Source organism: Hydra viridissima, unplaced genomic scaffold (genome assembly GCF_058129835.1).
Source record: "Hydra viridissima isolate aposymbiotic clone 2 unplaced genomic scaffold, HvirCarnegie_v1 scaffold_2, whole genome shotgun sequence".
Lineage (NCBI taxonomy): Eukaryota > Metazoa > Cnidaria > Hydrozoa > Anthoathecata > Hydridae > Hydra > Hydra viridissima.
In genome coordinates this window covers 26,932,083-26,999,480 of record NW_028324301.1, presented here as the reverse complement: position 1 = coordinate 26,999,480, position 67,398 = coordinate 26,932,083, and the positions used below count along the sequence as shown (strand labels likewise).

Genomic DNA, 67,398 nt, shown 5'->3' with positions numbered 1-67,398 from the left:
TGTTAGATTTTCTTAAACTGTTAATTACAGTGACAGAGAGCAGAAGATGGTTTCGTAGAGACACAGCATTGTCTCTAGTCGGTGTAAGAGACGGCTTTCTAATCGATTCCACTAACTGTCTTACGTATGCAGACTTGCCATATTCGTTCAGCAAACTGACATTGATGATGTTGATGCATTTTTTGCTTTTCACAAGGCTCCTCCTCAAAGAACGAAAGGGCCTCAGCACTTTTTGTAACTCCTCCACCTTGCAGCGCAAACGTCGGATGGCCTCATGAGAAAGTCCGAAATAGACATTCCTGGCTTCACTGAAACGAAACAGGAGACAAAGGTAGACAAGGCGGTTGTACAACGTGTGACAAGACATGGCTTTTGTTTGGTCAAGTTCACTCAGCTTGGAATTGAGCTGAATGTTTTTAAAGTGCATGGAAAAGTATCTATCCTCCAAAACGTTGGAATTGGTGAGAGCGTTCGGGTGCAGCGTCAGCGTGCTGTCACAACATGTCAATATTTCAACAACTGCATTTTTGTAGATCTTTGCTTGTGACAAAGTGTTGTTGTTGGCTACCACAAGCCACTTTTCAAAATCTCTGAAGAGCTCATCTGCTGACTGGTAATAAAAGTGAAAAGCATCTTTGTCCAGCTGAAACAAGAGTCTCTTATCTTCTGTCAAGACGGAGGAGTTGGAAACCAAGTGCTTTAAGGAATTAAAATCAGAGTCTAGGACGGATTCGGTGTTCAGCTCTTTGTTTTCTACAGAGGTGCAGTGGTTTGCAGAAGGAGCCTCGGACGAACCAGCAACTGATGAGGGCAAGCTTAAAAGAGGATCAGAGGAAAGAACCGGAGAAGAAAAAGAGGAGGAAGGCCCAGGAGCAGAGGATGCAGAGCCTGATGCAGACGCTTGTTCAGCTACTGGCTTAATACCAAAGAAGGCAGGTCGAATAAATTGAGGGACATAGAGCTTGTCGTTGTCGTATCGCTTTGCCTCTGCAATCTTTTGTTTGATCGTCTTGGAATCGTAGAAATGAGTCTCTTTCAAGTGTATGTCCAGTCGGTCGTAATACTTCCAACATTGCAAACAGGGGTAAGGTTTTGGACAGCCGGACTTGCGTTCGAGACGAGCATGCTGAAACTTCCTGACCATTGCAGAGTAAAAGATGGAAGCTTCATCCAAAGTCCAAGAATGATCTTTTTTAGTCAAGTGTCTTTTAATGCTTGTGGAGGAATGTTTGCACAAAGGCATCGGACAGCTAACAGCGTACCTCTTCTTGGTACCATAGAAAGGTACAACCCTGTTTACGGAGCCACACGCTGCAACTAATGCGGCCCTGACTTTGTTTTTGAGCTTTAAGTCTCTCTGTTCTTGTGACTGCCTTCTTTTCTTTTTTTCGCTTTAGAGTTCGGAGAAGGGGCAACAACAGTGTTGTTTTCTTGTGAAGAAGACATGTTCAGGTGTTTGTTTGCAACGGTTTATGCTAAAAAAAAGAAGACAGTTAGTGAGAGTGTTTTTCTTCTGCCTGCATCCTGGAATCCTGGAATGTTTACAACTGCAGGGAAGAGCTGTGTTTTTTCGAATCCTCTGCAAAAGAGAAAAAAGAAAGAAAAGAGAGCAACAAGAAGAAACAAAGTTTCCACTAGCAAATGAAAAAGAATGAGAGCAACTAGCATTACATGCATGGTGGCAGCAGTGATTGCTATTATGAGAAGGAGAATGAGAAAAAAAAAAAAAAAAAAAGAAACAAATAAATAAAGAGATGGAGTTTGAGAGGATCTCGCAACCATATGACTCAAAGAAAGAAACTGTGTTGAAAAAAGGCAAGAGAGGGCAAATAGAACTTGCTAACAAGGACAAATGACAGACATAACTACAACAGTAACAACTCTCATTGCAAGCATAATAACAACAGCATCAGCATCACTGACTCAGAGAGTGTTGACATAACAAAAAAGAAAACAAAAGTACAAGCCAAGTGGGGGAACATTAACAAACACTCATTGCAACTATAACAACAACAACAACAACAGCAACAGCATCACTGACTCAGAGGGTATTGATAAAAAAAAACAAGCAAAACAAAAACAAACAAAAAAACAAATAAAAAAACAAAACAAGCAAATTGGGTGAACAGTAACAACTCTCATTGCAAGCATAATAACAACAACAGCATCAGCATCAGCATCACTGACTCAGAGAGTGTTGACAAAATAAAATAGACAATAAGCAAGCAAAGTGGGTGAACAGTAACAACTCTCACTGCAAGCATAATAACAACAACAGCATCAGCATCAGCATCACTGACTCAGAGAGTGTTGATAAAATAAAACAGATTATAAACAAACAAAGTGGGTGAACAGTAACAGCTCTCATTGAAAGCATAATAACAACAACAGCATCACTAACTCAGAGGATATATAAAAAAACAAACAAACAAACAAACAAAACAAAAACAAAAAAAAAACAAGCAAAGTGGCTGAACAGTAACAGCTATCATTGCAAGTAAAATAACAACAACAGCATCAGCAACATCATCACTGACTCAGAGAGTGGTGATAAAATAAAACAGATTAAAAAACAAGCAAAGTGGCTAAACAGTAACAACTATAAATACAAGTAAAATGACAAAAGCAGCAACAGCATCACTAACTCGCAGGGTGTTGATAAAAAAAAAAGCAACAAACAAATAAAGCAAGCAAAGTGGGTGAACATTAACACTCATTGCAACTATAATAACACCAACAGCAACAGCATCAGTGACTCAAAGGGTGTTGATAAACAAAAACAAAGGCACAAACAAAACAAGCAGAGTGGGTGAACATTAACAACACTTTATTGCAAGCATAATAACAACAACAGCATCAGCATCACTGACTCAGAGAGTGTTGATAAAATAAAATAGATTATAAACATGCCAAGTTTGTGAACATTAACAAACACTCATTGCAACTATAACAACGACTACAGCAACAGCATCACTTACTCAGAGAGTGTTGAGAAAAAAAACAACAAAAAAAACAAAAACAAAACAAAACAGAAAACAGAAGTACAAGCCAAGGGGGGGAACATTAACAAACACTCATTGCAACTATAACAACAACAACAGCAACAGCATCACTTACTCAGAGGATATTGATAAAAAAAACAAACAAACAAACAAACAAAACAAGCAAAGTGGCTGAACAGTAACAGCTATCATTGCAAGTAAAATAACAACAACAGCATCAGCAACATCATCACTGACTCAGAGAGTGGTGATAAAATAAAACAGATTAAAAAACAAGCAAAGTGGCTGAACAGTAACAACTATAAATACAAGTAAAATGACAAAAGCAGCAACAGCATCACTAACTCGCAGGGTGTTGATAAAAAAAAAAAGCAACAAACAAACAAAGCAAGCAAAGTGGGTGAACATTAACACTCATTGCAACTATAATAACACCAACAGCAACAGCATCAGTGACTCAAAGGGTGTTGATAAACAAAAACAAAAGCACAAACAAAACAAGCAAAGTGGGTGAACATTAGCAACACTTATTGCAAGCACAATAACAACAACAGCATCAGCATCACTGACTCAGAGAGTGTTGATAAAACAAAATAGATTATAAACAAGCCAAGTTGGTGAACATTAACAAACACTCATTGCAACTGTAATAAGAACAACAGCAACAGCATCACTGACACAAAGGGTGTTGATAAACAAAAACAAAAACACAAGCAAAGTGGATGAACATTAACAACACTCATTGCAACTATAACAACAACAACAGCAACAGCATCACTGGCTCAAAGGGTGTTGATAAAATAAAGAAATAAAAACAAAACAAGCAAAGTGGGTGAACAGTAACAACTCCCATTGCAAGCATAATAACGACAACAGCAACAGCAACACCATCACTGACTCAGAGAGTGTTGATAAAATAAAATAGATTATAAACAAGCCAAGTTGGTGAACATTAACAAACACTCATTGCAACTATAACAACGACTACAGCAACAGCATCACTTACTCAGAGAGTGTTGAGAAAAAAAAAACAAAAACAAAAAAAAAACAAAACAAAACAGAAAACAAAAGTACAAGCCAAGTGGGGGAACATTAACAAACACTCATTGCAACTGTAACAACAACAACAGCAACAGCATCACTTACTCAGAGAGTGTTTATAAATAAAACAAAAAACAAAAACAAGAAACAAAAATACAAGCCAAGTGGGTGATTACTAACAGCGCTAACAGCAGCAACAACAGTGTCTTTAGAAACAACAAACAAGTACAACAGCAACAACTGCTTTTACAGAGTATAACAATAACAACAACATGGCACTAACAACAACAAAAGGGTTGGAATAAAAACCTGTAGGCAAAAGGAGAGCTGCATTCAGACAAGATCGATTACAAAGAGGCTCTTCTTTAGGACAGAGGAGAAACTGCTTTTGAGGGACAGAGGGACTTTTGTTGTTGTGGTTGTTGTTGTTGTTGTGCAGAAACCAACAAACTTTTATTGAACCGAATATAACCGAATATAACCGAAAGTCTTGTTTGCTTCTGTTTTGTGCCATCAAGAAGGGAAAACAAAACATCACAAAACAAACGAAGCAAACGAAACAAACAAACAAACAAACGAACGAAACAAACAAACAAAAAAAAAAAATTAAAAAAATTAACAAACAAACAAACAAACAAACAAGCAAACAAACAAAAACAAATAAGAAAAACAGAAAACGCAGTACCGAAACCTCGCCATTTTTTATCCTTCCTCAAGCTTTCTCTGGGCGCCAAAGACCGAGAAAGTTGAGCAAACGTGACGTTGAGGGGGGGGAGGGGGGTACTTAAGGACAGCAGACCGACCAATGGCACGCTTAGGAGAGACCCACGTGAATGCTACATTTTCTTTCTATGTACGCTGAATCCGCTCAAAGTCTGGAATTTCCAGCATTCACGTGTCATCACTCCAGCCACCAGATTGGCCCACACTTTGCACACTTTCAAGACTAGAAACTCACTTGTGCTCAATTTGAGCAAAAAAAAAAAAAAACTAAGTCTCGCATGGCGACAACTTTTCCAAAAGCAAACAAAGGCAAACGAAGGCAAACGAAGAAAAAACAAAAACAAATAAACAAAAACAAAACCGAATAGGGAGAGAGAGAGTGAGTCGACTCATTTCTTTCGACTGCCTTAAACGAGAAGTCTAAAACGTTTAAAAGTTGAAAACTAAGTTTTTTAAATGAACTGCACCGAAAAAACTTTACGACAGTTTAGCTGGTTAAAAACGCAGAGGAAAATATTTTATAAAATTTAAGCGTTCTAAAGATGTCCATTTTTGTTTTTGTTTTTTTTATTTTGGTTTGTTTCTGGCTTGTTTCTTTCTTTAAATTCTAGCGATCGAGCATATTTGAACGGTTTCATCAACCTGTCGGCGCACGTGCTCGAGAGCTAGAACTTTGATTGCTTTTGTTGTTGAGAATTGAGAATGTCCGAGCAGGTTTTTTTATCGATTTCATCGCTTGTGGCGAGGCAAAAATCAAAACGCTTTTTGGACGAAAGAAAAGAGATTAAAAGGAAAAAAGAGAAGAAAAAAAAAACAAAAAAATAGGTTATGTGTTATGAACATTTATTTTCTCACGCGATGACGTCTAGTTTTGTTAGAGTAATTAAAATATGGTATCAAGTTTGTAATTTCTATCTTATTTTTAGTTACGGATAATTGCCAATTATGTCACGTTTAGTATACACAACGCTGTTTTCTTAATAGCAATATGATACAAACAAGTTATAAAAAAAAAAGCGTTCGCTCGATCTTCCTTAGTCAGTTGAACAAAAAGAAATTTTCACAACATATGATTGATTTGGTTGTCCTAGCAAGCTGTTTTAGCAAACGACTAGAGGTTGCAACTGTTGTTCATTGAAAACGAAAAATCTAGCGTCAGCAAGAAATTTTTGAATACATAATGTACACAAAAGTGGCACTTACAAATGAAAATGTAAAAAAAAACTGTTTACCTTGATGCCAGACTCGCAGAGATGTTGTCGCTCGTTGCTATCGACTGCGAACAGCTTTGTTGTTTTTCGAAGTGCCTCTTCATTCTACTTATAGCCGAAGTTTTGGCTTCGAAAAAAAATACGAACGTCGTTAAGCTCAACGAGCTGCTTTAATTGTTGTTCGTGCGAAAACGAAATGCTTAAAACGGATAAAAGTGTTGGCGTAATTACACTTTTCGACCGCGATGCAGTTTGTCAACTCTAGCGTACTTTTTTGGCTCGTGGAGCAAAAGCCTCATGATAATAGCAAAGGCTTAAAATGTCTTAACATGTCAGCAAAGGCTTAATATGCTTAATAAACTGTGGTTAAGCTTTTGCGGTGCAGTTCATTTACAACTTAATTTGCAACTTGCTGGCACAAGCAAACGTTTATGACTTCTCGTTTAAGACAGTTGAGCGAAATCAGTCGACTCACTCATTCTCCCTTTTCTGTTTTGTTTTTGTTTTGTTTTTTTGTTTTTGTTTTTGTTTTTGTTTGTTTTTTTTTTTTCTTTGTTTGTCTTTTGTTTAAAATGTAAAAAACTCGAAAGGAAAGTTGTTGCTTTGTTTGCTTATTGAAAGTTTTCGCCAGTTGCAAGACTTAGTTTTGTTTTTGTTTACTTATTAAAATATCGAGGAAAATATTTGAGGACATCGCATTCTAATGGTGCCTTTATAACAACATCTAACGATTTAACGTTTAATGTTGTGCTCAAAAAAAAAATTCCTTTTATATCTCTCAATGGTCTCCAACGATAAAACTGCCGACCAATCGCAACGATTAAACAGCCAACCAATGGCAGCTCAATGGTCTCCAAACAAGAGACTGCCGACCAATGGCAGCTCAGTGGTTTGAGAAGTGAGATCATTCGATTTCCTTTTATTATCTCCAGTTTGAACTAGTGCTTGGCTTGTGGTGCAGAAACTAAAACTTCCCGTTTTTGTATTTTGTTTTGAATTTCTTTGCTTTGAGCTTTTTAATCGATCGATAGCTTTAGGAGAAAAGAAGAAACCCCTCTGACGAAGTCTTGGCTTTTTTAAAAACGCTCAAATTTTGGCAAACAAATCTCATACGAAACGCTACTTTGATGTCAAGCTTTCGTTACTCCCTACTCCCTTCTAGCGGAGGGCGGCAAAAAGGTGTTGCATCCTAGAGCTAAAAGTGAGGAGGGAAGCAAGTTTTTTTTTCGTTTTGTTTGCTTTTTTATGTTTTTTGTTTTTTTGAGGGGGGAGAGTTAGAGGGTAAGGGGGTTAGGATTAGAGGGGGTTGGGGTTACGGTTTGGAAACCTGGGGACGAGGATATCAAGCAGGAGTTTAGTGTTAAGGTTAAAGGGCCCACGAGGGGCGTCCTTCAATTGTAAAATGCCTTTAGACGCACGTGTCTAGTCGTCTCGTTGCATCGACCTAGAGGAGTTTTCTGATAGATCTTGCGCTTTGGGCTCAGTTAATCGGTCTGTATCCATTGTAAACACGGTGTCTGCCGTTAGAAAATCGTTAACCAGGCGTTTGTGAGCTTTAACAACCATCCCTTTGAGTTTAAAACGAACGTTTCTTCAAAAGCCACTCGAGATGGAGGTACTCACGGAGGTTTGTTACGGTAACAACCCTGTGGTTCTTTCTTTCCGCAGCGTCGCAAACGCATCGGCCGGTCTCTTAGGTGACGAAAAAACGTCTGATCTCTCGACTGGAATGCTTAACGTACTAAGATTAGTAGAGTTAGTACTAAGAGTTGCATCTGGCCGCCGTAATTTTCTTCGATGATGTCTTGAAAATTTCGTGACGTCGTTTTCAAACCTCTAGGGTCGATTTTAACCTTCGACCTTAAAGTCGATTTTAGCCTTCGGTGTGGCTCTGTACAACTTTTGCGGTGAAAAAGCTTGCGCGGAGTCTACAGTTGTATTTAGCCGACAGACGCTGGCAACGCAGAAACAGAATGACTCTTGGGCGGCGCAAACCGAGCGTTCAGCAAATTTCTAGCATTTTACGTCAAAGCGGACAATCTGCACGACAAATAAAGCTAACTTTCTCGTTGCAACAGTTAGTCACTGGATCGTTGGACGAGTGTGTACAGCTGTTTTGCGTCGAAAGCCGACCGGTGGTCGGATGCGACTCTTCTTTTCATTCGAAAATCAGAACCTGGCCATCAGTCGTGTATCACCATCGAATGCTTAATGTAGTGATTTCTCGAAACGACAAAAGCTTGTAAAACAAACAGCTTCGCTGTACTGTTGCCTAATATGTTAACGGATGGCCAGGAACAACCTTGGTCTGTAATGAATGAGTTCGTTTTTCCATTCGAGGCACTAATTACTGCAGTTTTAAAAGTCACCTAAAGTATAAGCTCATCTCTCCATTCAAGAAAAACAAGCATCAGAGTTTCGGAAAGTTTGCATGCACGACACCACCATCGATGATACTTAAACAAACAGAAAATGAATTGCAAAACAGAACCACTGAATTGCAAAACATAACAACGGACAGCTTGTAAAATGCATGGTGATGAGCTTCTTCAATCCAATCAAGGAACCAAGCATCACAGTTTCGGCAATGGTGCATGTGCAAATCAGCAAACTGTGATACTTAATCAAACAACTTCACTGTTTTGCTTAGTTTAAGAACGGATGGCTAAGAACAACCTCGTTAGTGAGTATGAAGTCATCTCTTCATTCCAGGAATTAATAATAATCAGAGTTTTAGAAGTCTCTTACGTGCGATACTACTATCAACGGTACTTAATCAAACAGCCTCTCAGAATGGCCTAGTTTGAGAACGGAAGGCTAGGAACAACCTTAGTAGTGAGTCATCAGTTCAACTTTTCATTCAAGGAATTAAGCATCTAAAATCTGAAAAATAAAAAGAAGAGCTCTTTGTTAGAAGTTCTTATTTTTATTTTTCCTCAACTTCTATTTCTTTTCTTTTTTTACTTTTTTTTTTTAATGATAGTTTTTCTTTTTTTTTATCTATTTTGTTCGTTTAAATTAATACAACAGGCGTTTTAGGTCGTTTCTGTAACATTATTTAACACTTTAAATTGTAATAAATATTTGAACAGAAGAAAATCCCTTTCGTAACGTTAAAATGTCATAAGAACATTTCATCTTTACCAAATACGCTTGTAAAAATAGTTTCACTTTTAAAGTTTGTTGTATATGTCTTTTAATTTAGTGAATCGCAATTTGGATTTTCTTAGGCGCACATCTACTTTAGTTGCTTTTTCTTAAAGAAAGGTCACCAGAGTTTTCTTACACAGCCCCTGCAGCATAATCTTTAACAAAATACTCTTTTGAAAAGTTTTACATTGAAATAAACAAAAGCCATTTGCGTAAGTAGAGATAACTTAGAGAATAAAAAGTGCATAAACGCCTCGCTACTTTGATGAAGAAGAAACGGATGACTAAATGCAACTTTTTAATTTCGTGTGCTATCTCTTTCGATTAAGGTACTTTTTGAATATTTTTTCAAAGAAATGTTAGCGTAGTTTTCCTTTTTTAAATTTAAATCATGTTTAAAGGTAGTTTTTGAATGTTTTTTCAAAGAAATGTTAGCGTAGTTTTCATCTATTAAATTTAAATCATGTTTAAAGGTAGTTTTTGAATGTTTTTTCAAAGAAATGTTAGCGTAGTTTTCATCTATTAAATCTAAATCATGTTTAAAGGTAGTTTTCGAATATTTTTTCAAAGAATTGTTAGCGTAGTTTTCCTCTTTTAGATCTAGCTTATGTTTAAGGTAGTTTTTGAGTATTTTTTCAAAGAAAAGTTAGCGTAGTTTTCCTCTTTTAGATCTAGCTTATGTTTAAGGTAGTTTTTGAGTATTTTTTCAAAGAAAAGTTAGCGTAGTTTTCCTCTTTTAGATCTAGCTTATGTTTAAGGTAGTTTTTAAATATTTTTTTAAAGAAAAGTTAGCATAGTTTTCCTCTTTTGGATATAGCTTATGTTTAAGGTAGTTTTTAAATATTTTTTTTAAAGAAAAGTTAGCGTAGTTTTCCTCCTTTAGATCTAGCTTATAATTCAGGTAGTTTTTGAATATTTTTTCAAATAAAAATTAGCAAAGTATAGTTTATTTAGCATGACATCACAAAATACTAAACTCAAAAAGGCAAGATAAAGTATAAGATAAACGTAAAATAAGATATAGATGAAACAAATGTTAGGCTGCATAAAATCAAAAACTGCATTGCCTATCATAAACACAAATGTCTAGTGAGAGCTTTTAAAGGTCGTTCTTTTCGTCTTTTAATTTGGTGAATCGCGATTTGAATTTTCTAAGGCGCACATGTCTTTCAGTTGCTTTTTTCTTAAGGAAAGGTCGCCAGAGTTTTTTTACGCAGCTCCTGCAGCATAATCTTTAACAAAATACTCTTTTGTATATCATTACATAGAAATAAACAAAAACCATATGCGTAAACAGAGATAAATTAGAACGCAAAAGTGCATAAAAAGCCTCGCTACTTTGCTATAGAAGAAGTGGATGACTAGATACAACTTTGTAAATTCGTGCACTACCTCAATGGATTAAGGTATTTTTCGAAAGTTTTTTAAAAGCATAAATAGCGTAGTCTTCCTCTTTTAAATCTAGCTTATGTCTAAGGCAGTTTTTGAATAGATTTTCAAAGAAAGGTTAGCGTACTTTTCCACTTTTAAGTTTAGCTTATGTAGCTTGACAAAACAACACACAAAAAGACAAGATAAAGTATCAGATAAACGTAAAATAAAATATAAATGAAACTAAAGTTAGGCTGCATAAAAAACAAACAACTTAATAATCTACTAGACATGTTTAAGTTGAATTAAGTAAAGTCCTTTGCGCAAATTTGGGTAAATAAGAGAGTAAAAATCCATAAAAAGAAGAAGTGGATGAGTAGATACAATTTTTTAAATTTGTGTGCTATCTCTATTGAATAAGGTAGTTTTCGAGAGTTTTTTCAAAGCAAAATTAGCGTAGTGTTCCTCTTTTAAATCTAGATTATCTCAAAAATAGATTTCGAATAGTTTTTCAAAGAAAGGTTAGCGCAGCTTTCCTCTTTTAACATTAGCTTATGTAGCTTGACATCACAGAACACAAAAAGATAAAATAAAATATAAGACAAACGTAAAATGAAAAATAGATGTAGCTAAAGTTAGGCAGCATAAAAAACCAACAACATAATAATCTACTAGGCATGTTTAAATTGAATTAAATAAAATCCTTTGCGCAAAAATAGGTATGTTAGAGAGTAAAAGCGCATAGAAAGCCTCGCTACTTTGCTGTGAAAGAAGTGGATGACTAGATACAACTTTTTAAAATCCTGTGCTATCTCTATCGATTAAGGTAGTTTTCGAAAGATTTTTCAAAGCAAAAATAGCGTAGTCTTTCTCTTTTAAATCTAGATTATGTCTAAGGTAGTTTTTGAACAGCTTTTCAAAGAAAGGTTAGCGTAGCTTTCCTCTTTTAAGTTTAGCTTATGTAGCTTGACATCACAAAACACAAAATTCAAAAAGACAAAATAAAATATAAGATAAACGTAAAATAAAATATAGATGAAGCTAAAGTTAGACTGCATAAAAAAACAACAACGTAATAACCTACTAGAATCTAATAAAACCCTATGCACAAATGTAGGTATGTTAGAGAGTAAAAGTGCATAAAAAGCCTCGCTACTTTGTTTAAGGTAGTTTTTGAATAGTTTTTCAAAGAAAGCTTAGCGTAGTTTTCCTCTTTAAAGTTTGGCTTATGTAGCTTGACATCACAAAACACAAAACACTAAAAGGAAAGGTAATATAAAAGTTAATCGTAAAATAAAATGTAGGTGAAATAAATGTTAGGCTGCATAAAAGAAAAAAAAAATCGTAACATAATAATCTTCTATATATGTTTGGATTGAATTAAATGAATTCCTTTGCGTAAATATAAGCAAACTAGTGAGAAAAAGTGCATAAAGAGCCTCGCTACTTTGCTGCAGAAGTAGTGGATGACTATATGCAATTTTTTAAAATCGTGTGCTATCTCTATCGATTAAGGTAGTTTTCGAAAGTTTTTTCAAAGTAAAAATAGTGTAGTTTTCCTCTTTTAAATCTAGCTTTTGTCTAGGGTAGTTTATGAATAGATTTTCAAAGAAAGGTTAGCGTAGCATTCCACTTTTAAGTTTAGCTTAAGTTGCTTGGCATCACAAAACTCAAAACTCAAAAAGAAAAGATAAAATATATGATAAACCTAAAACATAATATAGATGAAACTAAAGTTAGGCTGCATAAAAAACCAACAACATAATAATCTACTAGGCATGTTTAAATTGAATTAAATAAAATCCTTTGCGCAAATGTAGGTATGTTAGAGAGTAAAAGTGCATGAAAAGCCTCGCTACTTTGTTAAAGGTAGTTTTTGAATAGTTTTTCAAAGCAAGTTTAGCGTAGTTTTCCTCTTTTATGTTTAGACTATGTAGCTTGACATCACAGAACACAAAGCTCAAAAAGGCAAGATAAAATATAAGTTAATCGTAAAATATAGATGTAACAAAGTTTAGACTGCATAAAAAACCAACAACATAATAATCTACTAGGCATGTTTAAGTTGAATTAAATAATGTCCTTTGCGCAAATATAGGAAAGTTAGAGTAAAAATCCATAAAAAGCCTCGATACTTTGCTGAAGAAGAAGATGACTATATGCAACTTTTTAAAATTGTGAGCTATCTATATCGATTTAGGTCCTTTTTGAGTACTTTTTCAAAGAAAAGTTAGCGCAGTTTTCCCCTTTTAAGATTAGATTATGAAGCTTGACATAACAAAACACAAAACTAACAAAGGCAAGATAAAATATAAGGTAAACGCAATATAATGTATAGATGAAACTAAAGTTAGGCTGCATAAAACAAACGGGTAACAATACTCTTCTATGTATGTTTACATTGAGTTAAATAAAATCCTTTGCGCAAATATAGGTATGTTAGAGAATAAAAGTGCATAAAAAGCCTCAGTACTTTGCTGTAGAAGAAGTGGATGAGTAGATACAATTTTTTAAATTTGTGTGCTATCTCTATCGAATAAGTTAGTTTTCGAGAGTTTTTTCAAAGCAAAATTAGCGTAGTGTTCCTCTTTTAAATCTAGATTATCTCAAAAATAGATTTCGAATAGTTTTTCAAAGAAAGGTTAGCGCAGCTTTCCTCTTTTAACATTAGCTTATGTAGCTTGACATCACAGAACACAAAAAGATAAAATAAAATATAAGACAAACGTAAAATGAAAAATAGATGTAGCTAAAGTTAGGCTGCATAAAAAACCAACAACATAATAATCTACTAGGCATGTTTAAATTGAATTAAATAAAATCCTTTGCGCAAAAATAGGTATGTTAGAGAGTAAAAGCGCATAAAAAGCCTCGCTACTTTGTTAAAGGTAGTTTTTGAATAGTTTTTCAAAGACAGGTTAGCGTAAATTTCCTCTTTAAAGTTTAGCTTATGTAGCTTGACATCACAAAATATAAAACTCAAAAAGACAAGATAAAATATAAGATAAACGCAAAATAAAATATAGATGAAACTAAAGTTAGGCTGCATACAAAACCAACAACATAATATTCTACTAGTTATGTTTAAATTGAATTAAATAAAATCCTTTACGCAAATATAGGTAAGTTAGAGAGTAAAAGTGCATAAAAAGCTTTACTTTGCTGAAGAAGAAGATGAATAGATGCAACTTTTTAAATTCGTGAGCTATCTCTATCGGTGTAAGGTAGTTTTTGAACAATTTTTCAAAGAAAAGTTAGCCTAGTTTTCTTCTTTTAAGTTTAAATTATGTAGCTTGACATCACAAAATACAAAACTCAAAAAGACAAGATAAAATATAAGATAAACGCAAAATAAAATATAGATGAAACTAAAGTTAGGCTGCATACAAAACCAACAACATAATATTCTACTAGAAAAGTTAGCCTAGTTTCCTTCTTTTAAGTTTAGATTATGTAGCTTGACATCACAAAACACAAAAAGGCAAGATAAAATACAAGGTAAACGTAAAATAAAATAGAAGTCAAACAAAAGTTAGGTTGCATAAATACAAAAACTGCATTGCCAAAAATAGAATTTGTTGTCTAGAAAGACCTTTTAAACTTTGTTTCTTTCGTTTTTTGACTTAGTGAATCGCGATCTGGTTTTTCTTAGGCGCGCTTGTTTCTTAGTTGTTTTTTTTGTAAAGAAACTTTATTCAGACGTTTTTTTTTACGCAACTCCTTTAACATTATTTTTAACAAAGTATTCTTTTATACGTGTTTACATTGAAATAAAACCCTTTGCGTAAATAGAGATAAATTAGAGAGCAAAAGTACATAAAAAGCCTCGCTACTTTGCAGAAGAAGAATTGGATGGCAAGATTCGTGTGCTTTCTCTTTCGTTTAAGGTACTTCTTGAATATTTTTTCAAAGAAAAGTTAGCGTAGTTTTCCCCTTTTAAGTTTAGCTTACGCAGCTTGACATCACAAAACGCAAAAACCAATAAGGCATGATAAAATACAAGATAAACGTAAAATAAAATAGAAGTGAAACAAAAGTTAGACTGCATAAAAACAAAAAAAAAAAAAAAAACATAATATACTTCTATGTATGTTTACATTGATCTAAACAAAATCCTTTGTGTAAAGATATGAAAAAATAGAGAGTAAGAGTTCATAAAAAAGCCTCGCTATTTTGCTGAAGAAGAAATGGATGTCTAGATCTTTTAAAATAAGGAACTTTTTGATTTCTTTTTCCGAAAAATGGTTGGAGCAGTTTTCCTTTTTTAAATTTCACTTATGCAGTTTAACATCACAGGAAATATTATTTTGCTTTTTAACAAACTCTTAAAAACATCAGAAGTAATTCTAAATGCAACTCTATTAAAAGTTTTCACAGAATAACAAAACGACTTCTTTTTTTTTTTTTTAAAGATAAAAAAAAGTTTGAACTATCTTTAAATAAGAAATGTGAGAACAGTTTAACAGAACTTCTTGTTTATTATGTCTTTAGCGAAACAGATAAAAATATTTGCAAAAGCATAGATAAAACAAACTACACAAAAGGCCCATCTTTATTGCCAAACTGAACAAACTTATCTAAACTACATAAATGGTTTCACGATATTGCCATATTGAACAAACTTTTCTAAACTACCCTCTTTTTGAATTTTTAGCTTCATGTTTTTAATTTTGTCTTTAATATGGCTTTGGTAGGAGTACTTTTGCAAGACATGAATGAGCTTGTCACTGCTATGATTTGCCAAGATGCCAAGGTAATCTTTGTACGAGCAACTTGAGCTTACATCTGTAAACACGTCTTGCAAGATGTATGCCAACACCAAAGCTGCACATCGTGGAAAACTTCTGGTGTTGAACCATTCGTTGTGGCCAGGGCAAGCATTCAGCTCTTCAACTATTTCATCTAAAATTTTACAAACTCAAGTCATAACACAAAGTGATTAAATCAAATATTCATTTGGTTCTGAAGTAAGACAAGATTTATTCTGTTTTTTTATTTATTTTTTTTTTGTTGACCTTATTGTTTGCACTGATAGCAATAACTGGTTTTTGAAAGATTACCTAAATGGCATTGGCTAACTTCTGCTTTGTTTTCCTTTGTTCTTGGCTGAGTTGATCCTGAAATAAAATAAAACCATGTTCATTTTTCTAATTCATAAAAACCATCAACAGTTTCTAAGTGTTAGAGATGATAACAAGCTGTGCATGATTTCTAACGGTGATGTTTCTAACTTCATCATTAGAAATCGGGTAGACACAACTTTCTAAAAGTGCACTTAGCAATGATGGCTAGTTTTTGTTAACAGTTAACCATCTGAAATTGTGCAAGAAGAGGTTTGTGTTTATATATCTTTGTATAAATTAGGTTTTACATTACCGATGAGTTCTTGAGTGAAAGATGGCATTTCCAACTTGATTTTTTTTCTTCTTGGATCTTTTACTTCTAAAACATAATCAGTTTTAGTATCATTCACTTGTATAAACATTTAAGCAATCACAGAATTAGTCCTGCAACAAATACATACACACTTCTGTGTTGTTTTTTTGTTTTGTTTTGTTTTTTTTACAGCTCTAACAATAACAATAGGGCAAGGAGTTGATTTGGGCATTTTCATTTTTTGAAAGCGTGTTGAGATTTGCATAAAAATCAAAAATCAAAAATCAAAAAGAATTTACCTCTGGATGTAGAGGCAAGACTTTGGCTAAATAGGCTACCAACAGATTGAACAGCATAAGGTGAGAGCTGCTTTGCAAGAACAGTACCAGCCTGTTGGACAGGAACAGCTGAAACTGGATCAGATGAAAGAAACAAACTGGGTTTGGCCAATGTTTGCTGAAAAGCAACAAGGCTAGGAGTCAGAGGAACAGAAAAGACCTCTTTTGAAGGACAGAAAGCGACTTGCTGAGAAGGAGAAGCAGAAACAGGTTTGGCAACCACTTGCTCATTAAAGTAAACTGGAGAAAGTTTTGCATGGTGTTCAATAAAATCCGGTTCATCAGGAAATAATGTTAATGCAAGAGGAGAACAAGCTGTGCCAACAGGAACAGCTAGAGTCTGATCTACATCCATACAAACAGCTTGTTCGTTAGGAACTAGTTGTGCAAGAGCAGGGGATAGTTCAAGAACTGGACCAGCGATTGTTTGTTCAGATGGAACAGACGAAACAGGAGTTGAGGTAGGTTCACACAAGAAATCTACGGCATGGTCGTTGCTATCCTCTAAAGGAACATTGTTTTCTACAGCTGGAGAAAACGGAACCACTGTGGTACAGCTGAAAGTAGCAGCACATTCTTCAGAGTCAGAACCGGAGTCTAAATCTTCCTCAAAGATGTCCTCAACCTCATGAAAACCGTACTCCTCTGCATTAGTTTGGAGCCAGTCCATCACATCCTTCTCCTTCTTTGGTGGTCTCTCAGACTTTTCAACAGTCAAAGACTCTATGACTCCGAAGGACTGTCCGATGCCCAGGGCAAAGCGCAACTCCTCTGCAGCGTTCCACTGGGACACATAAAAGCTATCCATTGTGTTCCTGCTGTGCTTCATGTAGAGTGTAGCAAACCGCTCGCGATCTTCTTTGCTGTTGTTGGCAAAGTAAGTGGCTATCGAACCGCGAATGCAAGTGGGAGTAAGACGCTTCATGGGAATGTTTACTTGGCTTTTTCTGAAGCAGGACGTCAGGCAAGAGGAGATAGCAGAGGAACCCATCTGGTAAACAGGCACTCTAGTTGCACCGAGTGTCACACATTCGTCTTTGTTGGGTCTCATCGATGGAAAAAGGGGCCTGTAGCAGTCGCTCAACTCCAAAACAGTCTTGGTGTCTGCAGCCATGTAGTGAGAGTCGTTGACAAGAAGGTCTCTGTATCTCAGCAAATAAATATCGATCAACACTTTCAAGTCGTTCGGCACTAGAATGTTTTTGGCTCCGTACTTGTATGCTGTTTTGTAGCGCTCTTGCACAATGCAATATCCACACTCACTCTTCTCAGCAGCCATGTAGTCTCTAATGTTTAAAAGAGCAATGTTAGATTTTCTTAAACTGTTAATTACAGTGACAGAGAGCAGAAGATGGTTTCGTAGAGACACAGCATTGTCTCTAGTCGGTGTAAGAGACGGCTTTCTAATCGATTCCACTAACTGTCTTACGTATGCAGACTTGCCATATTCGTTCAGCAAACTGACATTGATGATGTTGATGCATTTTTTGCTTTTCACAAGGCTCCTCCTCAAAGAACGAAAGGGCCTCAGCACTTTTTGTAACTCCTCCACCTTGCAGCGCAAACGTCGGATGGCCTCATGAGAAAGTCCGAAATAGACATTCCTGGCTTCACTGAAACGAAACAGGAGACAAAGGTAGACAAGGCGGTTGTACAACGTGTGACAAGACATGGCTTTTGTTTGGTCAAGTTCACTCAGCTTGGAATTGAGCTGAATGTTTTTAAAGTGCATGGAAAAGTATCTATCCTCCAAAACGTTGGAATTGGTGAGAGCGTTCGGGTGCAGCGTCAGCGTGCTGTCACAACATGTCAATATTTCAACAACTGCATTTTTGTAGATCTTTGCTTGTGACAAAGTGTTGTTGTTGGCTACCACAAGCCACTTTTCAAAATCTCTGAAGAGCTCATCTGCTGACTGGTAATAAAAGTGAAAAGCATCTTTGTCCAGCTGAAACAAGAGTCTCTTATCTTCTGTCAAGACGGAGGAGTTGGAAACCAAGTGCTTTAAGGAATTAAAATCAGAGTCTAGGACGGATTCGGTGTTCAGCTCTTTGTTTTCTACAGAGGTGCAGTGGTTTGCAGAAGGAGCCTCGGACGAACCAGCAACTGATGAGGGCAAGCTTAAAAGAGGATCAGAGGAAAGAACCGGAGAAGAAAAAGAGGAGGAAGGCCCAGGAGCAGAGGATGCAGAGCCTGATGCAGACGCTTGTTCAGCTACTGGCTTAATACCAAAGAAGGCAGGTCGAATAAATTGAGGGACATAGAGCTTGTCGTTGTCGTATCGCTTTGCCTCTGCAATCTTTTGTTTGATCGTCTTGGAATCGTAGAAATGAGTCTCTTTCAAGTGTATGTCCAGTCGGTCGTAATACTTCCAACATTGCAAACAGGGGTAAGGTTTTGGACAGCCGGACTTGCGTTCGAGACGAGCATGCTGAAACTTCCTGACCATTGCAGAGTAAAAGATGGAAGCTTCATCCAAAGTCCAAGAATGATCTTTTTTAGTCAAGTGTCTTTTAATGCTTGTGGAGGAATGTTTGCACAAAGGCATCGGACAGCTAACAGCGTACCTCTTCTTGGTACCATAGAAAGGTACAACCCTGTTTACGGAGCCACACGCTGCAACTAATGCGGCCCTGACTTTGTTTTTGAGCTTTAAGTCTCTCTGTTCTTGTGACTGCCTTCTTTTCTTTTTTTTCGCTTTAGAGTTCGGAGAAGGGGCAACAACAGTGTTGTTTTCTTGTGAAGAAGACATGTTCAGGTGTTTGTTTGCAACGGTTTATGCTAAAAAAAAGAAGACAGTTAGTGAGAGTGTTTTTCTTCTGCCTGCATCCTGGAATCCTGGAATGTTTACAACTGCAGGGAAGAGCTGTGTTTTTTCGAATCCTCTGCAAAAGAGAAAAAAGAAAGAAAAGAGAGCAACAAGAAGAAACAAAGTTTCCACTAGCAAATGAAAAAGAATGAGAGCAACTAGCATTACATGCATGGTGGCAGCAGTGATTGCTATTATGAGAAGGAGAATGAGAAAAAAAAAAAAAAAAAAGAAACAAATAAATAAAGAGATGGAGTTTGAGAGGATCTCGCAACCATATGACTCAAAGAAAGAAACTGTGTTGAAAAAAGGCAAGAGAGGGCAAATAGAACTTGCTAACAAGGACAAATGACAGACATAACTACAACAGTAACAACTCTCATTGCAAGCATAATAACAACAGCATCAGCATCACTGACTCAGAGAGTGTTGACATAACAAAAAAGAAAACAAAAGTACAAGCCAAGTGGGGGAACATTAACAAACACTCATTGCAACTATAACAACAACAACAACAACAGCAACAGCATCACTGACTCAGAGGGTATTGATAAAAAAAAACAAGCAAAACAAAAACAAACAAAAAAACAAATAAAAAAACAAAACAAGCAAATTGGGTGAACAGTAACAACTCTCATTGCAAGCATAATAACAACAACAGCATCAGCATCAGCATCACTGACTCAGAGAGTGTTGACAAAATAAAATAGACAATAAGCAAGCAAAGTGGGTGAACAGTAACAACTCTCACTGCAAGCATAATAACAAAACAGCATCAGCATCAGCATCACTGACTCAGAGAGTGTTGATAAAATAAAACAGATTATAAACAAACAAAGTGGGTGAACAGTAACAGCTCTCATTGAAAGCATAATAACAACAACAGCATCACTAACTCAGAGGATATATAAAAAAACAAACAAACAAACAAACAAAACAAAAACAAAAAAAAAACAAGCAAAGTGGCTGAACAGTAACAGCTATCATTGCAAGTAAAATAACAACAACAGCATCAGCAACATCATCACTGACTCAGAGAGTGGTGATAAAATAAAACAGATTAAAAAACAAGCAAAGTGGCTAAACAGTAACAACTATAAATACAAGTAAAATGACAAAAGCAGCAACAGCATCACTAACTCGCAGGGTGTTGATAAAAAAAAAAGCAACAAACAAATAAAGCAAGCAAAGTGGGTGAACATTAACACTCATTGCAACTATAATAACACCAACAGCAACAGCATCAGTGACTCAAAGGGTGTTGATAAACAAAAACAAAGGCACAAACAAAACAAGCAGAGTGGGTGAACATTAACAACACTTATTGCAAGCATAATAACAACAACAGCATCAGCATCACTGACTCAGAGAGTGTTGATAAAATAAAATAGATTATAAACATGCCAAGTTTGTGAACATTAACAAACACTCATTGCAACTATAACAACGACTACAGCAACAGCATCACTTACTCAGAGAGTGTTGAGAAAAAAAACAACAAAAAAAACAAAAACAAAACAAAACAGAAAACAGAAGTACAAGCCAAGGGGGGGGGGGGGGGAACATTAACAAACACTCATTGCAACTATAACAACAACAACAGCAACAGCATCACTTACTCAGAGGATATTGATAAAAAAAAACAAACAAACAAACAAACAAAACAAGCAAAGTGGCTGAACAGTAACAGCTATCATTGCAAGTAAAATAACAACAACAGCATCAGCAACATCATCACTGACTCAGAGAGTGGTGATAAAATAAAACAGATTAAAAAACAAGCAAAGTGGCTGAACAGTAACAACTATAAATACAAGTAAAATGACAAAAGCAGCAACAGCATCACTAACTCGCAGGGTGTTGATAAAAAAAAAAGCAACAAACAAATAAAGCAAGCAAAGTGGGTGAACATTAACACTCATTGCAACTATAATAACACCAACAGCAACAGCATCAGTGACTCAAAGGGTGTTGATAAACAAAACAAAAGCACAAACAAAACAAGCAAAGTGGGTGAACATTAACAACACTTATTGCAAGCACAATAACAACAACAGCATCAGCATCACTGACTCAGAGAGTGTTGATAAAACAAAATAGATTATAAACAAGCCAAGTTGGTGAACATTAACAAACACTCATTGCAACTGTAATAAGAACAACAGCAACAGCATCACTGACACAAAGGGTGTTGATAAACAAAAAACAAAAACACAAGCAAAGTGGGTGAACATTAACAACACTCATTGCAACTATAACAACAACAACAGCAACAGCATCACTGGCTCAAAGGGTGTTGATAAAATAAAGAAATAAAAACAAAACAAGCAAAGTGGGTGAACAGTAACAACTCCCATTGCAAGCATAATAACGACAACAGCAACAGCAACACCATCACTGACTCAGAGAGTGTTGATAAAATAAAATAGATTATAAACAAGCCAAGTTGGTGAACATTAACAAACACTCATTGCAACTATAACAAACGACTACAGCAACAGCATCACTTACTCAGAGAGTGTTGAGAAAAAAAAAACAAAAAACAAAAAAAAACAAAACAAAACAGAAAAACAAAAGTACAAGCCAAGTGGGGGAACATTAACAAACACTCATTGCAACTGTAACAACAACAACAGCAACAGCATCACTTACTCAGAGAGTGTTTATAAATAAAACAAAAAACAAAAACAAGAACAAAAATACAAGCCAAGTGGGTGATTACTAACAGCGCTAACAGCAGCAACAACAGTGTCTTTAGAAACAACAAACAAGTACAACAGCAACAACTGCTTTTACAGAGTATAACAATAACAACAACATGGCACTAACAACAACAAAAGGGTTGGAATAAAAACCTGTAGGCAAAAGGAGAGCTGCATTCAGACAAGATCGATTACAAAGAGGCTCTTCTTTAGGACAGAGGAGAAACTGCTTTGAGGGACAGAGGGACTTTTGTTGTTGTTGTTGTTGTTGTTGTTGTGCAGAAACCAACAAACTTTTATTGAACCGAATATAACCGAATATAACCGAAAGTCTTGTTTGCTTCTGTTTTGTGCCATCAAGAAGGGAAAACAAAACATCACAAAACAAACGAAGCAAACGAAACAAACAAACAAACAAACGAACGAAACAAACAAAAAAAAAAAAAAAAAATTAAAAAAAATTAACAAACAAACAAACAAACAAACAAGCAAACAAACAAAAACAAATAAGAATAACAGAAAACGCAGTACCGAAACCTCGCCATTTTTTATCCTTCCTCAAGCTTTCTCTGGGCGCCAAAGACCGAGAAAGTTGAGCAAACGTGACGTTGAGGGGGGGGGGGGGAGGGGGGGTACTTAAGGACAGCAGACCGACCAATGGCACGCTTAGGAGAGACCCACGTGAATGCTACATTTTCTTTCTATGTACGCTGAATCCGCTCAAAGTCTGGAATTTCCAGCATTCACGTGTCATCACTCCAGCCACCAGATTGGCCCACACTTTGCACACTTTCAAGACTAGAAACTCACTTGTGCTCAATTTGAGCAAAAAAAAAAAAAAACTAAGTCTCGCATGGCGACAACTTTTCCAAAAGCAAACAAAGCAAACGAAGGCAAACGAAGAAAAACAAAAACAAATAAACAAAAACAAAACCGAATAGGGAGAGAGAGAGTGAGTCGACTCATTTCTTTCGACTGCCTTAAACGAGAAGTCTAAAACGTTTAAAAGTTGAAAACTAAGTTTTTTAAATGAACTGCACCGAAAAAACTTTACGACAGTTTAGCTGGTTAAAAACGCAGAGGAAAATATTTTATAAAATTTAAGCGTTCTAAAGATGTCCATTTTTGTTTTTGTTTTTTTTATTTTGGTTTGTTCCTGGCTTGTTTCTTTCTTTAAATTCTAGCGATCGAGCATATTTGAACGGTTTCATCAACCTGTCGGCGCACGTGCTCGAGAGCTAGAACTTTGATTGCTTCTGTTGTTGAGAATGAGAATGTCCGAGCAGGTTTTTTTATCGATTTCATCGCTTGTGGCGAGGCAAAAATCAAAACGCTTTTTGGACGAAAGAAAAGAGATTAAAAGGAAAAAAGAGAAGAAATAAAAAAACAAAAAAATAGATTATGTGTTATGAACATTTATTTTCTCACGCGATGACGTCTAGTTTTGTTAGTAATTAAAATATGGTATCAAGTTTGTAATTTCTATCTTATTTTTAGTTACGGATAATTGCCAATTATGTCACGTTTAGTATACACAACGCTGTTTTCTTAATAGCAATATGATCAAAAACAAGTTATAAAAAAAAAAGCGTTCGCTCGATCTTCCTTAGTCAGTTGAACAAAAAGAAATTTTCACAACATATGATTGATTTGGTTGTCCTAGCAAGCTGTTTTAGCAAACGGCTAGAGGTTGCAACTGTTGTTCATTGAAAACGAAAAATCTAGCGTCAGCAACAAATTTTTGAATACATAATGTACGCAAAAGTGGCACTAACAAATGAAAATGTAAAAAAACTGTTTACCTTGATGCCAGACTCGCAGAGATGTTGTCGCTCGTTGCTATCGACTGCGAACAGCTTTGTTGTTTTTCGAAGTGCCTCTTCATTCTACTTATAGCCGAAGTTTTGGCTTCGAAAAAAATACGAACGTCGTTAAGCTCAACGAGCTGCTTTAATTGTTGTTCGTGCGAAAACGAAATGCTTAAAACGGATAAAAGTGTTGGCGTAATTACACTTTTTGACCGCGATGCAGTTTGTCAACTCTAGCGTACTTTTTTGGCTCGTGGAGCAAAAGCCTCATGATAATAGCAAAGGCTTAAAATGTCTTAACATGTCAGCAAAGGCTTAATATGCTTAATAAACTGTGTTAAGCTTTTGCGGTGCAGTTCATTTACAACTTAATTTGCAACTTGCTGGCACAAGCAAACGTTTATGACTTCTCGTTTAAGACAGTTGAGCGAAATCAGTCGACTCACTCATTCTCCCTTTTCTGTTTTGTTTTTGTTTTGTTTTTTTGTTTTTGTTTTTGTTTTTGTTTGTTTTTTTTTTTCTTTTGTTTGTCTTTTGTTTAAAATGTAAAAAACTCGAAAGGAAAGTTGTTGCTTTGTTTGCTTATTGAAAGTTTTCGCCAGTTGCAAGACTTAGTTTTGTTTTTGTTTACTTATTAAAATATCGAGGAAAATATTTGAGGACATCGCATTCTAATGGTGCCTTTATAACAACATCTAACGATTTAACGTTTAATGTTGTGCTCAAAAAAAAAAATTCCTTTTATATCTCTCAATGGTCTCCAACGATAAAACTGCCGACCAATCGCAACGATTAAACAGCCAACCAATGGCAGCTCAATGGTCTCCAAACAAGAGACTGCCGACCAATGGCAGCTCAGTGGTCTGAGAAGTGAGATCATTCGATTTCCTTTTATTATCTCCAGTTTGAACTAGTGCTTGGCTTGTGGTGCAGAAACTAAAACTTCCCGTTTTTGTATTTTGTTTTGAATTTCTTTGCTTTGAGCTTTTTAATCGATCGATAGCTTTAGGAGAAAAGAAGAAACCCCTCTGACGAAGTCTTGGCTTTTTAAAAACGCTCAAATTTTGGCAAACAAATCTCATACAAAACGCTACTTTGATGTCAAGCTTTCGTTACTCCCTACTCCCTTCTAGCGGAGGGCGGCAAAAAGGTGTTGCATCCTAGAGCTAAAAGTGAGGAGGGAAGCAAGTTTTTTTTTCGTTTTGTTTGCTTTTTTATGTTTTTTGTTTTTTTGAGGGGGGAGAGTTAGAGGGTAAGGGGGTTAGGATTAGAGGGGGTTGGGTTACGGTTTGGAAACCTGGGGACGAGGATATCAAGCAGGAGTTTAGTGTTAAGGTTAAAGGGCCCACGAGGGGCGTCCTTCAATTGTAAAATGCCTTTAGACGCACGTGTCTAGTCGTCTCGTTGCATCGACCTAGAGGAGTTTTCTGATAGATCTTGCGCTTTGGGCTCAGTTAATCGGTCTGTATCCATTGTAAACACGGTGTCTGCCGTTAGAAAATCGTTAACCAGGCGTTTGTGAGCTTTAACAACCATCCCTTTGAGTTTAAAACGAACGTTTCTTCAAAAGCCACTCGAGATGGAGGTACTCACGGAGGTTTGTTACGGTAACAACCCTGTGGTTTGCCATCTTCTTTCTTTCCGCAGCGTCGCAAACGCATCGGCCGGTCTCTTAGGTGACGAAAAAACGTCTGATCTCTCGACTGGAATGCTTAACGTACTAAGATTAGTAGAGTTAGTACTAAGAGTTGCATCTGGCCGCCGTAATTTTCTTCGATGATGTCTTGAAAATTTCGTGACGTCGTTTTCAAACCTCTAGGGTCGATTTTAACCTTCGACCTTAAAGTCGATTTTAGCCTTCGGTGTGGCTCTGTACAACTTTTGCGGTGAAAAAGCTTGCGCGGAGTCTACAGTTGTATTTAGCCGACAGACGCTGGCAACGCAGAAACAGAATGACTCTTGGGCGGCGCAAACCGAGCGTTCAGCAAATTTCTAGCATTTTACGTCCAAGCGGACAATCTGCACGACAAATAAAGCTAACTTTCTCGTTGCAACAGTTAGTCACTGGATCGTTGGACGAGTGTGTACAGCTGTTTTGCGTCGAAAGCCGACCGGTGGTCGGATGCGACTCTTCTTTTCATTCGAAAATCAGAACCTGGCCATCAGTCGTGTATCACCATCGAATGCTTAATGTAGTGATTTCTCGAAACGACAAAAGCTTGTAAAACAAACAGCTTCGCTGTACTGTTGCCTAATATGTTAACGGATGGCCCAGGAACAACCTTGGTCTGTAAAGAATGAGTTCGTTTCTCCATTCGAGGCACTAATTACTGCAGTTTTAAAAGTCACCTAAAGTATAAGCTCATCTCTCCATTCAAGAAAAACAAGCATCAGAGTTTCGGAAAGTTTGCATGCACGACACCACCATCGATGATACTTAAACAAACAGAAAATGAATTGCAAAACAGAACCACTGAATTGCAAAACATAACAACGGACAGCTTGTAAAATGCATGGTGATGAGCTTCTTCAATCCAATCAAGGAACCAAGCATCACAGTTTCGGCAATGGTGCATGTGCAAATCAGCAAACTGTGATACTTAATCAAACAACTTCACTGTTTTGCTTAGTTTAAGAACGGATGGCTAAGAACAACCTCGTTAGTGAGTATGAAGTCATCTCTTCATTCAAGGAATTGATAATCAGAGTTTTAGAAGTCTCTTACGTGCGATACTACTATCAACGGTACTTAATCAAACAGCCTCTCAGAATGGCCTAGTTTGAGAACGGAAGGCTAGGAACAACCTTAGTAGTGGATCAGTTCAACTTTTCATTCAAGGAATTAAGCATCTAAAATCTGAAAAATAAAAAGAACAGCTCTTTGTTAGAAGTTCTTATTTTTATTTTTCCTCAACTTCTATTTCTTTTCTTTTTTTACTTTTTTTTTTTTAATGATAGTTTTTCTTTTTTTTTATCTATTTTGTTCGTTTAAATTAATACAACAGGCGTTTTAGGTCGTTTCTGTAACATTATTTAACACTTTAAATTGTAATAAATATTTGAACAGAAGAAAATCCCTTTCGTAACGTTAAAATGTCATAAGAACATTTCATCTTTACCAAATACGCTTGTAAAAATAGTTTCACTTTTAAAGTTTGTTGTATATGTCTTTTAATTTAGTGAATCGCAATTTGGATTTTCTTAGGCGCACATCTACTTTAGTTGCTTTTTCTTAAAGAAAGGTCACCAGAGTTTTCTTACACAGCCCCTGCAGCATAATCTTTAACAAAATACTCTTTTGAAAAGTTTTACATTGAAATAAACAAAAGCCATTTGCGTAAGTAGAGATAACTTAGAGAATAAAAAGTGCATAAACGCCTCGCTACTTTGATGAAGAAGAAACGGATGACTAAATGCAACTTTTTAATTTCGTGTGCTATCTCTTTCGATTAAGGTACTTTTTGAATAGTTTTTCAAAGAAATGTTAGCGTAGTTTTCCTTTTTTAAATTTAAATCATGTTTAAAGGTAGTTTTTGAATGTTTTTTCAAAGAAATGTTAGCGTAGTTTTCATCTATTAAATCTAAATCATGTTTAAAGGTAGTTTTCGAATATTTTTTCAAAGAAATGTTAGCGTAGTTTTCCTCTTTTAGATCTAGCTTATGTTTAAGGTAGTTTTTGAGTATTTTTTCAAAGAAAAGTTAGCGTAGTTTTCCTCTTTTAGATCTAGCTTATGTTTAAGGTAGTTTTTAAATATTTTTTTAAAGAAAAGTTAGCATAGTTTTCCTCTTTTAGATCTAGCTTATGTTTAAGGTAGTTTTTGAGTATTTTTTCAAAGAAAAGTTAGCGTAGTTTTCCTCTTTTAGATCTAGCTTATGTTTAAGGTAGTTTTTAAATATTTTTTTAAAGAAAAGTTAGCATAGTTTTCCTCTTTTGGATATAGCTTATGTTTAAGGTAGTTTTTAAATATTTTTTTTAAAGAAAAGTTAGCGTAGTTTTCCTCCTTTAGATCTAGCTTATAATTCAGGTAGTTTTTGAATATTTTTTCAAATAAAAATTAGCAAAGTATAGTTTATTTAGCATGACATCACAAAATACTAAACTCAAAAAGGCAAGATAAAGTATAAGATAAACGTAAAATAAGATATAGATGAAACAAATGTTAGGCTGCATAAAATCAAAAACTGCATTGCCTATCATAAACACAAATGTCTAGTGAGAGCTTTTAAAGTTCGTTCTTTTCGTCTTTTAATTTGGTGAATCGCGATTTGAATTTTCTAAGGCGCACATGTCTTTCAGTTGCTTTTTTCTTAAGGAAAGGTCGCCAGAGTTTTTTTACGCAGCTCCTGCAGCATAATCTTTAACAAAATACTCTTTTGTATATCATTACATAGAAATAAACAAAAACCATATGCGTAAACAGAGATAAATTAGAACGCAAAAGTGCATAAAAAGCCTCGCTACTTTGCTATAGAAGAAGTGGATGACTAGATACAACTTTGTAAATTCGTGCACTACCTCAATGGATTAAGGTATTTTTCGAAAGTTTTTTTAAAGCATAAATAGCGTAGTCTTCCTCTTTTAAATCTAGCTTATGTCTAAGGCAGTTTTTGAATAGATTTTCAAAGAAAGGTTAGCGTACTTTTCCACTTTTAAGTTTAGCTTATGTAGCTTGACAAAACAACACACAAAAAGACAAGATAAAGTATCAGATAAACGTAAAATAAAATATAAATGAAACTAAAGTTAGGCTGCATAAAAAACAAACAACTTAATAATCTACTAGACATGTTTAAGTTGAATTAAGTAAAGTCCTTTGCGCAAATTTGGGTAAATAAGAGAGTAAAAATCCATAAAAAGAAGAAGTGGATGAGTAGATACAATTTTTTAAATTTGTGTGCTATCTCTATTGAATAAGGTAGTTTTCGAGAGTTTTTTCAAAGCAAAATTAGCGTAGTGTTCCTCTTTTAAATCTAGATTATCTCAAAAATAGATTTCGAATAGTTTTTCAAAGAAAGGTTAGCGCAGCTTTCCTCTTTTAACATTAGCTTATGTAGCTTGACATCACAGAACACAAAAAGATAAAATAAAATATAAGACAAACGTAAAATGAAAAATAGATGTAGCTAAAGTTAGGCAGCATAAAAAACCAACAACATAATAATCTACTAGGCATGTTTAAATTGAATTAAATAAAATCCTTTGCGCAAAAATAGGTATGTTAGAGAGTAAAAGCGCATAGAAAGCCTCGCTACTTTGCTGTGAAAGAAGTGGATGACTAGATACAACTTTTTAAAATCCTGTGCTATCTCTATCGATTAAGGTAGTTTTCGAAAGATTTTTCAAAGCAAAAATAGCGTAGTCTTTTCTTTTAAATCTAGATTATGTCTAAGGTATTTTTTGAACAGCTTTTCAAAGAAAGGTTAGCGTAGCTTTCCTCTTTTAAGTTTAGCTTATGTAGCTTGACATCACAAAACACAAAATTCAAAAAGACAAAATAAAATATAAGATAAACGTAAAATAAAATATAGATGAAGCTAAAGTTAGACTGCATAAAAAAACAACAACGTAATAACCTACTAGAATCTAATAAAACCCTATGCACAAATGTAGGTATGTTAGAGAGTAAAAGTGCATAAAAAGCCTCGCTACTTTGTTTAAGGTAGTTTTTGAATAGTTTTTCAAAGAAAGCTTAGCGTAGTTTTCCTCTTTAAAGTTTGGCTTATGTAGCTTGACATCACAAAACACAAAACACTAAAAGGAAAGGTAATATAAAAGTTAATCGTAAAATAAAATGTAGGTGAAATAAATGTTAGGCTGCATAAAAGAAAAAAAAAATCGTAACATAATAATCTTCTATATATGTTTGGATTGAATTAAATGAATTCCTTTGCGTAAATATAAGCAAACTAGTGAGAAAAAGTGCATAAAGAGCCTCGCTACTTTGCTGCAGAAGTAGTGGATGACTATATGCAATTTTTTAAAATCGTGTGCTATCTCTATCGATTAAGGTAGTTTTCGAAAGTTTTTTCAAAGTAAAAATAGTGTAGTTTTCCTCTTTTAAATCTAGCTTTTGTCTAGGGTAGTTTATGAATAGATTTTCAAAGAAAGGTTAGCGTAGCATTCCACTTTTAAGTTTAGCTTAAGTTGCTTGGCATCACAAAACTCAAAACTCAAAAAGAAAAGATAAAATATATGATAAACCTAAAACATAATATAGATGAAACTAAAGTTAGGCTGCATAAAAAACCAACAACATAATAATCTACTAGGCATGTTTAAATTGAATTAAATAAAATCCTTTGCGCAAATGTAGGTATGTTAGAGAGTAAAAGTGCATGAAAAGCCTCGCTACTTTGTTAAAGGTAGTTTTTGAATAGTTTTTCAAAGCAAGTTTAGCGTAGTTTTCCTCTTTTATGTTTAGACTATGTAGCTTGACATCACAGAACACAAAGCTCAAAAAGGCAAGATAAAATATAAGTTAATCGTAAAATATAGATGTAACAAAGTTTAGACTGCATAAAAAACCAACAACATAATAATCTACTAGGCATGTTTAAGTTGAATTAAATAATGTCCTTTGCGCAAATATAGGAAAGTTAGAGTAAAAATCCATAAAAAGCCTCGATACTTTGCTGAAGAAGAAGATGACTATATGCAACTTTTTAAAATTGTGAGCTATCTATATCGATTTAGGTCCTTTTTGAGTACTTTTTCAAAGAAAAGTTAGCGCAGTTTTCCCCTTTTAAGATTAGATTATGAAGCTTGACATAACAAAACACAAAACTAACAAAGGCAAGATAAAATATAAGGTAAACGCAATATAATGTATAGATGAAACTAAAGTTAGGCTGCATAAAACAAACGGGTAACAATACTCTTCTATGTATGTTTACATTGAGTTAAATAAAATCCTTTGCGCAAATATAGGTATGTTAGAGAATAAAAGTGCATAAAAAGCCTCAGTACTTTGCTGTAGAAGAAGTGGATGAGTAGATACAATTTTTTAAATTTGGTGCTGTCTCTATCGAATAAGTTAGTTTTCGAGAGTTTTTTCAAAGCAAAATTAGCGTAGTGTTCCTCTTTTAAATCTAGATTATCTCAAAAATAGATTTCGAATAGTTTTTCAAAGAAAGGTTAGCGCAGCTTTCCTCTTTTAACATTAGCTTATGTAGCTTGACATCACAGAACACAAAAAGATAAAATAAAATATAAGACAAACGTAAAATGAAAAATAGATGTAGCTAAAGTTAGGCTGCATAAAAAACCAACAACATAATAATCTACTAGGCATGTTTAAATTGAATTAAATAAAATCCTTTGCGCAAAAATAGGTATGTTAGAGAGTAAAAGCGCATAAAAAGCCTCGCTACTTTGTTAAAGGTAGTTTTTGAATAGTTTTTCAAAGACAGGTTAGCGTAAATTTCCTCTTTAAAGTTTAGCTTATGTAGCTTGACATCACAAAATATAAAACTCAAAAAGACAAGATAAAATATAAGATAAACGCAAAATAAAATATAGATGAAACTAAAGTTAGGCTGCATACAAAACCAACAACATAATATTCTACTAGTTATGTTTAAATTGAATTAAATAAAATCCTTTACGCAAATATAGGTAAGTTAGAGAGTAAAAGTGCATAAAAAGCTTTACTTTGCTGAAGAAGAAGATGAATAGATGCAACTTTTTAAATTCGTGAGCTATCTCTATCGGTGTAAGGTAGTTTTTGAACAATTTTTCAAAGAAAAGTTAGCCTAGTTTTCTTCTTTTAAGTTTAAATTATGTAGCTTGACATCACAAAATACAAAACTCAAAAAGACAAGATAAAATATAAGATAAACGCAAAATAAAATATAGATGAAACTAAAGTTAGGCTGCATACAAAACCAACAACATAATATTCTACTAGAAAAGTTAGCCTAGTTTCATTCTTTTAAGTTTAGATTATGTAGCTTGACATCACAAAACACAAAAAGGCAAGATAAAATACAAGGTAAACGTAAAATAAAATAGAAGTCAAACAAAAGTTAGGTTGCATAAATACAAAAACTGCATTGCCAAAAATAGAATTTGTTGTCTAGAAAGACCTTTTAAACTTTGTTTCTTTCGTTTTTTGACTTAGTGAATCGCGATCTGGTTTTTCTTAGGCGCGCTTGTTTCTTAGTTGTTTTTTTTGTAAAGAAACTTTATTCAGACGTTTTTTTTTACGCAACTCCTTTAACATTATTTTTAACAAAGTATTCTTTTATACGTGTTTACATTGAAATAAAACCCTTTGCGTAAATAGAGATAAATTAGAGAGCAAAAGTACATAAAAAGCCTCGCTACTTTGCAGAAGAAGAATTGGATGGCAAGATTCGTGTGCTTTCTCTTTCGTTTAAGGTACTTCTTGAATATTTTTTCAAAGAAAAGTTAGCGTAGTTTTCCCCTTTTAAGTTTAGCTTACGCAGCTTGACATCACAAAACGCAAAAACCAATAAGGCATGATAAAATACAAGATAAACGTAAAATAAAATAGAAGTGAAACAAAAGTTAGACTGCATAAAAACAAAAAAAAAAAAAAAAAAAACATAATATACTTCTATGTATGTTTACATTGAACTAAATAAAATCCTTTGTGTAAATATATGAAAAAATAGAGAGTAAGAGTTCATAAAAAAGCCTCGCTATTTTGCTGAAGAAGAAATGGATGTCTAGATCTTTTAAAATAAGGAACTTTTTGATTTCTTTTTCCGAAAAATGGTTGGAGCAGTTTTCCTTTTTTAAATTTCACTTATGCAGTTTAACATCACAGGAAATATTATTTTGCTTTTTAACAAACTCTTAAAAACATCAGAAGTAATTCTAAATGCAACTCTATTAAAAGTTTTCACAGAATAACAAAACGACTTCTTTTTTTTTTTTTTAAAGATAAAAAAAAGTTTGAACTATCTTTAAATAAGAAATGTGAGAACAGTTTAACAGAACTTCTTGTTTATTATGTCTTTAGCGAAACAGATAAAAATATTTGCAAAAGCATAGATAAAACAAACTACACAAAAGGCCCATCTTTATTGCCAAACTGAACAAACTTATCTAAACTACATAAATGGTTTCACGATATTGCCATATTGAACAAACTTTTCTAAACTACCCTCTTTTTGAATTTTTAGCTTCATGTTTTTAATTTTGTCTTTAATATGGCTTTGGTAGGAGTACTTTTGCAAGACATGAATGAGCTTGTCACTGCTATGATTTGCCAAGATGCCAAGGTAATCTTTGTACGAGCAACTTGAGCTTACATCTGTAAACACGTCTTGCAAGATGTATGCCAACACCAAAGCTGCACATCGTGGAAAACTTCTGGTGTTGAACCATTCGTTGTGGCCAGGGCAAGCATTCAGCTCTTCAACTATTTCATCTAAAATTTTACAAACTCAAGTCATAACACAAAGTGATTAAATCAAATATTCATTTGGTTCTGAAGTAAGACAAGATTTATTCTGTTTTTTTATTTATTTTTTTTTGTTGACCTTATTGTTTGCACTGATAGCAATAACTGGTTTTTGAAAGATTACCTAAATGGCATTGGCTAACTTCTGCTTTGTTTTCCTTTGTTCTTGGCTGAGTTGATCCTGAAATAAAATAAAACCATGTTCATTTTTCTAATTCATAAAAACCATCAACAGTTTCTAAGTGTTAGAGATGATAACAAGCTGTGCATGATTTCTAACGGTGATGTTTCTAACTTCATCATTAGAAATCGGGTAGACACAACTTTCTAAAAGTGCACTTAGCAATGATGGCTAGTTTTTGTTAACAGTTAACCATCTGAAATTGTGCAAGAAGAGGTTTGTGTTTATATATCTTTGTATAAATTAGGTTTTACATTACCGATGAGTTCTTGAGTGAAAGATGGCATTTCCAACTTGATTTTTTTTCTTCTTGGATCTTTTACTTCTAAAACATAATCAGTTTTAGTATCATTCACTTGTATAAACATTTAAGCAATCACAGAATTAGTCCTGCAACAAATACATACACACTTCTGTGTTGTTTTTTTGTTTTGTTTTGTTTTTTTTACAGCTCTAACAATAACAATAGGGCAAGGAGTTGATTTGGGCATTTTCATTTTTTGAAAGCGTGTTGAGATTTGCATAAAAATCAAAAATCAAAAATCAAAAAGAATTTACCTCAGGATGTAGAGGCAAGACTTTGGCTAAATAGGCTACCAACAGATTGAACAGCATAAGGTGAGAGCTGCTTTGCAAGAACAGTACCAGCCTGTTGGACAGGAACAGCTGAAACTGGATCAGATGAAAGAAACAAACTGGGTTTGGCCAATGTTTGCTGAAAAGCAACAAGGCTAGGAGTCAGAGGAACAGAAAAGACCTCTTTTGAAGGACAGAAAGCGACTTGCTGAGAAGGAGAAGCAGAAACAGGTTTGGCAACCACTTGCTCATTAAAGTAAACTGGAGAAAGTTTTGCATGGTGTTCAATAAAATCCGGTTCATCAGGAAATAATGTTAATGCAAGAGGAGAACAAGCTGTGCCAACAGGAACAGCTAGAGTCTGATCTACATCCATACAAACAGCTTGTTCGTTAGGAACTAGTTGTGCAAGAGCAGGGGATAGTTCAAGAACTGGACCAGCGATTGTTTGTTCAGATGGAACAGACGAAACAGGAGTTGAGGTAGGTTCACACAAGAAATCTACGGCATGGTCGTTGCTATCCTCTAAAGGAACATTGTTTTTCTACAGCTGGAGAAAACGGAACCACTGTGGTACAGCTGAAAGTAGCAGCACATTCTTCAGAGTCAGAACCGGAGTCTAAATCTTCCTCAAAGATGTCCTCAACCTCATGAAAACCGTACTCCTCTGCATTAGTTTGGAGCCAGTCCATCACATCCTTCTCCTTCTTTGGTGGTCTCTCAGACTTTTCAACAGTCAAAGACTCTATGACTCCGAAGGACTGTCCGATGCCCAGGGCAAAGCGCAACTCCTCTGCAGCGTTCCACTGGGACACATAAAAGCTATCCATTGTGTTCCTGCTGTGCTTCATGTAGAGTGTAGCAAACCGCTCGCGATCTTCTTTGCTGTTGTTGGCAAAGTAAGTGGCTATCGAACCGCGAATGCAAGTGGGAGTAAGACGCTTCATGGGAATGTTTACTTGGCTTTTTCTGAAGCAGGACGTCAGGCAAGAGGAGATAGCAGAGGAACCCATCTGGTAAACAGGCACTCTAGTTGCACCGAGTGTCACACATTCGTCTTTGTTGGGTCTCATCGATGGAAAAAGGGGCCTGTAGCAGTCGCTCAACTCCAAAACAGTCTTGGTGTCTGCAGCCATGTAGTGAGAGTCGTTGACAAGAAGGTCTCTGTATCTCAGCAAATAAATATCGATCAACACTTTCAAGTCGTTCGGCACTAGAATGTTTTTGGCTCCGTACTTGTATGCTGTTTTGTAGCGCTCTTGCACAATGCAATATCCACACTCACTCTTCTCAGCAGCCATGTAGTCTCTAATGTTTAAAAGAGCAATGTTAGATTTTCTTAAACTGTTAATTACAGTGACAGAGAGCAGAAGATGGTTTCGTAGAGACACAGCATTGTCTCTAGTCGGTGTAAGAGACGGCTTTCTAATCGATTCCACTAACTGTCTTACGTATGCAGACTTGCCATATTCGTTCAGCAAACTGACATTGATGATGTTGATGCATTTTTTGCTTTTCACAAGGCTCCTCCTCAAAGAACGAAAGGGCCTCAGCACTTTTTGTAACTCCTCCACCTTGCAGCGCAAACGTCGGATGGCCTCATGAGAAAGTCCGAAATAGACATTCCTGGCTTCACTGAAACGAAACAGGAGACAAAGGTAGACAAGGCGGTTGTACAACGTGTGACAAGACATGGCTTTTGTTTGGTCAAGTTCACTCAGCTTGGAATTGAGCTGAATGTTTTTAAAGTGCATGGAAAAGTATCTATCCTCCAAAACGTTGGAATTGGTGAGAGCGTTCGGGTGCAGCGTCAGCGTGCTGTCACAACATGTCAATATTTCAACAACTGCATTTTTGTAGATCTTTGCTTGTGACAAAGTGTTGTTGTTGGCTACCACAAGCCACTTTTCAAAATCTCTGAAGAGCTCATCTGCTGACTGGTAATAAAAGTGAAAAGCATCTTTGTCCAGCTGAAACAAGAGTCTCTTATCTTCTGTCAAGACGGAGGAGTTGGAAACCAAGTGCTTTAAGGAATTAAAATCAGAGTCTAGGACGGATTCGGTGTTCAGCTCTTTGTTTTCTACAGAGGTGCATTGGTTTGCAGAAGGAGCCTCGGACGAACCAGCAACTGATGAGGGCAAGCTTAAAAGAGGATCAGAGGAAAGAACCGGAGAAGAAAAAGAGGAGGAAGGCCCAGGAGCAGAGGATGCAGAGCCTGATGCAGACGCTTGTTCAGCTACTGGCTTAATACCAAAGAAGGCAGGTCGAATAAATTGAGGGACATAGAGCTTGTCGTTGTCGTATCGCTTTGCCTCTGCAATCTTTTGTTTGATCGTCTTGGAATCGTAGAAATGAGTCTCTTTCAAGTGTATGTCCAGTCGGTCGTAATACTTCCAACATTGCAAACAGGGGTAAGGTTTTGGACAGCCGGACTTGCGTTCGAGACGAGCATGCTGAAACTTCCTGACCATTGCAGAGTAAAAGATGGAAGCTTCATCCAAAGTCCAAGAATGATCTTTTTTAGTCAAGTGTCTTTTAATGCTTGTGGAGGAATGTTTGCACAAAGGCATCGGACAGCTAACAGCGTACCTCTTCTTGGTACCATAGAAAGGTACAACCCTGTTTACGGAGCCACACGCTGCAACTAATGCGGCCCTGACTTTGTTTTTGAGCTTTAAGTCTCTCTGTTCTTGTGACTGCCTTCTTTTCTTTTTTTTCGCTTTAGAGTTCGGAGAAGGGGCAACAACAGTGTTGTTTTCTTGTGAAGAAGACATGTTCAGGTGTTTGTTTGCAACGGTTTATGCTAAAAAAAAGAAGACAGTTAGTGAGAGTGTTTTTCTTCTGCCTGCATCCTGGAATCCTGGAATGTTTACAACTGCAGGGAAGAGCTGTGTTTTTTCGAATCCTCTGCAAAAGAGAAAAAAGAAAGAAAAGAGAGCAACAAGAAGAAACAAAGTTTCCACTAGCAAATGAAAAAGAATGAGAGCAACTAGCATTACATGCATGGTGGCAGCAGTGATTGCTATTATGAGAAGGAGAATGAGAAAAAAAAAAAAAAAAAAGAAACAAATAAATAAAGAGATGGAGTTTGAGAGGATCTCGCAACCATATGACTCAAAGAAAGAAACTGTGTTGAAAAAAGGCAAGAGAGGGCAAATAGAACTTGCTAACAAGGACAAATGACAGACATAACTACAACAGTAACAACTCTCATTGCAAGCATAATAACAACAGCATCAGCATCACTGACTCAGAGAGTGTTGACATAACAAAAAAGAAAACAAAAGTACAAGCCAAGTGGGGGAACATTAACAAACACTCATTGCAACTATAACAACAACAACAACAACAGCAACAGCATCACTGACTCAGAGGGTATTGATAAAAAAAAACAAGCAAAACAAAAACAAACAAAAAAACAAATAAAAAAACAAAACAAGCAAATTGGGTGAACAGTAACAACTCTCATTGCAAGCATAATAACAACAACAGCATCAGCATCAGCATCACTGACTCAGAGAGTGTTGACAAAATAAAATAGACAATAAGCAAGCAAAGTGGGTGAACAGTAACAACTCTCACTGCAAGCATAATAACAACAACAGCATCAGCATCAGCATCACTGACTCAGAGAGTGTTGATAAAATAAAACAGATTATAAACAAACAAAGTGGGTGAACAGTAACAGCTCTCATTGAAAGCATAATAACAACAACAGCATCACTAACTCAGAGGATATATAAAAAAACAAACAAACAAACAAACAAAACAAAAACAAAAAAAAACAAGCAAAGTGGCTGAACAGTAACAGCTATCATTGCAAGTAAAATAACAACAACAGCATCAGCAACATCATCACTGACTCAGAGAGTGGTGATAAAATAAAACAGATTAAAAAACAAGCAAAGTGGCTAAACAGTAACAACTATAAATACAAATACAAGTAAAATGACAAAAGCAGCAACAGCATCACTAACTCGCAGGGTGTTGATAAAAAAAAAAGCAACAAACAAATAAAGCAAGCAAAGTGGGTGAACATTAACACTCATTGCAACTATAATAACACCAACAGCAACAGCATCAGTGACTCAAAGGGTGTTGATAAACAAAAACAAAGGCACAAACAAAACAAGCAGAGTGGGTGAACATTAACAACACTTATTGCAAGCATAATAACAACAACAGCATCAGCATCACTGACTCAGAGAGTGTTGATAAAATAAAATAGATTATAAACATGCCAAGTTTGTGAACATTAACAAACACTCATTGCAACTATAACAACGACTACAGCAACAGCATCACTTACTCAGAGAGTGTTGAGAAAAAAAACAACAAAAAAAACAAAAACAAAACAAAACAGAAAACAGAAGTACAAGCCAAGGGGGGGAACATTAACAAACACTCATTGCAACTATAACAACAACAACAACAGCAACAGCATCACTTACTCAGAGGATATTGATAAAAAAAACAAACAAACAAACAAACAAAACAAGCAAAGTGGCTGAACAGTAACAGCTATCATTGCAAGTAAAATAACAACAACAGCATCAGCAACATCATCACTGACTCAGAGAGTGGTGATAAAATAAAACAGATTAAAAAACAAGCAAAGTGGCTGAACAGTAACAACTATAAATACAAGTAAAATGACAAAAGCAGCAACAGCATCACTAACTCGCAGGGTGTTGATAAAAAAAAAAGCAACAAACAAATAAAGCAAGCAAAGTGGGTGAACATTAACACTCATTGCAACTATAATAACACCAACAGCAACAGCATCAGTGACTCAAAGGGTGTTGATAAACAAAAACAAAAGCACAAACAAAACAAGCAAAGTGGGTGAACATTAACAACACTTATTGCAAGCACAATAACAACAACAGCATCAGCATCACTGACTCAGAGAGTGTTGATAAAACAAAATAGATTATAAACAAGCCAAGTTGGTGAACATTAACAAACACTCATTGCAACTGTAATAAGAACAACAGCAACAGCATCACTGACACAAAGGGTGTTGATAAACAAAAACAAAAACACAAGCAAAGTGGGTGAACATTAACAACACTCATTGCAACTATAACAACAACAACAGCAACAGCATCACTGGCTCAAAGGGTGTTGATAAAATAAAGAAATAAAAACAAAACAAGCAAAGTGGGTGAACAGTAACAACTCCCATTGCAAGCATAATAACGACAACAGCAACAGCAACACCATCACTGACTCAGAGAGTGTTGATAAAATAAAATAGATTATAAACAAGCCAAGTTGGTGAACATTAACAAACACTCATTGCAACTATAACAACGACTACAGCAACAGCATCACTTACTCAGAGAGTGTTGAGAAAAAAAAAACAAAAACAAAAAAAAAACAAAACAGAAAACAAAAGTACAAGCCAAGTGGGGGAACATTAACAAACACTCATTGCAACTGTAACAACAACAACAGCCAGCATCACTTACTCAGAGAGTGTTTATAAATAAAACAAAAAACAAAAACAAGAAACAAAAATACAAGCCAAGTGGGTGATTACTAACAGCGCTAACAGCAGCAACAACAGTGTCTTTAGAAACAACAAACAAGTACAACAGCAACAACTGCTTTTACAGAGTATAACAATAACAACAACATGGCACTAACAACAACAAAAGGGTTGGAATAAAAACCTGTAGGCAAAAGGAGAGCTGCATTCAGACAAGATCGATTACAAAGAGGCTCTTCTTTAGGACAGAGGAGAAACTGCTTTTGAGGGACAGAGGGACTTTTGTTGTTGTGGTTGTTGTTGTTGTTGTGCAGAAACCAACAAACTTTTATTGAACCGAATATAACCGAATATAACCGAAAGTCTTGTTTGCTTCTGTTTTGTGCCATCAAGAAGGGAAAACAAAACATCACAAAACAAACGAAGCAAACGAAACAAACAAACAAACAAACGAACGAAACAAACAAAAAAAAAAAAAAATTAAAAAAATTAACAAACAAACAAACAAACAAGACAAACAAACAAAAACAAATAAGAAAAACAGAAAACGCAGTACCGAAACCTCGCCATTTTTTATCCTTCCTCAAGCTTTCTCTGGGCGCCAAAGACCGAGAAAGTTGAGCAAACGTGACGTTGAGGGGGGGGAGGGGGGTACTTAAGGACAGCAGACCGACCAATGGCACGCTTAGGAGAGACCCACGTGAATGCTACATTTTCTTTCTATGTACGCTGAATCCGCTCAAAGTCTGGAATTTCCAGCATTCACGTGTCATCACTCCAGCCACCAGATTGGCCCACACTTTGCACACTTTCAAGACTAGAAACTCACTTGTGCTCAATTTGAGCAAAAAAAAAAAAAAACTAAGTCTCGCATGGCGACAACTTTTCCAAAAGCAAACAAAGGCAAACGAAGGCAAACGAAGAAAAAACAAAAACAAATAAACAAAAACAAAACCGAATAGGGAGAGAGAGAGTGAGTCGACTCATTTCTTTCGACTGCCTTAAACGAGAAGTCTAAAACGTTTAAAAGTTGAAAACTAAGTTTTTTAAATGAACTGCACCGAAAAAACTTTACGACAGTTTAGCTGGTTAAAAACGCAGAGGAAAATATTTTATAAAATTTAAGCGTTCTAAAGATGTCCATTTTTGTTTTTGGCTTTTTTTTATTTTGGTTTGTTTCTGGCTTGTTTCTTTCTTTAAATTCTAGCGATCGAGCATATTTGAACGGTTTCATCAACCTGTCGGCGCACGTGCTCGAGAGCTAGAACTTTGATTGCTTTTGTTGTTGAGAATTGAGAATGTCCGAGCAGGTTTTTTTTATCGATTTCATCGCTTGTGGCGAGGCAAAAATCAAAACGCTTTTTGGACGAAAGAAAAGAGATTAAAAGGAAAAAAGAGAAGAAAAAAAAAACAAAAAAATAGGTTATGTGTTATGAACATTTATTTTCTCACGCGATGACGTCTAGTTTTGTTAGAGTAATTAAAATATGGTATCAAGTTTGTAATTTCTATCTTATTTTTAGTTACGGATAATTGCCAATTATGTCACGTTTAGTATACACAACGCTGTTTTCTTAATAGCAATATGATACAAACAAGTTATAAAAAAAAAAGCGTTCGCTCGATCTTCCTTAGTCAGTTGAACAAAAAGAAATTTTCACAACATATGATTGATTTGGTTGTCCTAGCAAGCTGTTTTAGCAAACGGCTAGAGGTTGCAACTGTTGTTCATTGAAAACGAAAAATCTAGCGTCAGCAACAAATTTTTGAATACATAATGTACGCAAAAGTGGCACTAACAAATGAAAATGTAAAAAAACTGTTTACCTTGATGCCAGACTCGCAGAGATGTTGTCGCTCGTTGCTATCGACTGCGAACAGCTTTGTTGTTTTTCGAAGTGCCTCTTCATTCTACTTATAGCCGAAGTTTTGGCTTCGAAAAAAAATACGAACGTCGTTAAGCTCAACGAGCTGCTTTAATTGTTGTTCGTGCGAAAACGAAATGCTTAAAACGGATAAAAGTGTTGGCGTAATTACACTTTTCGACCGCGATGCAGTTTGTCAACTCTAGCGTACTTTTTTGGCTCGTGGAGCAAAAGCCTCATGATAATAGCAAAGGCTTAAAATGTCTTAACATGTCAGCAAAGGCTTAATATGCTTAATAAACTGTGGTTAAGTTTTTGCGGTGCAGTTCATTTACAACTTAATTTGCAACTTGCTGGCACAAGCAAACGTTTATGACTTCTCGTTTAAGACAGTTGAGCGAAATCAGTCGACTCACTCATTCTCCCTTTTCTGTTTTGTTTTTGTTTTGTTTTTTTGTTTTTGTTTTTGTTTTTGTTTGTTTTTTTTTTTTCTTTGTTTGTCTTTTGTTTAAAATGTAAAAAACTCGAAAGGAAAGTTGTTGCTTTGTTTGCTTATTGAAAGTTTTCGCCAGTTGCAAGACTTAGTTTTGTTTTTGTTTACTTATTAAAATATCGAGGAAAATATTTGAGGACATCGCATTCTAATGGTGCCTTTATAACAACATCTAACGATTTAACGTTTAATGTTGTGCTCAAAAAAAAAATTCCTTTTATATCTCTCAATGGTCTCCAACGATAAAACTGCCGACCAATCGCAACGATTAAACAGCCAACCAATGGCAGCTCAATGGTCTCCAAACAAGAGACTGCCGACCAATGGCAGCTCAGTGGTTTGAGAAGTGAGATCATTCGATTTCCTTTTATTATCTCCAGTTTGAACTAGTGCTTGGCTTGTGGTGCAGAAACTAAAACTTCCCGTTTTTGTATTTTGTTTTGAATTTCTTTGCTTTGAGCTTTTTAATCGATCGATAGCTTTAGGAGAAAAGAAGAAACCCCTCTGACGAAGTCTTGGCTTTTTTAAAAACGCTCAAATTTTGGCAAACAAATCTCATACGAAACGCTACTTTGATGTCAAGCTTTCGTTACTCCCTACTCCCTTCTAGCGGAGGGCGGCAAAAAGGTGTTGCATCCTAGAGCTAAAAGTGAGGAGGGAAGCAAGTTTTTTTTTTCGTTTTGTTTGCTTTTTTATGTTTTTTGTTTTTTTGAGGGGGGAGAGTTAGAGGGTAAGGGGGTTAGGATTAGAGGGGTTGGGGTTACGGTTTGGAAACCTGGGGACGAGGATATCAAGCAGGAGTTTAGTGTTAAGGTTAAAGGGCCCACGAGGGGCGTCCTTCAATTGTAAAATGCCTTTAGACGCACGTGTCTAGTCGTCTCGTTGCATCGACCTATAGGAGTTTTCTGATAGATCTTGCGCTTTGGGCTCAGTTAATCGGTCTGTATCCATTGTAAACACGGTGTCTGCCGTTAGAAAATCGTTAACCAGGCGTTTGTGAGCTTTAACAACCATCCCTTTGAGTTTAAAACGAACGTTTCTTCAAAAGCCACTCGAGATGGAGGTACTCACGGAGGTTTGTTACGGTAACAACCCTGTGGTTTGCCATCTTCTTTCTTTCCGCAGCGTCGCAAACGCATCGGCCGGTCTCTTAGGTGACGAAAAAACGTCTGATCTCTCGACTGGAATGCTTAACGTACTAAGATTAGTAAAGTTAGTACTAAGAGTTGCATCTGGCCGCCGTAATTTTCTTCGATGATGTCTTGAAAATTTCGTGACGTCGTTTTCAAACCTCTAGGGTCGATTTTAACCTTCGACCTTAAAGTCGATTTTAGCCTTCGGTGTGGCTCTGTACAACTTTTGCGGTGAAAAAGCTTGCGCGGAGTCTACAGTTGTATTTAGCCGACAGACGCTGGCAACGCAGAAACAGAATGACTCTTGGGCGGCGCAAACCGAGCGTTCAGCAAATTTCTAGCATTTTACGTCAAAGCGGACAATCTGCACGACAAATAAAGCTAACTTTCTCGTTGCAACAGTTAGTCACTGGATCGTTGGACGAGTGTGTACAGCTGTTTTGCGTCGAAAGCCGACCGGTGGTCGGATGCGACTCTTCTTTTCATTCGAAAATCAGAACCTGGCCATCAGTCGTGTATCACCATCGAATGCTTAATGTAGTGATTTCTCGAAACGACAAAAGCTTGTAAAACAAACAGCTTCGCTGTACTGTTGCCTAATATGTTAACGGATGGCCAGGAACAACCTTGGTCTGTAATGAATGAGTTCGTTTTTCCATTCGAGGCACTAATTACTGCAGTTTTAAAAGTCACCTAAAGTATAAGCTCATCTCTCCATTCAAGAAAAACAAGCATCAGAGTTTCGGAAAGTTTGCATGCACGACACCACCATCGATGATACTTAAACAAACAGAAAATGAATTGCAAAACAGAACCACTGAATTGCAAAACATAACAACGGACAGCTTGTAAAATGCATGGTGATGAGCTTCTTCAATCCAATCAAGGAACCAAGCATCACAGTTTCGGCAATGGTGCATGTGCAAATCAGCAAACTGTGATACTTAATCAAACAACTTCACTGTTTTGCTTAGTTTAAGAACGGATGGCTAAGAACAACCTCGTTAGTGAGTATGAAGTCATCTCTTCATTCCAGGAATTAATAATCAGAGTTTTAGAAGTCTCTTACGTGCGATACTACTATCAACGGTACTTAATCAAACAGCCTCTCAGAATGGCCTAGTTTGAGAACGGAAGGCTAGGAACAACCTTAGTAGTGAGTCATCAGTTCAACTTTTTCATTCAAGGAATTAAGCATCTAAAATCTGAAAAATAAAAAGAAGAGCTCTTTGTTAGAAGTTCTTATTTTTATTTTTCCTCAACTTCTATTTCTTTTCTTTTTTAACTTTTTTTTTTTAATGATAGTTTTTCTTTTTTTTTATCTATTTTGTTCGTTTAAATTAATACAACAGGCGTTTTAGGTCGTTTCTGTAACATTATTTAACACTTTAAATTGTAATAAATATTTGAACAGAAGAAAATCCCTTTCGTAACGGTAAAATGTCATAAGAACATTTCATCTTTACCAAATACGCTTGTAAAAATAGTTTCACTTTTAAAGTTTGTTGTATATGTCTTTTAATTTAGTGAATCGCAATTTGGATTTTCTTAGGCGCACATCTACTTTAGTTGCTTTTTCTTAAAGAAAGGTCACCAGAGTTTTCTTACACAGCCCCTGCAGCATAATCTTTAACAAATACTCTTTTGAAAAGTTTTACATTGAAATAAACAAAAGCCATTTGCGTAAGTAGAGATAACTTAGAGAATAAAAAGTGCATAAACGCCTCGCTACTTTGATGAAGAAGAAACGGATGACTAAATGCAACTTTTTAATTTCGTGTGCTATCTCTTTCGATTAAGGTACTTTTTGAATATTTTTTCAAAGAAATGTTAGCGTAGTTTTCCTTTTTTAAATTTAAATCATGTTTAAAGGTAGTTTTTGAATGTTTTTTCAAAGAAATGTTAGCGTAGTTTTCATCTATTAAATTTAAATCATGTTTAAAGGTAGTTTTTGAATGTTTTTTCAAAGAAATGTTAGCGTAGTTTCATCTATTAAATCTAAATCATGTTTAAAGGTAGTTTTCGAATATTTTTTCAAAGAATTGTTAGCGTAGTTTTCCTCTTTTAGATCTAGCTTATGTTTAAGGTAGTTTTTGAGTATTTTTTCAAAGAAAAGTTAGCGTAGTTTTCCTCTTTTAGATCTAGCTTATGTTTAAGGTAGTTTTTGAGTATTTTTTCAAAGAAAAGTTAGCGTAGTTTTCTCTTTTAGATCTAGCTATGTTTAAGGTAGTTTTTAAATATTTTTTTAAAGAAAAGTTAGCATAGTTTTCCTCTTTTGGATATAGCTTATGTTTAAGGTAGTTTTTAAATATTTTTTTTAAAGAAAAGTTAGCGTAGTTTTCCTCCTTTAGATCTAGCTTATAATTCAGGTAGTTTTTGAATATTTTTTCAAATAAAAATTAGCAAAGTATAGTTTATTTAGCATGACATCACAAAATACTAAACTCAAAAAGGCAAGATAAAGTATAAGATAAACGTAAAATAAGATATAGATGAAACAAATGTTAGGCTGCATAAAATCAAAAACTGCATTGCCTATCATAAACACAAATGTCTAGTGAGAGCTTTTAAAGTTCGTTCTTTTCGTCTTTTAATTTGGTGAATCGCGATTTGAATTTTCTAAGGCGCACATGTCTTTCAGTTGCTTTTTCTTAAGGAAAGGTCGCCAGAGTTTTTTTACGCAGCTCCTGCAGCATAATCTTTAACAAAATACTCTTTTGTATATCATTACATAGAAATAAACAAAAACCATATGCGTAAACAGAGATAAATTAGAACGCAAAAGTGCATAAAAAGCCTCGCTACTTTGCTATAGAAGAAGTGGATGACTGTAAATTCGTGCACTACCTCAATGGATTAAGGTATTTTTCGAAAGTTTTTTAAAAGCATAAATAGCGTAGTCTTCCTCTTTTAAATCTAGCTTATGTCTAAGGCAGTTTTTGAATAGATTTTCAAAGAAAGGTTAGCGTACTTTTCCACTTTTAAGTTTAGCTTATGTAGCTTGACAAAACAACACACAAAAAGACAAGATAAAGTATCAGATAAACGTAAAATAAAATATAAATGAAACTAAAGTTAGGCTGCATAAAAAACAAACAACTTAATAATCTACTAGACATGTTTAAGTTGAATTAAGTAAAGTCCTTTGCGCAAATTTGGGTAAATAAGAGAGTAAAAATCCATAAAAAGAAGAATTGGATGAGTAGATACAATTTTTTTAAATTTGTGTGCTATCTCTATTGAATAAGGTAGTTTTCGAGAGTTTTTTCAAAGCAAAATTAGCGTAGTGTTCCTCTTTTAAATCTAGATTATCTCAAAATAGATTTCGAATAGTTTTTCAAAGAAAGGTTAGCGCAGCTTTCCTCTTTTAACATTAGCTTATGTAGCTTGACATCACAGAACACAAAAAGATAAAATAAAATATAAGACAAACGTAAAATGAAAAATAGATGTAGCTAAAGTTAGGCAGCATAAAAAACCAACAACATAATAATCTACTAGGCATGTTTAAATTGAATTAAATAAAATCCTTTGCGCAAAAATAGGTATGTTAGAGAGTAAAAGCGCATAGAAAGCCTCGCTACTTTGCTGTGAAAGAAGTGGATGACTAGATACAACTTTTTAAAATCCTGTGCTATCTCTATCGATTAAGGTAGTTTTCGGAAAGATTTTTCAAAGCAAAATAGCGTAGTCTTTCTCTTTTAAATCTAGATTATGTCTAAGGTAGTTTTTGAACAGCTTTTCAAAGAAAGGTTAGCGTAGCTTTCCTCTTTTAAGTTTAGCTTATGTAGCTTGACATCACAAAACACAAAATTCAAAAAGACAAAATAAAATATAAGATAAACGTAAAATAAAATATAGATGAAGCTAAAGTTAGACTGCATAAAAAACAAACAACGTAATAACCTACTAGAATCTAATAAAACCCTATGCACAAATGTAGGTATGTTAGAGAGTAAAAGTGCATAAAAAGCCTCGCTACTTTGTTTAAGGTAGTTTTTGAATAGTTTTCAAGAAGCTTAGCGTAGTTTTCCTCTTTAAAGTTTGGCTTATGTAGCTTGACATCACAAAACACAAAACACTAAAAGGAAAGGTAATATAAAAGTTAATCGTAAAATAAAATGTAGGTGAAATAAATGTTAGGCTGCATAAAAGAAAAAAAAAATCGTAACATAATAATCTTCTATATATGTTTGGATTGAATTAAATGAATTCCTTTGCGTAAATATAAGCAAACTAGTGAGAAAAGTGCATAAAGAGCCTCGCTACTTTGCTGCAGAAGTAGTGGATGACTATATGCAATTTTTTAAAATCGTGTGCTATCTCTATCGATTAAGGTAGTTTTCGAAAGTTTTTTCAAAGTAAAAATAGTGTAGTTTTCCTCTTTTAAATCTAGCTTTTTGTCTAGGGTAGTTTATGAATAGATTTTCAAAGAAAGGTTAGCGTAGCATTCCACTTTTAAGTTTAGCTTAAGTTGCTTGGCATCACAAAACTCAAAACTCAAAAAGAAAAGATAAAATATATGATAAACCTAAAACATAATATAGATGAAAACTAAAGTTAGGCTGCATAAAAAACCAACAACATAATAATCTACTAGGCATGTTTAAATTGAATTAAATAAAATCCTTTGCGCAAATGTAGGTATGTTAGAGAGTAAAAGTGCATGAAAAGCCTCGCTACTTTGTTAAAGGTAGTTTTTGAATAGTTTTTCAAAGCAAGTTTAGCGTAGTTTTCCTCTTTTATGTTTAGACTATGTAGCTTGACATCACAGAACACAAAGCTCAAAAAGGCAAGATAAAATATAAGTTAATCGTAAAATATAGATGTAACAAAGTTTAGACTGCATAAAAAACCAACAACATAATAATCTACTAGGCATGTTTAAGTTGAATTAAATAATGTCCTTTGCGCAAATATAGGAAAGTTAGAGTAAAAATCCATAAAAAGCCTCGATACTTTGCTGAAGAAGAAGATGACTATATGCAACCTTTTAAAATTGTGAGCTATCTATATCGATTTAGGTTCTTTTTGAGTACTTTTTCAAAGAAAAGTTAGCGCAGTTTTCCCTTTTAAGATTAGATTATTGAAGCTTGACATAACAAAACACAAAACTAACAAAGGCAAGATAAAATATAAGGTAAACGCAATATAATGTATAGATGAAACTAAGTTAGGCTGCATAAACAAACGGGTAAACAATACTCTTCTATGTAAGTTTACATTGAGTTAAATAAAAATCTTTGCGCAAATATAGGTATGTTAGAGAATAAAAGTGCATAAAAAGCCTCAGTACTTTGCTGTAGAAGAAGTGGATGATAAGATACAATTTTTAATTTGTGTGCTATCTCTATCGATAAGTTAGTTTTCGAGAGTTTTTTCAAAGCAAAATTAAGCGTAGTGTTCCTCTTTTAAATCTAGATTATCTCAAAAATAGATTTCGAATAGTTTTTCAAAGAAAGGTTAGCGCAGCTTTCCTCTTTTAACATTAGCTTATGTAGCTTGACATCACAGAACACAAAAAGATAAAATAAAATATAAGCAAACGTAAAATGAAAAATAGATGTAGCTAAAGTTAGGCTGCATAAAAAACCAACAACATAATAATCTACTAGGCATGTTTAAATTGAATTAAATAAATACCTTTGCGCAAAAATAGGTATGTTAGAGAGTAAAAGCGCATAAAAAGCCTCGCTACTTTGTTAAAGGTAGTTTTTGAATAGTTTTTCAAAGACAGGTTAGCGTAAATTTCCTCTTTAAAGTTTAGCTTATGTAGCTTGACATCACAAAATATAAAACTCAAAAAAGACAAGATAAATATAAGATAAACGCAAAATAAAAATATAGATGAAACTAAAGTTAGGACTGCATACAAAACAACAACATAATATTCTACTAGTTATGTTTAAATTTGAATTAAATAAAATCCTTTACGCAAATATAGGTAAGTTAGAGAGTAAAAGTGCATAAAAAGCTTTACTTTGCTGAAGAAGAAGATGAATAGATGCAACTTTTTAAATTGCTGAGCTATCTTTATCTGTGTAAGGTAGTTTTTGAACAATTTTTCAAAGAAAAGTTAGCATAGTTTTCTTCTTTTAAGTTTAAATTATGTAGCTTGACATCACAAATACAAAACTCAAAAAGACAAGATAAAATATAAGATAAACGCAAATAAAATATAGATGAAAACTAAAGTTAGGCTGCATACAAAACCAACAACATAATATTCTACTAGAAAAGTTAGCCTAGTTTCCTTCTTTTAAGTTTAGATTATGTAGCTTGACATCACAAAACACAAAAAGGCAAGATAAAATACAAGGTAAACGTAAAATAAAATAGAAGTCAAACAAAAGTTAGGTTGCATAAATACAAAAACTGCATTGCCAAAAATAGAATTTGTTGTCTAGAAAGACCTTTTAAACTTTTGTTTCTTTCGTTTTTTGACTTAGTGAATCGCGATCTGGTTTTTCTTAGGCGCGCTTGTTTCTTAGTTGTTTTTTTTGTAAAGAAACTTTATTCAGACGTTTTTTTTACGCAACTCCTTTAACATTATTTTTAACAAAGTATTCTTTTATACGTGTTTACATTGAAATAAAACCCTTTGCGTAAATAGAGATAAATTAGAGAGCAAAAGTACATAAAAAGCCTCGCTACTTTGCAGAAGAAGAATTGGATGGCAAGATTCGTGTGCTTTCTCTTTCGTTTAAGGTACTTCTTGAATATTTTTTCAAAGAAAAGTTAGCGTAGTTTTCCCCTTTTAAGTTTAGCTTACGCAGCTTGACATCACAAAACGCAAAAACCAATAAGGCATGATAAAATACAGATAAACGTAAAATAAAATAGAAGTGAAACAAAAGTTAGACTGCATAAAAACAAAAAAAAAAAAAAAAACATAATATACTTCTATGTATGTTTACATTGAACTAAATAAAATCCTTTGTGTAAAGATATGAAAAAATAGAGAGTAAGAGTTCATAAAAAAGCCTCGCTATTTTGCTGAAGAAGAAATGGATGTCTAGATCTTTTAAAATAAGGAACTTTTTGATTCTTTTTCCGAAAAATGGTTGGAGCAGTTTTCCTTTTTTAAATTTCACTTATGCAGTTTAACATCACAGGAAATATTATTTTGCTTTTTAACAAACTCTTAAAAACATCAGAAGTAATTCTAAATGCAACTCTATTAAAAGTTTTCACAGAATAACAAAACGACTTCTTTTTTTTTTTTTTTAAAGATAAAAAAAGTTTGAACTATCTTTAAATAAGAAATGTGAGAACAGTTTAACAGAACTTCTTGTTTATTATGTCTTTAGCGAAACAGATAAAATATTTGCAAAAGCATAGATAAAACAAACTACACAAAAGGCCCATCTTTATTGCCAAACTGAACAAAACTTATCTAAACTACATAAATGGTTTCACGATATTGCCATATTGAACAAACTTTTCTAAACTACCCTCTTTTTGAATTTTTAGCTTCATGTTTTTAATTTTGTCTTTAATATGGCTTTTGTAGGAGTACTTTTGCAAGACATGAATGAGCTTGTCACTGCTATGATTTGCCAAGATGCCAAGGTAATCTTTGTACGAGCAACTTGAGCTTACATCTGTAAACACGTCTTGCAAGATGTATGCCAAACACCAAAGCTGCACATCGTGGAAAACTTCTGGTGTTGAACCATTCGTTGTGGCCAGGGCAAGCATTCAGCTCTTCAACTATTTCATCTAAAATTTTACAAACTCAAGTCATAACACAAAGTGATTAAATCAAATATTCATTTGGTTCTGAAGTAAGACAAGATTTATTCTGTTTTTTATTTATTTTTTTTGTTGACCTTATTGTTTGCACTGATAGCAATAACTGGTTTTGAAAGATTACCTAAATGGCATTGGCTAACTTCTGCTTTGTTTTCCTTTGTTCTTGGCTGAGTTGATCCTGAAAATAAAATAAAACCATGTTACATTTTTCTAATTCATAAAAACCATCAACAGTTTCTAAGTGTTAGAGATGATAACAAGCTGTGCATGATTTCTAACGGTGATGTTTCTAACTTCATCATTAGAAATCGGGTAGACACAACTTTCTAAAAGTGCACTTAGCAATGATGGCTAGTTTTTGTTAACAGTTAACCATCTGAAATTGTGCAAGAAGAGGTTTGTGTTTATATATCTTTGTATAAATTAGGTTTTACATTACCGATGAGTTCTTGAGTGAAAGATGGCATTTCCAACTTGATTTTTTTTCTTCTTGGATCTTTTACTTCTAAAACATAATCAGTTTTAGTATCATTCACTTGTATAAACATTTAAGCAATCACAGAATTAGTCCTGCAACAAATACATACACACTTCTGTGTTGTTTTTTGTTGTTTTGTTTTTTTACAGCTCTAACAATAACAATAGAGCAAGGAGTTGATTTGGGCATTTCATTTTTTGAAAGCGTGTTGAGATTTGCATAAAAATCAAAAATCAAAATCAAAAAGAATTTACCTCTGGATGTAGAGGCAAGACTTTGGCTAAATAGGCTACCAACAGATTGAACAGCATAAGGTGAGAGCTGCTTTGCAAGAACAGTACCAGCCTGTTGGACAGGAACAGCTGAAACTGGATCAGATGAAAGAAACAAACTGGGTTTGGCCAATGTTTGCTGAAAAGCAACAAGGCTAGAGTCAGAGGAACAGAAAGACCTCTTTTGAAGGACAGAAAGCGACTTGCTGAGAAGGAGAAGCAGAAACAGGTTTGGCAACCACTTGCTCATTAAAGTAAACTGGAGAAAGTTTTGCATGGTGTTCAATAAAATCCGTTCATCAGGAAATAATGTTAATGCAAGAGGAGAACAAGCTGTGCCAACAGGAACAGCTAGAGTCTGATCTACATCCATACAAACAGCTTGTTCGTTAGGAACTAGTTGTGCAAGGAGCAGGGGATAGTTCAAGAACTGGACCAGCGATTGTTTGTTCAGATGGAACAGACGAAACAGGAGTTGAGGTAGGTTCACACAAGAAATCTACGGCATGGTCGTTGCTATCCTCTAAAGGACATTGTTTTTACAGCTGGAGAAAACGGAACCACTGTGGTACAGCTGAAAGTAGCAGCACAATCTTCAGAGTCAGAACCGGAGTCTAAATCTTCCTCAAAGATGTCCTCAACCTCATGAAAACCGTACTCCTCTGCATTAGTTTGGAGCCAGTCCATCACATCCTTCTCCTTCTTTGGTGGTCTCTCAGACTTTTCAACAGTCAAAGACTCCTATGACTCCGAAGGACTGTCCGATCCCCAGGGGCAAAGCGCAACTCCTCTGCAGCGTTCCACTGGGACACATAAAAGCTATCCATTGTGTTCCTGCTGTGCTTCATGTAGAGTGTAGCAAACCGCTCGCGATCTTCTTTGCTGTTGTTGGCAAAGTAAGTGGCTATCGAACCGCGAATGCAAGTGGGGAGTAAGACGCTTCATGGGAATGTTTACTTGGCTTTTTCTGAAGCAGGACGTCAGGCAAGAGGAGATAGCAGAGGAACCCATCTGGTAAACAGGCACTCTAGTTGCACCGAGTGTCACACATTCGTCTTTGTTGGGTCTCATCGATGGAAAAAGGGGCCTGTAGCAGTCGCTCAACTCCAAAACAGTCTTGTGTCTGCAAGCCATGTAGTGAGAGTCGTTGACAAGAAGGTCTCTGTATCTCAGCAAATAATATCGATCAACACATTCAAGTCGTTCGGCACTAGAATGTTTTTGGCTCCGTACTTGTATGCTGTTTTGTAGCGCTCTTGCACAATGCAATATCCACACTCACTCTTCTCAGCAGCCATGTAGTCTCTAATGTATAAAAGAGCAATGTTAGATTTTCTTAAACTGTTAATTACAGTGACAGAGAGCAGAAGATGGTTTCGTAGAGACACAGCATTGTCTCTAGTCGGTGTAAGAGACGGCTTTCTAATCGATTCCACTAACTGTCTTACGTATGCAGACTTGCCATATTCGTTCAGCAAACTGACATTGATGATGTTGATGCATTTTTTGCTTTTCACAAGGCTCCCTCCTCAAAGAACGAAAGGGCCTCAGCACTTTTTGTAACTCCTCCACCTGCAGCGCAAACGTCGGATGGCCTCATGAGAAAGTCCGAAATAGACATTCTGGCTTCACTGAAACGAAACAGGAGACAAAGGTAGACAAGGCGGTTGTACAACGTGTGACAAGACATGGCTTTTGTTGGGTCAAGTTCACTCAGCTTGGAATTGAGCTGAATGTTTTTAAAGTGCATGGAAAGTATCTATCCTCCAAAACGTTGGAATTGGTGAGAGCGTTCGGGTGCAGCGTCAGCTGCTGTCACAACATGTCAAAATTTCAACAACTGCATTTTTGTAGATCTTTGCTTGTGACAAAGTGTTGTTGTTGGCTACCACAAGCCACTTTTCAAAATCTCTGAAGAGCTCATCTGCTGACTGGTAATAAAAGTGAAAAGCATCTTTGTCCAGCTGAAACAAGAGTCTCTTATCTTCTGTCAAGACGGAGGAGTTGGAAAACCAAGTGCTTTAAGGAATTAAAATCAGAGTCTAGACGGATTCGGTGTTCAGCTCTTTGTTTTCTACAGAGGTGCAGTGGTTTGCAGAAGGAGCCTCGGACGAACCAGCAACTGATGAGGGCAAGCTTAAAAGAGGATCAGAGGAAAGAACCGGAGAAGAAAAAGAGGAGGAAGGCCCAGGAGCAGAGGATGCAGAGCCTGATGCAGACGCTTGTTCAGCTACTGGCTTAATACCAAAGAAGGCAGGTCGAATAAATTGAGGGACATAGAGCTTGTCGTTGTCGTATCGCTTTGCCTCTGCAATCTTTTGTTTGATCGTCTTGGAATCGTAGAAATGAGTCTCTTTCAAGTGTATGTCCAGTCGGTCGTAATACTTCCAACATTGCAAACAGGGGTAAGGTTTTGGACAGCCGGACTGCGTTCGAGACGAGCATGCTGAAACTTCCTGACCATTGCAGAGTAAAAGATGGAAGCTTCATCCAAGTCCAAGAATGATCTTTTTTAGTCAAGTGTCTTTTAATGCTTGTGGAGGAATGTTTGCACAAAGGCATCGGACAGCTAACAGCGTACCTCTTCTTGGTACCATAGAAAGGTACAACCCTGTTTACGGAGCCACACGCTGCAACTAATGCGGCCCTGACTTTGTTTTTGAGCTTTAAGTCTCTCTGTTCTTGTGACTGCCTTCTTTCTTTTTTTTCGCTTTAGAGTTCGGAGAAGGGGCAACAACAGTGTTGTTTTCTTGTGAAGAAGACATGTTCAGGTGTTTGTTTGCAACGGTTTATGCTAAAAAAAAGAAGACAGTTAGTGAGAGTGTTTTTCTTCTGCCTGCATCCTGAATCCTGGAATGTTTACAACTGCAGGGAAGAGCTGTGTTTTTTCGAATCCTCTGCAAAAGAGAAAAAAGAAAGAAAAGAGAGCAACAAGAAGAAACAAAGTTTCCACTAGCAAATGAAAAAGAATGAGAGCAACTAGCATTACATGCATGGTGGCAGCAGTGATTGCTATTATGAGAAGGAGAAATGAGAAAAAAAAAAAAAAAAAGAAACAAATAAATAAAGAGATGGAGTTTGAGAGGATCTCGCAACCATATGACTCAAAGAAAGAAACTGTGTTGAAAAAAGGCAAGAGAGGGCAAAATAGAACTTGCTAACAAGGACAAATGACAGACATAACTACAACAGTAACAACTCTCATTGCAAGCATAATAACAACAGCATCAGCATCACTGACTCAGAGAGTGTTGACATAACAAAAAGAAAACAAAAGTACAAGCAAAGTGGGGGAACATTAACAAACACTCATTGCAACTATAACAACAACAACAACAACAGCAACAGCATCACTGACTCAGAGGGTATTGATAAAAAAAAACAAGCAAAACAAAAACAAACAAAAAAACAAATAAAAAACAAAACAAGCAAATTGGGTGAACAGTAACAACTCTCATTGCAAGCATAATAACAACAACAGCATCAGCATCAGCATCACTGACTCAGAGAGTGTTGACAAAATAAAATAGACAATAAGCAAGCAAAGTGGGTGAACAGTAACAACTCTCACTGCAAGCATAATAACAACAACAGCATCAGCATCAGCATCACTGACTCAGAGAGTGTTGATAAAATAAAACAGATTATAAACAAACAAAGTGGGTGAACAGTAACAGCTCTCATTGAAAGCATAATAACAACAACAGCATCACTAACTCAGAGGATATATAAAAAAACAAACAAACAAACAAACAAAACAAAAACAAAAAAAAAACAAGCAAAGTGGCTGAACAGTAACAGCTATCATTGCAAGTAAAATAACAACAACAGCATCAGCAACATCATCACTGACTCAGAGAGTGGTGATAAAATAAAACAGATTAAAAAACAAGCAAAGTGGCTAAACAGTAACAACTATAAATACAAGTAAAATGACAAAAGCAGCAACAGCATCACTAACTCGCAGGGTGTTGATAAAAAAAAAAGCAACAAACAAATAAAGCAAGCAAAGTGGGTGAACATTAACACTCATTGCAACTATAATAACACCAACAGCAACAGCATCAGTGACTCAAAGGGTGTTGATAAACAAAAACAAAGGCACAAACAAAACAAGCAGAGTGGGTGAACATTAACAACACTTATTGCAAGCATAATAACAACAACAGCATCAGCATCACTGACTCAGAGAGAGTTGATAAAATAAAATAGATTATAAACATGCCAAGTTTGTGAACATTAACAAACACTCATTGCAACTATAACAACGACTACAGCAACAGCATCACTTACTCAGAGAGTGTTGAGAAAAAAAACAACAAAAAAAACAAAAACAAAACAAAACAGAAAACAGAAGTACAAGCCAAGGGGGGGAACATTAACAAACACTCATTGCAACTATAACAACAACAACAGCAACAGCATCACTTACTCAGAGGATATTGATAAAAAAAACAAACAAACAAACAAACAAAACAAGCAAAGTGGCTGAACAGTAACAGCTATCATTGCAAGTAAAATAACAACAACAGCATCAGCAACATCATCACTGACTCAGAGAGTGGTGATAAAATAAAACAGATTAAAAAACAAGCAAAGTGGCTGAACAGTAACAACTATAAATACAAGTAAAATGACAAAAGCAGCAACAGCATCACTAACTCGCAGGGTGTTGATAAAAAAAAAAAGCAACAAACAAATAAAGCAAGCAAAGTGGGTGAACATTAACACTCATTGCAACTATAATAACACCAACAGCAACAGCATCAGTGACTCAAAGGGTGTTGATAAACAAAAACAAAAGCACAAACAAAACAAGCAAAGTGGGTGAACATTAACAACACTTATTGCAAGCACAATAACAACAACAGCATCAGCATCACTGACTCAGAGAGTGTTGATAAAACAAAATAGATTATAAACAAGCCAAGTTGGTGAACATTAACAAACACTCATTGCAACTGTAATAAGAACAACAGCAACAGCATCACTGACACAAAGGGTGTTGATAAACAAAAACAAAAACACAAGCAAAGTGGGTGAACATTAACAACACTCATTGCAACTATAACAACAACAACAGCAACAGCATCACTGGCTCAAAGGGTGTTGATAAAATAAAGAAATAAAAACAAAACAAGCAAAGTGGGTGAACAGTAACAACTCCCATTGCAAGCATAATAACGACAACAGCAACAGCAACACCATCACTGACTCAGAGAGTGTTGATAAAATAAAATAGATTATAAACAAGCCAAGTTGGTGAACATTAACAAACACTCATTGCAACTATAACAACGACTACAGCAACAGCATCACTTACTCAGAGAGTGTTGAGAAAAAAAAAACAAAAACAAAAAAAAAACAAAACAGAAAACAAAAGTACAAGCCAAGTGGGGGAACATTAACAAACACTCATTGCAACTGTAACAACAACAACAGCAACAGCATCACTTACTCAGAGAGTGTTTATAAATAAAACAAAAAACAAAAACAAGAAACAAAAATACAAGCCAAGTGGGTGATTACTAACAGCGCTAACAGCAGCAACAACAGTGTCTTTAGAAACAACAAACAAGTACAACAGCAACAACTGCTTTTACAGAGTATAACAATAACAACAACATGGCACTAACAACAACAAAAGGGTTGGAATAAAAACCTGTAGGCAAAAGGAGAGCTGCATTCAGACAAGATCGATTACAAAGAGGCTCTTCTTTAGGACAGAGGAGAAACTGCTTTTGAGGGACAGAGGGACTTTTGTTGTTGTGGTTGTTGTTGTTGTTGTGCAGAAACCAACAAACTTTTATTGAACCGAATATAACCGAATATAACCGAAAGTCTTGTTTGCTTCTGTTTTGTGCCATCAAGAAGGGAAAACAAAACATCACAAAACAAACGAAGCAAACGAAACAAACAAACAAACAAACGAACGAAACAAACAAAAAAAAAAAAAAATTAAAAAAATTAACAAACAAACAAACAAACAAGCAAACAAACAAAAACAAATAAGAAAAACAGAAAACGCAGTACCGAAACCTCGCCATTTTTTATCCTTCCTCAAGCTTTCTCTGGGCGCCAAAGACCGAGAAAGTTGAGCAAACGTGACGTTGAGGGGGGGAGGGGGGTACTTAAGGACAGCAGACCGACCAATGGCACGCTTAGGAGAGACCCACGTGAATGCTACATTTTCTTTCTATGTACGCTGAATCCGCTCAAAGTCTGGAATTTCCAGCATTCACGTGTCATCACTCCAGCCACCAGATTGGCCCACACTTTGCACACTTTCAAGACTAGAAACTCACTTGTGCTCAATTTGAGCAAAAAAAAAAAAAAACTAAGTCTCGCATGGCGACAACTTTTCCAAAAGCAAACAAAGGCAAACGAAGGCAAACGAAGAAAAACAAAAACAAATAAACAAAAACAAAACCGAATAGGGAGAGAGAGAGTGAGTCGACTCATTTCTTTCGACTGCCTTAAACGAGAAGTCTAAAACGTTTAAAAGTTGAAAACTAAGTTTTTTAAATGAAACTGCACCGAAAAAACTTTACGACAGTTTAGCTGGTTAAAAACGCAGAGGAAAATATTTTATAAAATTTAAGCGTTCTAAAGATGTCCATTTTTGTTTTTGGCTTTTTTTATTTTGGTTTGTTTCTGGCTTGTTTCTTTCTTTAAATTCTAGCGATCGAGCATATTTGAACGGTTTCATCAACCTGTCGGCGCACGTGCTCGAGAGCTAGAACTTTGATTGCTTTTGTTGTTGAGAATTGAGAATGTCCGAGCAGGTTTTTTTTATCGATTTCATCGCTTGTGGCGAGGCAAAAATCAAAACGCTTTTTGACGAAAGAAAAGAGATTAAAAGGAAAAAAGAGAAGAAAAAAAAACAAAAAAATAGGTTATGTGTTATGAACATTTATTTTCTCACGCGATGACGTCTAGTTTTGTTAGAGTAATTAAAATATGGTATCAAGTTTGTAATTTCTATCTTATTTTTAGTTACGGATAATTGCCAATTATGTCACGTTTAGTATACACAACGCTGTTTTCTTAATAGCAATATGATACAAACAAGTTATAAAAAAAAAAAGCGTTCGCTCGATCTTCCTTAGTCAGTTGAACAAAAAGAAATTTTCACAACATATGATTGATTTGGTTGTCCTAGCAAGCTGTTTTAGCAAACGGCTAGAGGTTGCAACTGTTGTTCATTGAAAACGAAAAAATCTAGCGTCAGCAACAAATTTTTGAATACATAATGTACGCAAAAGTGGCACTAACAAATGAAAATGTAAAAAAACTGTTTACCTTGATGCCAGACTCGCAGAGATGTTGTCGCTCGTTGCTATCGACTGCGAACAGCTTTGTTGTTTTTCGAAGTGCCTCTTCATTCTACTTATAGCCGAAGTTTTGGCTTCGAAAAAAAATACGAACGTCGTTAAGCTCAACGAGCTGCTTTAATTGTTGTTCGTGCGAAAACGAAATGCTTAAAACGGATAAAAGTGTTGGCGTAATTACACTTTTCGACCGCGATGCAGTTTGTCAACTCTAGCGTACTTTTTTGGCTCGTGGAGCAAAAGCCTCATGATAATAGCAAAGGCTTAAAATGTCTTAACATGTCAGCAAAGGCTTAATATGCTTAATAAACTGTGGTTAAGTTTTTGCGGTGCAGTTCATTTACAACTTAATTTGCAACTTGCTGGCACAAGCAAACGTTTATGACTTCTCGTTTAAGACAGTTGAGCGAAATCAGTCGACTCACTCATTCTCCCTTTCTGTTTTGTTTTTGTTTTGTTTTTTGTTTTTGTTTTTGTTTTTGTTTGTTTTTTTTTTTTCTTTGTTTGTCTTTGTTTAAAATGTAAAAAACTCGAAAGGAAAGTTGTTGCTTTGTTTGCTTATTGAAAGTTTTCGCCAGTTGCAAGACTTAGTTTTGTTTTTGTTTACTTATTAAAATATCGAGGAAAATATTTGAGGACATCGCATTCTAATGGTGCCTTTATAACAACATCTAACGATTTAACGTTTAATGTTGTGCTCAAAAAAAAAATTCCTTTATATCTCTCAATGGTCTCCAACGATAAAACTGCCGACCAATCGCAACGATTAAACAGCCAACCAATGGCAGCTCAATGGTCTCCAAACAAGAGACTGCCGACCAATGGCAGCTCAGTGGTTTGAGAAGTGAGATCATTCGATTTCCTTTTATTATCTCCAGTTTGAACTAGTGCTTGGCTTGTGGTGCAGAAACTAAAACTTCCCGTTTTTGTAATTTTGTTTTGAATTTCTTTGCTTTGAGCTTTTTAATCGATCGATAGCTTTAGGAGAAAAGAAGAAACCCCTCTGACGAAGTCTTGGCTTTTTTAAAAACGCTCAAATTTTGGCAAACAAATCTCATACGAAACGCTACTTTGATGTCAAGCTTTCGTTACTCCCTACTCCCTTCTAGCGGAGGGCGGCAAAAAAGGTGTTGCATCCTAGAGCTAAAAGTGAGGAGGGAAGCAAGTTTTTTTTTTTCGTTTTGTTTGCTTTTTTATGTTTTTTGTTTTTTTGAGGGGGAGAGTTAGAGGGTAAGGGGGTTAGGATTAGAGGGGTTGGGGTTACGGTTGGAAACCTGGGGACGAGGATATCAAAGCAGGAGTTTAGTGTTAAGGTTAAAGGGCCCACGAGGGGCGTCCTTCAATTGTAAAATGCCTTTAGACGCACGTGTCTAGTCGTCTCGTTGCATCGACCTAGAGGAGTTTTCTGATAGATCTTGCGCTTTGGGCTCAGTTAATCGGTCTGTATCCATTGTAAACACGGTGTCTGCCGTTAGAAAATCGTTAACCAGGCGTTTGTGAGCTTTAACAACCATCCCTTTGAGTTTAAAACGAACGTTTCTTCAAAAGCCACTCGAGATGGAGGTACTCACGGAGGTTTGTTACGGTAACAACCCTGTGGTTTGCCATCTTCTTTCTTTCCGCAGCGTCGCAAACGCATCGGCCGGTCTCTTAGGTGACGAAAAAACGTCTGATCTCTCGACTGGAATGCTTAACGTACTAAGATTAGTAAAGTTAGTACTAAGAGTTGCATCTGGCCGCCGTAATTTTCTTCGATGATGTCTTGAAAATTTCGTGACGTCGTTTTCAAACCTCTAGGGTCGATTTTAACCTTCGACCTTAAAGTCGATTTTAGCCTTCGGTGTGGCTCTGTACAACTTTTGCGGTGAAAAAGCTTGCGCGGAGTCTACAGTTGTATTTAGCCGACAGACGCTGGCAACGCAGAAACAGAATGACTCTTGGGCGGCGCAAACCGAGCGTTCAGCAAATTTCTAGCATTTTACGTCAAAGCGGACAATCTGCACGACAAATAAAGCTAACTTTCTCGTTGCAACAGTTAGTCACTGGATCGTTGGACGAGTGTGTACAGCTGTTTTGCGTCGAAAGCCGACCGGTGGTCGGATGCGACTCTTCTTTTCATTCGAAAATCAGAACCTGGCCATCAGTCGTGTATCACCATCGAATGCTTAATGTAGTGATTTCTCGAAACGACAAAAGCTTGTAAAACAAACAGCTTCGCTGTACTGTTGCCTAATATGTTAACGGATGGCCAGGAACAACCTTGGTCTGTAATGAATGAGTTCGTTTTTCCATTCGAGGCACTAATTACTGCAGTTTTAAAAGTCACCTAAAGTATAAGCTCATCTCTCCATTCAAGAAAAACAAGCATCAGAGTTTCGGAAAGTTTGCATGCACGACACCACCATCGATGATACTTAAACAAACAGAAAATGAATTGCAAAACAGAACCACTGAATTGCAAAACATAACAACGGACAGCTTGTAAAATGCATGGTGATGAGCTTCTTCAATCCAATCAAGGAACCAAGCATCACAGTTTCGGCAATGGTGCATGTGCAAATCAGCAAACTGTGATACTTAATCAAACAACTTCACTGTTTTGCTTAGTTTAAGAACGGATGGCTAAGAACAACCTCGTTAGTGAGTATGAAGTCATCTCTTCATTCCAGGAATTAATAATCAGAGTTTTAGAAGTCTCTTACGTGCGATACTACTATCAACGGTACTTAATCAAACAGCCTCTCAGAATGGCCTAGTTTGAGAACGGAAGGCTAGGAACAACCTTAGTAGTGAGTCATCAGTTCAACTTTTCATTCAAGGAATTAAGCATCTAAAATCTGAAAAATAAAAAGAAGAGCTCTTTGTTAGAAGTTCTTATTTTTATTTTTCCTCAACTTCTATTTCTTTTCTTTTTTTACTTTTTTTTTTTTAATGATAGTTTTTCTTTTTTTTTATCTATTTTGTTCGTTTAAATTAATACAACAGGCGTTTTAGGTCGTTTCTGTAACATTATTTAACACTTTAAATTGTAATAAATATTTGAACAGAAGAAAATCCCTTTCGTAACGTTAAAATGTCATAAGAACATTTCATCTTTACCAAATACGCTTGTAAAAATAGTTTCACTTTTAAAGTTTGTTGTATATGTCTTTTAATTTAGTGAATCGCAATTTGGATTTTCTTAGGCGCACATCTACTTTAGTTGCTTTTTCTTAAAGAAAGGTCACCAGAGTTTTCTTACACAGCCCCTGCAGCATAATCTTTAACAAAATACTCTTTTGAAAAGTTTTACATTGAAATAAACAAAAGCCATTTGCGTAAGTAGAGATAACTTAGAGAATAAAAAGTGCATAAACGCCTCGCTACTTTGATGAAGAAGAAACGGATGACTAAATGCAACTTTTTAATTTCGTGTGCTATCTCTTTCGATTAAGGTACTTTTTGAATATTTTTTCAAAGAAATGTTAGCGTAGTTTTCCTTTTTTAAATTTAAATCATGTTTAAAGGTAGTTTTTGAATGTTTTTTCAAAGAAATGTTAGCGTAGTTTTCATCTATTAAATTTAAATCATGTTTAAAGGTAGTTTTTGAATGTTTTTTCAAAGAAATGTTAGCGTAGTTTTCATCTATTAAATCTAAATCATGTTTAAAGGTAGTTTTCGAATATTTTTTCAAAGAATTGTTAGCGTAGTTTTCCTCTTTTAGATCTAGCTTATGTTTAAGGTAGTTTTTGAGTATTTTTTCAAAGAAAAGTTAGCGTAGTTTTCCTCTTTTAGATCTAGCTTATGTTTAAGGTAGTTTTTGAGTATTTTTTCAAAGAAAAGTTAGCGTAGTTTTCCTCTTTTAGATCTAGCTTATGTTTAAGGTAGTTTTTAAATATTTTTTTAAAGAAAAGTTAGCATAGTTTTCCTCTTTTGGATATAGCTTATGTTTAAGGTAGTTTTTAAATATTTTTTTTAAAGAAAAGTTAGCGTAGTTTTCCTCCTTTAGATCTAGCTTATAATTCAGGTAGTTTTTGAATATTTTTTCAAATAAAAATTAGCAAAGTATAGTTTATTTAGCATGACATCACAAAATACTAAACTCAAAAAGGCAAGATAAAGTATAAGATAAACGTAAAATAAGATATAGATGAAACAAATGTTAGGCTGCATAAAATCAAAAACTGCATTGCCTATCATAAACACAAATGTCTAGTGAGAGCTTTTAAAGTTCGTTCTTTTCGTCTTTTAATTTGGTGAATCGCGATTTGAATTTTCTAAGGCGCACATGTCTTTCAGTTGCTTTTTTCTTAAGGAAAGGTCGCCAGAGTTTTTTTACGCAGCTCCTGCAGCATAATCTTTAACAAAATACTCTTTTGTATATCATTACATAGAAATAAACAAAAACCATATGCGTAAACAGAGATAAATTAGAACGCAAAAGTGCATAAAAAGCCTCGCTACTTTGCTATAGAAGAAGTGGATGACTGTAAATTCGTGCACTACCTCAATGGATTAAGGTATTTTTCGAAAGTTTTTTAAAAGCATAAATAGCGTAGTCTTCCTCTTTTAAATCTAGCTTATGTCTAAGGCAGTTTTTGAATAGATTTTCAAAGAAAGGTTAGCGTACTTTTCCACTTTTAAGTTTAGCTTATGTAGCTTGACAAAACAACACACAAAAAGACAAGATAAAGTATCAGATAAACGTAAAATAAAATATAAATGAAACTAAAGTTAGGCTGCATAAAAAACAAACAACTTAATAATCTACTAGACATGTTTAAGTTGAATTAAGTAAAGTCCTTTGCGCAAATTTGGGTAAATAAGAGAGTAAAAATCCATAAAAAGAAGAAGTGGATGAGTAGATACAATTTTTTAAATTTGTGTGCTATCTCTATTGAATAAGGTAGTTTTCGAGAGTTTTTTCAAAGCAAAATTAGCGTAGTGTTCCTCTTTTAAATCTAGATTATCTCAAAAATAGATTTCGAATAGTTTTTCAAAGAAAGGTTAGCGCAGCTTTCCTCTTTTAACATTAGCTTATGTAGCTTGACATCACAGAACACAAAAAGATAAAATAAAATATAAGACAAACGTAAAATGAAAAATAGATGTAGCTAAAGTTAGGCAGCATAAAAAACCAACAACATAATAATCTACTAGGCATGTTTAAATTGAATTAAATAAAATCCTTTGCGCAAAAATAGGTATGTTAGAGAGTAAAAGCGCATAGAAAGCCTCGCTACTTTGCTGTGAAAGAAGTGGATGACTAGATACAACTTTTTAAAATCCTGTGCTATCTCTATCGATTAAGGTAGTTTTCGAAAGATTTTTCAAAGCAAAAATAGCGTAGTCTTTCTCTTTTAAATCTAGATTATGTCTAAGGTAGTTTTTGAACAGCTTTTCAAAGAAAGGTTAGCGTAGCTTTCCTCTTTTAAGTTTAGCTTATGTAGCTTGACATCACAAAACACAAAATTCAAAAAGACAAAATAAAATATAAGATAAACGTAAAATAAAATATAGATGAAGCTAAAGTTAGACTGCATAAAAAAACAACAACGTAATAACCTACTAGAATCTAATAAAACCCTATGCACAAATGTAGGTATGTTAGAGAGTAAAAGTGCATAAAAAGCCTCGCTACTTTGTTTAAGGTAGTTTTTGAATAGTTTTTCAAAGAAAGCTTAGCGTAGTTTTCCTCTTTAAAGTTTGGCTTATGTAGCTTGACATCACAAAACACAAAACACTAAAAGGAAAGGTAATATAAAAGTTAATCGTAAAATAAAATGTAGGTGAAATAAATGTTAGGCTGCATAAAAGAAAAAAAAAATCGTAACATAATAATCTTCTATATATGTTTGGATTGAATTAAATGAATTCCTTTGCGTAAATATAAGCAAACTAGTGAGAAAAAGTGCATAAAGAGCCTCGCTACTTTGCTGCAGAAGTAGTGGATGACTATATGCAATTTTTTAAAATCGTGTGCTATCTCTATCGATTAAGGTAGTTTTCGAAAGTTTTTTCAAAGTAAAAATAGTGTAGTTTTCCTCTTTTAAATCTAGCTTTTGTCTAGGGTAGTTTATGAATAGATTTTCAAAGAAAGGTTAGCGTAGCATTCCACTTTTAAGTTTAGCTTAAGTTGCTTGGCATCACAAAACTCAAAACTCAAAAAGAAAAGATAAAATATATGATAAACCTAAAACATAATATAGATGAAACTAAAGTTAGGCTGCATAAAAAACCAACAACATAATAATCTACTAGGCATGTTTAAATTGAATTAAATAAAATCCTTTGCGCAAATGTAGGTATGTTAGAGAGTAAAAGTGCATGAAAAGCCTCGCTACTTTGTTAAAGGTAGTTTTTGAATAGTTTTTCAAAGCAAGTTTAGCGTAGTTTTCCTCTTTTATGTTTAGACTATGTAGCTTGACATCACAGAACACAAAGCTCAAAAAGGCAAGATAAAATATAAGTTAATCGTAAAATATAGATGTAACAAAGTTTAGACTGCATAAAAAACCAACAACATAATAATCTACTAGGCATGTTTAAGTTGAATTAAATAATGTCCTTTGCGCAAATATAGGAAAGTTAGAGTAAAAATCCATAAAAAGCCTCGATACTTTGCTGAAGAAGAAGATGACTATATGCAACTTTTTAAAATTGTGAGCTATCTATATCGATTTAGGTCCTTTTTGAGTACTTTTTCAAAGAAAAGTTAGCGCAGTTTTCCCCTTTTAAGATTAGATTATGAAGCTTGACATAACAAAACACAAAACTAACAAAGGCAAGATAAAATATAAGGTAAACGCAATATAATGTATAGATGAAACTAAAGTTAGGCTGCATAAAACAAACGGGTAACAATACTCTTCTATGTATGTTTACATTGAGTTAAATAAAATCCTTTGCGCAAATATAGGTATGTTAGAGAATAAAAGTGCATAAAAAGCCTCAGTACTTTGCTGTAGAAGAAGTGGATGAGTAGATACAATTTTTTAAATTTGTGTGCTATCTCTATCGAATAAGTTAGTTTTCGAGAGTTTTTTCAAAGCAAAATTAGCGTAGTGTTCCTCTTTTAAATCTAGATTATCTCAAAAATAGATTTCGAATAGTTTTTCAAAGAAAGGTTAGCGCAGCTTTCCTCTTTTAACATTAGCTTATGTAGCTTGACATCACAGAACACAAAAAGATAAAATAAAATATAAGACAAACGTAAAATGAAAAATAGATGTAGCTAAAGTTAGGCTGCATAAAAAACCAACAACATAATAATCTACTAGGCATGTTTAAATTGAATTAAATAAAATCCTTTGCGCAAAAATAGGTATGTTAGAGAGTAAAAGCGCATAAAAAGCCTCGCTACTTTGTTAAAGGTAGTTTTTGAATAGTTTTTCAAAGACAGGTTAGCGTAAATTTCCTCTTTAAAGTTTAGCTTATGTAGCTTGACATCACAAAATATAAAACTCAAAAAGACAAGATAAAATATAAGATAAACGCAAAATAAAATATAGATGAAACTAAAGTTAGGCTGCATACAAAACCAACAACATAATATTCTACTAGTTATGTTTAAATTGAATTAAATAAAATCCTTTACGCAAATATAGGTAAGTTAGAGAGTAAAAGTGCATAAAAAGCTTTACTTTGCTGAAGAAGAAGATGAATAGATGCAACTTTTTAAATTCGTGAGCTATCTCTATCGGTGTAAGGTAGTTTTTGAACAATTTTTCAAAGAAAAGTTAGCCTAGTTTTCTTCTTTTAAGTTTAAATTATGTAGCTTGACATCACAAAATACAAAACTCAAAAAGACAAGATAAAATATAAGATAAACGCAAAATAAAATATAGATGAAACTAAAGTTAGGCTGCATACAAAACCAACAACATAATATTCTACTAGAAAAGTTAGCCTAGTTTCCTTCTTTTAAGTTTAGATTATGTAGCTTGACATCACAAAACACAAAAAGGCAAGATAAAATACAAGGTAAACGTAAAATAAAATAGAAGTCAAACAAAAGTTAGGTTGCATAAATACAAAAACTGCATTGCCAAAAATAGAATTTGTTGTCTAGAAAGACCTTTTAAACTTTGTTTCTTTCGTTTTTTGACTTAGTGAATCGCGATCTGGTTTTTCTTAGGCGCGCTTGTTTCTTAGTTGTTTTTTTTGTAAAGAAACTTTATTCAGACGTTTTTTTTTACGCAACTCCTTTAACATTATTTTTAACAAAGTATTCTTTTATACGTGTTTACATTGAAATAAAACCCTTTGCGTAAATAGAGATAAATTAGAGAGCAAAAGTACATAAAAAGCCTCGCTACTTTGCAGAAGAAGAATTGGATGGCAAGATTCGTGTGCTTTCTCTTTCGTTTAAGGTACTTCTTGAATATTTTTTCAAAGAAAAGTTAGCGTAGTTTTCCCCTTTTAAGTTTAGCTTACGCAGCTTGACATCACAAAACGCAAAAACCAATAAGGCATGATAAAATACAAGATAAACGTAAAATAAAATAGAAGTGAAACAAAAGTTAGACTGCATAAAAACAAAAAAAAAAAAAAAAACATAATATACTTCTATGTATGTTTACATTGAACTAAATAAAATCCTTTGTGTAAAGATATGAAAAAATAGAGAGTAAGAGTTCATAAAAAAGCCTCGCTATTTTGCTGAAGAAGAAATGGATGTCTAGATCTTTTAAAATAAGGAACTTTTTGATTTCTTTTTCCGAAAAATGGTTGGAGCAGTTTTCCTTTTTTAAATTTCACTTATGCAGTTTAACATCACAGGAAATATTATTTTGCTTTTTAACAAACTCTTAAAAACATCAGAAGTAATTCTAAATGCAACTCTATTAAAAGTTTTCACAGAATAACAAAACGACTTC

General features: G+C 34.9%; 3 protein-coding genes and 1 long non-coding RNA gene across 5 annotated transcripts in view; 1 reads left to right on the top strand and 3 right to left on the bottom strand.

Annotated features, from left to right (window-relative positions):
* LOC149892680 (uncharacterized) overlaps positions 1-4,781 on the bottom strand; it is a 4,905-nt gene extending 124 nt beyond the window's left edge. The window contains exons 1-2 of the mRNA XM_090080700.1: positions 4,729-4,781; positions 29-1,475 (exon numbers count right to left, since the gene is read on the bottom strand). Coding sequence (XP_089936826.1) covers positions 29-1,243 — 1,215 coding nt within the window. The 5' untranslated portion in view covers positions 1,244-1,475; positions 4,729-4,781. The remainder of the gene's footprint in view (positions 1-28; positions 1,476-4,728) is intronic.
* Positions 4,782-14,288: 9,507 nt separating this feature from the next.
* Positions 14,289-17,373, top strand: LOC149892679 (uncharacterized). Its single transcript, XR_016449812.1, has 2 exons — positions 14,289-14,385; positions 15,193-17,373. It is a non-coding gene; the product is annotated as an uncharacterized LOC149892679 (long non-coding RNA).
* LOC149892678 (uncharacterized) lies at positions 15,033-22,327 on the bottom strand. Of its 2 annotated transcripts, XM_090078770.1 has the most exons (5): positions 22,255-22,327; positions 16,174-18,993; positions 15,875-15,940; positions 15,559-15,615; positions 15,033-15,400 (listed from the first exon to the last, which is right to left on the bottom strand). In XM_090078770.1, the coding sequence occupies exons 2-5, from the start codon at positions 18,962-18,964 to the stop codon at positions 15,081-15,083; spliced, it is 3,234 nt and encodes a 1,077-aa protein (XP_089934896.1). In that variant the 5' UTR covers positions 18,965-18,993; positions 22,255-22,327; the 3' UTR covers positions 15,033-15,080. The 2 variants fall into 2 exon arrangements, with proteins under 2 accessions (XP_089934896.1, XP_089934897.1); XM_090078771.1 differs by lacking the exon at positions 22,255-22,327 and having other exon boundaries at positions 16,174-20,016.
* A 10,339-nt stretch (positions 22,328-32,666) lies between these two features.
* On the bottom strand, positions 32,667-39,823 carry LOC149892677 (uncharacterized). The gene is made up of 5 exons (XM_090080076.1): positions 39,770-39,823; positions 33,702-36,522; positions 33,403-33,468; positions 33,087-33,143; positions 32,667-32,929 (listed from the first exon to the last, which is right to left on the bottom strand). Exon 2 carries the CDS (start codon positions 36,491-36,493, stop codon positions 34,238-34,240), a length of 2,256 nt encoding a protein of 751 aa, XP_089936202.1. The 5' UTR covers positions 36,494-36,522; positions 39,770-39,823; the 3' UTR covers positions 32,667-32,929; positions 33,087-33,143; positions 33,403-33,468; positions 33,702-34,237.
* Between the last annotated feature and the right edge of the window lie 27,575 nt (positions 39,824-67,398).

What these genes read in the sequence shown, in the direction of transcription:
- LOC149892678 (XM_090078770.1), bottom strand. Translation starts at nt 18,964, where the DNA reads ATGTCTTCTTCACAAGAAAACAACACTGTTGTTGCCCCTTCTCCGAAC. An exon ending in TCTTGCCTCTACATCCAGAG is followed by an intron (nt 15,941 to 16,173) that starts GTAAATTCTTTT and finishes ATTATGTTTTAG; the next exon opens with AAGTAAAAGATCCAAGAAGA. An exon ending in AGTTAGCCAATGCCATTTAG is followed by an intron (nt 15,401 to 15,558) that starts GTAATCTTTCAA and finishes GTAAAATTTTAG; the next exon opens with ATGAAATAGTTGAAGAGCTG.
- LOC149892677 (XM_090080076.1), bottom strand. Translation starts at nt 36,493, where the DNA reads ATGTCTTCTTCACAAGAAAACAACACTGTTGTTGCCCCTTCTCCGAAC.